The sequence below is a fragment of the Narcine bancroftii genome, chromosome 5 (assembly GCF_036971445.1).
Source record: "Narcine bancroftii isolate sNarBan1 chromosome 5, sNarBan1.hap1, whole genome shotgun sequence".
NCBI classification, from domain to species: domain Eukaryota; kingdom Metazoa; phylum Chordata; class Chondrichthyes; order Torpediniformes; family Narcinidae; genus Narcine; species Narcine bancroftii.
In genome coordinates this window covers 150,895,407-150,951,477 of record NC_091473.1, presented here as the reverse complement: position 1 = coordinate 150,951,477, position 56,071 = coordinate 150,895,407, and the positions used below count along the sequence as shown (strand labels likewise).

Here is a 56,071-nt window from a genome sequence, read left to right as displayed (position 1 = left end):
GTCCTCGGTGCAAAGCACGCAGACACACAACCAGATGTAACACACAGAGACAAACAGTACACATGCAGGACAAGTATTTATAGATACAAATAAATATTGTTCCGTAAATATGAGAGTCTCTGGTGGTTCGTGCGAGCAATTCCTTGGGTCATTCTCAGGGCTGGTGCCAGATTATTTTGCAACTTCAATTTTCAAAATCAGATGCTTTGTAGAAAAAATGAAAAGCACAAAACTTGAAACTGATAAATCTATTTTAAATTGCAATAATAAACAATACATCAATCTTTCATAATCTTTCTCAAATACAAAAGAAAATATTTTCGCACGCAAATCATTTTGAACTTAAGGGCACTCAGTAGAATACATCCCCTCCGCCAAGGGCAACACAACATTAAAACCTTTTACTTCACCACATTCCAGTGTCCATTTTTTCCTCACAAGGATGATGTAGGGTGAAAATGCCCCTTTGGCCGATCAGATTTGCTTTGACTTTCCCATAACCATTTTCACAAATTTTTAATTTTCCCACATTTCCATCAATTCCCCCCCAGATTCTACAACTCACTTACACACGGCAGCAATAGCCAATAATCTACCTGCCCACATCTTGGAGATTTGAGATGAAATTGAAGCCTCCCGAGGAAGCTCGCATGGTCACAGGGAGAAGGTGCAAACTGCCCACAGGCAGGGCCAGAATTCAGGGCATAACCCAGGTCTCTGGAGTTGGAAGGTAGTCGCTCTATTCATTGGACCATTGTGAGATGGCATCAACTAGACCCATAATCAAGTTGATGACATCTCCATATTACAGAACTGTGGAAACTTGTAATACCTTGATAGAGAACCCTGAGCAAAATGTATCTCTGCAGCAGGTTACAGCTCGAGATATAATGGGGTTCTAACTCAAGGTTCTAATAATGAGATAGACAACAGACTCGCCAAGGCAAATAGCGCCTTTGGAAGACTACATAAAAGAGTCTGGAAAAACAACCAACTGAAAAACCTCACAAAGATAAGCGTATACAGAGCCGTTGTCATACCCACACTCCTGTTCGGCTCCGAATCATGGGTCCTCTACCGGCATCACCTACGGCTCCTAGAACACTTCCACCAGCGTTGTCTCCGCTCCATCCTCAACATCCATTGGAGCGCTTTCATCCCTAACGTCGAAGTACTCGAGATGGCAGAGGTCGACAGCATCGAGTCCACGCTGCTGAAGATCCAGCTGCGCTGGGTGGGTCACGTCTCCAGAATGGAGGACCATCGCCTTCCCAAGATCGTGTTATATGGCGAGCTCTCCACTGGCCAACGTGACAGAGGTGTACCAAAGAAGAGGTACAAGGACTGCCTAAAGAAATCTCTTGGTGCCTGCCACATTGACCACTGCCAGTGGGCTGATATCGCCTCAAACCGTGCATCTTGGCGCCTCACAGTTTGGCGGGCAGCAACCTCCTTTGAAGAAGACCGCAGAGCCCACCTCACTGACAAAAGGCAAAGGAGGAAAAACCCAACACCCAACCCCAACCCACCAATTTTCCCCTGCAGCCGCTGCAACCGTGTCTGCCTGTCCCGCATCGGACTTGTCAGCCACAAACGAGCCTGCAGCTGACGTGGACTTTTACCCCCTCCATAAATCTTCGTCCGCGAAGCCAAGCCAAAGAAGAACTCAAGGTTGAAGAAAGAGACTCTCACACAAAGGGAGTGTAAGCGATGCCGACCTTATTAGCTTGCAGCTCTGCCTTTTATAGGCAGCTGGCCGCGTCACCGCCTGGGCATGGCTTGAGCGGGGCTGGGTGCCGGTTGACTATCCTGGATGCGCGGGCCCGGATTGGATCACCCCCCCTGAAATCTGTTGGTGGTGATTGGTCGATTGGGAGTGGGAGTCTCATCCCGCGTTCTGGTTGTTCGATCGCCTTGTTCGACAGCTGTTTCCTGTGTCGGCCCACAGAGTGGGTGGCGGGCCGCTACAACTAGATAATTTCAGCATGGCTTTACACACAGAAATTCAAGAATGCCTTTTGAAGTTCTCATGAAACTGACAACTAGGATAAACAAAATCATTCATATAATTATAAAAATAGCCTGGAGTAATTGCTGAGTTGATTTCTTTTAAGAATTTATATACTTTTATTTTTCATCTATGACTAGTGATAGTTAATCTGCTCTTAGAAACAAGCAATTATGTGTGCTGAGCTATCCTTAACGAGTTACCCTGGACCATCTTGGACTCAAATCTGCTTGGTTCCCCTTCTCATGAATTATGATCCTCTAAAAAGGGGCTGGTCATGGTCTGACCATGAAGGGTCCATAAATTAATCAAACCACTGTTGGAACTATTGGAACAATAAAGGTAAATACCATTTTGTGAAATCCCGAAATCTCCCCTTCACTGTCCAGGAAGTCTGGACCATGACTGAGCCCTGGTGGGTCTGTGCAGAGAGCAAACCGGGCTTCTTCTGCCCAGTACTGGCACACATAATAAAGGCCACTCGACCCTTCCGGAGACTCAGCATTGACTTTAAGGGGCCATTAGCTTCCATGAGCAAGAACGTATTTTTCCTCTCGGTTATAGATAAATATTCCGGTTTTCCGTTTGCCATCCCTTCCGTGAATACCTCAAGGCACTGATGCAGATTGTAACCATGTTTGGATACCCAGTATTCATCCACAGTGACTAGGGGTCTAGCTTCAAGAGTGAGGAACTGCACCAGTACTTGGTGGTGTGGGGCATCGCATCTAGTTGCATGACTGGGTACAACCCCAGGGGAAATGGGCAGGTGGAAGGTGCGTACGGGGCAATCTGGAAGGCAGTCCTCCTGGCCCTTAGGTTGAAAGGATGGTCCACTAACTACTGGCAGGAGATCTTTCCCGAGTGCTCCATGCCAAAGGGTCCTTCTTATATATGGCTACCAACTAGACCCCTCATGAATGCCTCTTTTCCTTCCCCAGGAAAATGGCGACAGGAGTCTCACTGCTGGCATGGCTGATGTTTCCAGGACCAGTCCTCCTCCATAGACATGTGAGGTTTCACAAATCCGACCTCCTGGTCAAGCAGGTGCACCTCCTTCATGCCAACACATATTACGCCTACGTGGCGTACCCCAATGAATGTGAGAACACTGTCTTGACTTGTGACCTGGCACTGGCAGGGAGCCCAGTCCCCCCATTCTGGGCACCCCTGGCATCTCCAGGACCCTCCCAGAGGCTACATCCTCCCCCCGCCCATCATCAACAATGGGACCTCATTGCCCACGGACCCACCCATGACCTACACCCCCTCACTGCCATGCACCACCCCATCCATACCATCGGCCGTCCTAACCACTCCTGACCCAACCAACCTTCAGGCGGCCCTGTCTTCACCGACCATTGACCAGGAGCCTTGTCCTGCGATGATCGCAAAGCCAACGGTGACCACCAGATTACATGAGTTTGTAAACCTGTAAGTATATTTTTCTCTCCCAACTACTCCATAACTAGTGGACACTCGGCATTAAGACGTTGGTGGTCACTGTTTTTCTCCACCCTCACCCCACTTTGGGACTCATTTTAAGAAGGGAGTGATACAACCTATGCCTGCGCCTGTCCGCAGTCCTACACTGCCTACTGCAGGGGGGAAACCCACTGAACCTGCAGGGAGGTAACCTGGGAGACTGGCTCCACCTACTCCCAACAAATCACCGGCCCCGTATAAAGGCTCATGCTGGCCCTTGGGTAGGAGTAGAGCACATGGAGCCAGAAGGGATTGTTGTTTCGGTTCGTGTGGGTCCCACAGGTTAAGATCCAGACCAAAGTTGAGGTACAAAGCACATGTTTATTTCGGGGATACAAACAGGACAACAGGGTCGATATGTTAGGTAAACCTCACAATACGCAGGGGGTAAATATACACTTCAGATAACGAGGGAGGAACCGACAGAGACTGGGGGAAATTACATGAATACACACATTCAACAGTCAGGATCAAGGTGACACTATGTGCCACCACCCTTTGACTGGTAAGGACATGTCTCTTGCTACCTTAGCCTCGACTCACCCCAACACAGTGTGAGGAGTCCAAAGAGGCAGAACAAAGGGGCACATGGTCCTTTATAGTTCTGCAGGCAGTACTGGGGGGGGGGGGGCAATCACTTGAGGCAATCTGGGCCCCGTTGGCTGCTGTGGCCAATGGCTCAAAGCCAAGTGCAGGGGCTCAGCAGGGGTCAGCCGAGGTGATTCACCTGGGCCAATGGGGTGAAGGTCAGGGCTGAGTCTGGGCGGGCTGCCCAGACTGCAGTACCTGGTGATTTAGGTGGGCCAATCTCAAGGGTCACCTGGACAGCTTGGGATGAATCTTTGACCTTGATTGGCAGGTAGTGTGTCCTCCGAACAGGAGCGCAGCGGCGTCACCAGGTGGTGGACGTTGCCTCTCCATGACAGCGATACTGAACTTTGTGTGCAAGTTTGAAGCTAATTAAAGCCTGTAGTACAGCCTTCGTGGTTTGAGCTTGCAGCGCATCACACACATGTTAACCATCATGAAATGAGCTTTCTTTGGATCCTTGCTGATCCTTACTGTTGTTCCATCCTCATAAACCTCTCGGTTCAGACTCTGGTCTTTGTGGAAATATGAGTCATTCCCTGCTTGTATTTTCCTACCCAAGAGGTTTTCATCAGGCAAAGTGCCTCCTGGACTTGTGGGTTTGGAGCGATCCTGTAATTTTACGAGCATGTCTGCAGGATCTCCTCTGTCGGACTCTCCCGCCTTGGCCTTGTTCAGAGCTCATTTAAACGTATCCACAAAACATTCCACTTGACCCTTGGACTGAGGATGACATGGAGGTGAGCAAATATGCGCAAATGAAAAAGAATCGAAATTGGCTGCTGTGAATTGTGTCCCATTTTCTGAAACTAATATTACTGGAGAACCAAAATATGGATTTGTCTTAACAGGGAATTTCGCAGCTGAGGCGCATTGGATACATGACAGTGTCGGTTGTTCTATCTGGTCATCCATCAGAGGCCAATAAAGCATAGCTTCATGCAAGTGTTTTCCCTCAGTTCATTCCAGGATGTCCACTGTGAAACTGTATGAGGATTGTCGATTGCAGAGCTGAGAGAATCACAGTCCTTTCTCTAAACAAAAGACAGCCATTAGTGATTGTCAATGACCCTCATCTTTGGCTGGATTTCCATTCGTGGACAAGTTTTTGGCCACCCTGAATGATGATAATCTCTTGTAGGAGGTCGTCTTCGCTCGATGCTTGTCTGACTCTTTCTGCTGTGACTTTTCTTTTCTTTGGCTTGGCTTCGCGGACGAAGATTTATGGTGGGGTAATGTCCACGTCAGCTGCAGGCTCGTTGGTGGCTGACAAGTCCGATGCGGGACAGGCAGGCACGGTTGCAGCGGTTGCAAGGGAAAATTGGTGGGTTTGGGGTTGGGTGACTAGCAGTGAGTTAATAACACCTTTGATTACCCGGTTGACCTCTGCCTCTACAGAGAGTTCCACAACAAGAATATTTTCCGGCTTTGTTTCCCGCTTGCCAATGAGTCATAACAAAACATCAGCTTGCCTGATACTTGTGGTCGGTAGGTATCTAATTTTGAAGTCATACCCAAGTAGCATCATGGCCCATCTTTGCAGACAGTTCACCGTGTGCAGCTGGTGATCTGTCAGAAGAGTGAATTTCCATCCATGGGGCACTTTATGGAATTTCTTCACCACAAAAATGATTGCAAGAGCTTCCTTTTCAATTCGTCCACAGTTATGCTCTGCAGGGGTTAGAGAGCATGCTGTGTGGGCTATGGCCCTTTGATTCCCATCTGGGAATATGAGCAATGTCTGCACCCACCCCAGACTGTGATGCATCTGAAGCTACGACATTCTCCAAGTTTGGATCGTAGGGCGTCAAAAGAAGGTTCGATTTTAGCATCGGCTCAACTCAGTTGAGCGACTCTTGACATTTTGATGTCCACTTCCATTTGCTATCCATGGTAAGGAGCTTGTTGAGTGGATTACGGAGTTTATGCATTTCCAACAGAAATGAACTGCAGTGAATGATAAGACCCAGGAATGAACATTCCTGTGGGTGCAGGTGTGAGCTTGGTAGTGTCGGTGTTTTGTTCATCAATGATGAAACCAAGATATTTCACTGACATCATGAAAAATGTGCATTTTTCTGTTGCACTTGAAAACCGTAGTCTTTGATATGCGACAGAACGTAATCAAGATGATCTAACAATTTTCGAGCATGTGGTCCCCTGACCAGGATGGTAGGTCGTGTTTATTGAATCTTATAGAGATTTTTCAAGGAGTTTACCAAGAAGGTAGATGAAGGAAAGGCTGTGGATGTTGCCTACATGGACTTTAGTAAGACCTTTGACATGGAGGTTAGTTCAGAAGGTTCAGACACTAGGTATCGATGGAGAGGATGTAAACTGGATTTGAAATTGGCTGAATGGAAGAAGACAGAGAGTGGTGGTGGATGATTACCTCAGACTGGAGGCCTGTATCTAGTGGTGCTTCAGGGATTGGTGCTGGGACCATTGTTGTTTGTTGTCTATATCAATGATCTGGATGATAATGTGGTAAATTGGATCAGCAAGTTTATAGATGACACTAAGATTGTGGATGGGAAAGAAGGCTTTGAAAGCTTGCAGAAGTATCTGAACAAACTGAAAGAACGGGCCAAAAAGTGGCAGATGGAATTTAATGCATAAAATTTTGAGATGTAGTATTTTGGAAGGGCAAACCAAGGTAGGACATACACTTTAAATGATCGGGCACTGAGGAGTGCGGAGGAACAAAGGGATCTGGGAATACAGGTACATAATTCCTTGAATGTGGCATCACAGGTAGAAAAGGTTGTGAAGAAAGCTTTTGGCATCTTGGCCATCATAAATCAACATATTGAGTATAGGAGTTGGGATGTTATGGTGAGGCCACATTTGGGGTACTTTCTGTTCTGGTCGCCAAACTACAGGAAGGATATCAGTAAGATTGAAAGAGTGCAGAGATTTACTAGGATGTTGCCGGGTCTTCAGGAGTTGAGTTACAGGGAAAGGTTAAACAGGTTAGGACTTTATTCCTTGGAGTTAAGAATGAGAGGAGATTAGATAGAGGTTTACAAAATTATGAGGGGTTTAGACAGAGTAAATGCGAGAAGGATCTTTCCACAGATTAGGAGAGATAAGTACAAGAGGTCATGGCTTTAGGGTAAAAGGGGAAAGACTTTGGTGAATATAAGGGGGAACCTTTATACTCTCTGGTGAGAGTGTAGAATGAGTTGCCACCTAATATGGTAGCGATCTAGAGGGTTATGGAATGGGTATGAAGTTTTTGGCACAGACTAGAAGGGCCGAATGGCTTGTTTTATTTTGTGGTGTATTCCATGGTTCTATGGTTAAACACACACACAGACACACAGACACACACAGACATATTGAGTATGTACTGGGCTGAGTTCTTTGGGCGGAGTCAATGATCAGGGGTGGAGTCAATGATCAGGGGCGGAGTCAACGATCAGGGGCGGAGTCAACGATCAGGGGCGGAGTCAACGATCAGGGGCGGAGTCAACGATCAGGGGCGGAGTCAATGATCAGGGGCGGAGTCAACGATCAGGGGCGGAGTCAACGATCAGGGGCGGAGTCAACGATCAGGGGCGGAGTCAACGATCAGGGGCGGAGTCAATGATCAGGGGCGGAGTCAATGATCAGGGGCGGAGTCAACGATCAGGGGCGGGGTCAATGATCAGGGGCGGAGTCAATATCAGGGGCGGAGTCAACGGGTTAATCAAGGTCTCAAATCATTTATCAACGGGGCAGGTGCATTGATTGGACGGGTTCGGAGAGGAGGTGGAGCCAAAGGTAAGTGGCAGGGCCAATGACGAGGGACCATTAGCAGGGGGCGGGGCCAGAACCAGGAGGCGGGGCCAGAATCGGGGGCGGGGTCTATTTCAAGGGGCGGACCTATTCCCAAGGGGCGGGGCCTATCACAAGGGACGGGACCTACCCCAGGGGGCGGGGCCTATCCCAATGGGCGGGGCCTATCCCATGGGGCGGGGCCTATCACAAGGGGCGGGGCCTAAGGGGCGGGACCTACCCAATGGGGCGGGACCTACCCCAATGGGCGGGGCCTACCCCACGGGGCGGGGTCTATCACAAGGGGCGGGACCTACCCCAGGGGGCGTGGCCTACCCCAACGGGCGAGGCCTACCCCATGGGGCGGGGCCTCTCAAGAGGCGGAACCTACCCCAGGGGGCGGGGCCAGAATCAGAGGGCGGGGCCTACCCCACGGGGCGGGGCCTATCCCAATGGGCGGGACCTACCCCACGGGGCGGGGCCTATCACAAGGGGCGGGACCTACCCCAGGGGGCGGGGCTAGGCCGAGCGGACGGACGCCATGTTGCGAGGCCTCCCGCTGCCGCCGTCGCTGCTCTGCCTGTGGGCGACCTGGGGCTCCGCCCTCTCGCCGCCGGCCGCCCCGGGCCTGGTTCCCGGCTGCCCCTGCCCCAACCCCGCGCTCTGCCGGCCCTTGTTCGGCCACAGCCAGCGAGAGGTGAGTGCGGCGCTCCCGTCCGCGCGGTACGGCCCCCCCCCCCCACCACGGGTCGCCCCCCCCCCCCACCACGGGTCGCCCCCCCCCCCCACCACGGGTCGCCCCCCCCCACCACGGGTCGCCCCTCCCCCCACCACGGGTCGCCCCCCCCCCACCACGGGTCGCCCCCCCCCCACCACGGGTCGCCCCCCCCCACCACGGATCGCCCCCCCCACCACGGATCGCCCCCCCCACCACGGGTCGCCCCTCCCCCCACCACGGGTCGCCCCCCCCACCACGGGTCGCCCCCCCCACCACGGGTCGCCCCCCCCACCACCACGGGTCGCCCCCCCCCACCACGGGTCGCCCCCCCCCCACCACGGGTCGCCCCCCCATCACCACGGGTCGCCCCCCCCCCCCCCCACCACGGGTCGCCCCCCCACCACGGGTCGCCCCTCCCCCCACCACGGGTCGCCCCCCCCACCACGGATCGCCCCCCCCACCACGCGTCGCTCCCCCCACCACGGGTCGCCCCCCCCACCACGGGTCGCCCCCCCCCCCACCACGGGTTGCCCCCCCCCCACCACGGGTCGCCCCCCCCCCACACCACGGGTCGCCCCTCCACCCACCACGGGTCGTCCCTCCCCCCACCACGGGTCGCCCCTCCCCCCACCACGGGTCGCCCCTCCCCCCACCACGGGTCACCCCTCCCCCCACCACGGGTCGCCCCTCCCCCCACCACGGGTCGCCCATCCCCCCACCACGGGTCGCCCCTCCCCCCACCACGGGTCGCCCCTCCCCCCACCACGGGTCGCCCCTCCCCCCACCACGGGTCGCCCCTCCCCCCACCACGGGTCGCCCCTCCCCCCACCACGGGTCGCCCCTCCCCCCACCACAGGTCGCCCCTCCCCCCACCGCGGGTCGCCCCTCCCCCCACCACGGGTCGCCCCCCCCACCACGGGTCGCCCCCCCCACCACGGGTCGCCCCCCCCCCCACCACGGGTCGCCCCCCCACCACGGGTCGCCCCCCCCACCACGGGTCGCCCCCCCCACCACGGGTCGCCCCCCCCCCACCACGGGTCGCCCCCCCCCCACCACGGGTCGCCCCCCCCCCCCACCACGGGTCGCCCCCCCCCACCACGGGTCGACACCCCCCACCACGATTCGCCCCCACCCCACCACGGGTCGCCCCCCCCACCACGGGTCGCCCCCCCCCCACCACGGGTCGCCCCCCCCCACCACGGGTCGACACCCCCCACCACGATTCGCCCCCACCCCACCACGGGTCGCCCCCCCCACCACGGGTCGCCCCCCCCCCCACCACGGGTCGCACCCACCCCCACCACGGGTCGCCCCCACCCCCACCACGGGTCGCCCCCACCCCCACCACGGGTCGCCCCCCCACCACGGGTCGCCCCTCCCCCCACCACGGGTCGCCCCTCCCCCCACCACGGGTCCCCCCCCACCACGGGTCGCCCCCCCCCACCACGGGTCGAACCCCCCCACCGCGGGTCGCCCCTCCCCCCACCGCGGGTCGCCCCTCCCCCCACCGCGGGTCGCCCCTCCCCCCACCGCGGATCGCCCCTCCCCCCACCACGGGTCGCCCCCCCCACACCACGGGTCGCCCCCCCACCACTGGTCGCCCCCCCCACCACGGGTCCCCCCCCCACCACGGGTCGCCCCCCCCACCACGGGTCGCCCTCCCCCCCACCACGGGTCGCCCCCCCCACCACGGGTCGCCCCCCCCACCACGGGTCGCCCCCCCCACCACGGGTCGCCCCCCCCACCACGGGTCGCCCCCCCCACCACGGGTCGCCCCCCCCACCACGTGTCGCCCCCCCCCCACCACGGGTCGCCCCCCCCACCACGGGTCACCCCCCCACCACGGGTCGCCCCCCCCACCACGGGTAGATCCCCCCCCGGGTAGATCCCCCACCACGGATCGCCCCCCCCCCCACAACAGGTCGCCCCTCCCCACCACGGGTCGCCCCCCCCACCACGGGTCGCCCCCCCCACCACGGGTCGCCCCCCCCACCACGGGTCGCCCTTCCCCCACCACGGGTCGCCCCCCCCCCACCACGGGTCGCCCCCCCCCCACCACGGGTCGCCCCCCCCCACCACGGGTCGACACCCCCCACCACGATTCGCCCCCACCCCACCACGGGTCGCCCCCCCCACCACGGGTCGCCCCCCCCCCACCACGGGTCGCCCCCCCCACCACGGGTCGCACCCACCCCCACCACGGGTCGCCCCCACCCCCACCACGGGTCGCCCCCCCCCCCACCACGGGTCGCCCCCCCACCACGGGTCGCCCCCCCACCACGGGTCGCCCCCCCCACCACGGGTCGCCCCCCCCACCACGGGTCGCCCCCCCCCACCACGGGTCGCCCCCCCCCACCACGGGTCGCCCCCCCCCACCACGGGTCTCCCCCCCCCCAGCACAGGTGGCCCCCCCCCCCCACCACGGGTCTCCCCCCCTCCCCGGGTAGCCGCCCCCTCCCCGGGTAGCCGCCCCCTCCCCGGGTAGCCGCCCCCTCCCCGGGTAGCCGCCCCCTCCCCGGGTAGCCGCCCCCTCCCCGGGTAGCCGCCCCCTCCCCGGGTAGCCGCCCCCTCCCCGGGTAGCCCCCCCCTCCCCGGGTAGCCCCCCCTCCCCGGGTAGACCCCCCTCCCCGGGTAGACCCCCCTCCCCGGGTAGACCCCCCCTCCCCCTCTCCATTCCCCCCCCCCAACCCCAGGCAGGCACCCACCCTCTCCCCTCCACACACCCCAAGTGGGGGCTACCGTCATTCCCCCCCCCACTCCCAAAAGGGGCCACCCTTGTTCTCCTGAGATAAGGCAGCCAGGGATCTTCCCATCTCACCCACGACCAGGATTCGGCCCCTCTTCCCCTTGGATCTGTCTGCCCAGAATCTGACCCAACCCTACAACCCCAGGATCCTCTTTCGCCCACCATCATCCTCTTTCTCTCCTAGCTCTGTAAGCTGACCTCCGTTACCCAAACCCTGGGATGATCTGAGCATCAAACCGCAGGATCGCTTGTCCCCTCGATTATTCCCTCCTTCCTCCCATGCTGCAGCCTCCTCTACCTACCTTCTTCGGCCTCTCCTTAGCTCCTTCTGCCCCCCAGCGTACATGTACCTCCCCACCATCACCCCCCCCTTCCTGGCATCCTTGGCATTTGTAAACAGACTGTGGTGAATGTTCCCCGTAGTTGATTTCAGAGTATCTTGCCAGCATCAATCAGATGAATTTCATCCTTTATCGATGTTTTGCATTGTTAGATGGGTTAAAATGTGCTTCAAACCAGGATTTATTGTTGCAAACAAGTTTTGTGGCAACATTCACATTATAACCATCTTGCAATGTTACTGTAAAATAAACAATAATGGTGCGCAAAAAATAGGGCCGTGTCTTTGGTTCATTGATTATTCAGGAATCTGATGGCCGAGGGGAACAAGCCGTCCTTGTGCCGTTGAGAGCTCGTCTGAACGCTCCTTTACTTTTTCTCCGATGGTAGCAGAGTGAAGAGGGCCTGGCCTGGGAGGTGGGTCTTTGAGGATAAGCTGCTTTTTTAAGACACCGCCTCATGTAGATGTCCTCGATGGAGTGAGGTCTGGTGCCTGTGATGTGGCAGGTCGAGTTAACAACCCTCTGGAGTTGATTCTTGTCCTGAGAGTTGCGCCTCTGTACCAGATTGTGATGCAACCAGCCAGAAGGCTCTCCATGGTACCTGTAGAAGTTTTTGAAAGTCTGCGGTGACGTACTGAATCTCCTCAGACACCTCACAAAGTGATTGCATCGCCACGGAGGCTCCAGCACAGATTCTTGGAGATGTTGACACCCAGAAATTTGAAGTTCTTGACCCTCTCCACTTCTGAGCCCTCGATGAGGACTGGGTCATGTTCCCCTGACTTCCTCCTGAAGTCCACAATCACCTCCTTGGTTTTGCTAACATTGAGCACAAGGTTGTTGTCTTTACACCATTCAACGAGCTGATCCGTCTCCCTCCTGTACCCTTCCTCATTGTTGTTTGTGATTCTGCCGACAACTGTGGTGTCACTGGCAAATGTAGATAGCATTGGAATTGTTCCTGGCCACAAATTTGTGGGTGTATAATGAGTAGAGCAGTGGGTTAAGCTCACATCCTTGGGGTGCACCTGTGTTGATAATCAGTGAGGAAGAGACGTTTCAAATCTGTACTGACTAGTCTTCCGATGAGAAAGTCAAAGATCCAGTTGCGGGGAGGTGGTGGGGGATATGGGGTGGGTACAGAGACCTAGAGTTTGTAGCTTCTTGACTAGCCCTGAGGGAATAATAATATTGAAGGCTGAGCTGTAGTGAATGAATTGCTGTTTTCAAGGTGATCCAGAGCTGAGTGGGGAGCCAGCAATGTTGTATCTGCTTTGGAGCGATTGTGATGATAGGCAAATTGCAGCGGGTCCAGTTCTTTGCTTAGGTACGTGTTAATTCTGGCCATGACCAGCCTCTCAAAGCATTTCATCACAGTAGAAGTTAGTGCTATTGGGCAATAATTATTGAGGCAGCTCACACTACTCTTCATGAGTTCTGGGATGAGTGATGCCCTTTTGAACCAGGTGGAAACCTCTAACTGCAGCAATGAGAGGTTGAAAATGTCCGTGAACACTCCGGCTAGTTGGTTGGCACAAATTTTCAGTGCCCTGCCAAGTACGCGGTCAGGGCTTGACGTCTTGCGAGGGTTCACCCTGTTGAATGATGTTCTGACGTTGCCCTCAAGAGACAGATATGACAGGGTCCTCAGCCTTTTCAGGTAATCTAGTAGGGACTGTTTGATTCTTCCCCAAGCGGGCATAGAAGGTGTTCAGCTTATCGGGTAATGAAGCATCACAGACCTCTATAGTGTTCACCCTTGCTTTGTAGGCTATAATGACCTGCACTCCCTGCCATAGCTGGCTTATATCTGTCTGTGTCTCTACCTTCTTCCTGAATTGTCACTTTGCTTCAGAGATGGCCTTCCGCAGGTCACACCTGGACTTCTTGTAAAGATCTTGATCCCCGGCCTTAAACATCCTTGTTCTCGCTCTCAGCAGGTTGTGAATTCAGCCACGGCTTCTGGTTGGGGAACACCCGGTACCTGCGCGTCGACACACTCTCATCCACACGGGTTTTGATGAAGTCGGTGACACCTGTTGTATGTTCATTCAAGTCTCTGTATGAGTTCTTGAATATGTTCCACTCCACTGATTCAAAGCTCCTCTGCCTCCCTCAACCTTCACCACCGTCTTCACCACTGGTGATGTGGTCTTCAGTGTCTGCTTGTACACTGAAGTGGAAGTACAGTCCACATGGCAAATGCACTACAATGTGGATAAATGTGAGGTTATCCACTTTGGTAATACAAACCGGAGGGCAGATTATTATTTGAATGGCAGTAGATTAAGAGATGGGGAAGTGCAGAGAGACCTAGGGGTACTTGTACACCAGTCTCTGAAGGCGAGCATGCAGGTACAGCAGGCGGTTAAAAAGGCAAATGGTATGTTGGCCTTCATATCAAGAGGGTTTGAGTATAGGAACAAGGATACCTTACTGCAGCTGTACAGGGCCTTGGTGAGACCCCACCTGGAGTATTGTGTGCAGTTTTGGTCACCTTATCGAAGGAAGGATGTTCTTGCAATGGAGGGAGTGCAGAGGCGATTCACCAGGCTGATACCTGGAATGGCAGGAATGACTTATGAGGAAAGATTGCGCAAATTGGGATTGTACTCGCTGGAGTTTAGAAGATGGAGAGGGGATCTCATAGAGACATATAAAATTCTGGCAGGACTGGACAGAATGGATGCAGATGGGATGTTTCCAATGGTGGGGGAGTCCAGAACCCGGGGCCATGGTTTGAGGATAATAGGCAAACCATTTAGGACCGAGATGAGGAGGAATTTCTTTACCCAGAGGGTGGTGAATCTGTGGAATTCATTGCCACAGAGGGCAGTAGAGGCAGGTTCATTAAATATATTTAAGAGGGAATTAGATCTATTTCTTCAGTATAAGGGTATTAAAGGTTACGGAGAGAAGGCGGGGATGGGGTACTGAACTTTAAGATCAGCCATGATCTTGTTGAATGGCGGAGCAGGCTCGAAGGGTCGAATGACCTACTCCTGCTCCTATCTTCTGTTTCTATGTGATCAGACTTGCTGAAGTGCGATCATGGTATGGCTCGGTATGTGTTCTTCATGGTGGTGTAGCGGTGATCAAATGTGTTGGTTCCCAAGTCTCGCATGGGACAGGTTGGTGGTAGCTTGTCAGAGACTTCTTCGGATTGGCTTGATTGATGTCTCCCACAGTGATCAGGAAGGGACCTGGATGTGAGGTGTCATGGCTGTTTATCACAATGCTCAGACCCTCCAGTGCCAGCCTGACATTAGCCTGGGGCAGAATGTATGCTGCGACCAGGATGATGGTGGTTTAACACCCTTGGCAGGTAGAATGGGTGATACTTGATTGCCTGATGTTCTAGCTCTTTGCACCATTATGAATTGATGATGACACAAACGCTGCCTCCCCTGGTTTTTCCCAGACACAGATGTTCGGTTGATGCGATGGAGGGTGTAGTCCTGGGCTGCAGTGCCGTGTCTGGAATGTCCGCGTTTAACTATGTTTCCATAAAGCACATCACATAGTACTCTCTGATGTTGAAGTCTGGCTTGGAGTTCATCAAGTTTGTTGACCGAGGATTGTACGTCGGCCAGGAGAATGGAAGGGAGCGGAAACCTCTGGTCAGTTCCCATGGTGTATAAATAGTCCATACGCGGTTCCTTTAAATCACCCATGTTGTTTAAGTGTGTTGAGTGTCTTTTGTTTGCGACCCACAAAATTTACATGGCCCAATCTCTGGCTGTTTAAAACTCCCGTGGTGTCGTTCTTGTACTTGCCTGAGCGTCGGCAGTTTAAATGTCCCATGGCCTGACGGACACTACCGATTGTTGATTCCAAGGTCTGTCAGCGATCTTAGGACATCAGTATTAATGGGTAAGTTTGTTTTTTGTTTTTGTTTTGTTTGATTTTTAGAAGTTTTGAATGGGAATATTTGATTCTTCCCGTCAGACCTGCTCACAAGGAGTCACGTCTGTAAGGCGCCACCTTGGATCCTTTAATTGAACATTTAATCAGCTATTTACAAGTGGAATGTTGGCACGTTATGAGGGTTAGGGTTAATCACACAATGTTTAGAAGATATACTATAGGAAATAGCTACTATGTGCATGCTCTGTATGGTATATACTCGTGTAATAGTCGATCCCGTGTAATAGTCGCCCCCCCCCCTTTCATTTTGGCTCAAAAGTGTCATAATTATGTCTCCCTCTATCACCGCCTCTGGCTGGGCATTTCCAGATATGCAATCCCTTGGATTTCCTCTGAAGTTCTCCCCTCTCACTGCAAAACTATACAGGCTAGGTGTAACTCAGACCACTATCTTGATAAAAGATCATAAGACATAGGAGCAGAATTAGGCCATTCAGCCCATTAAGTCTCTTCCACCATGAATCATGGGTGATGTGTTTTCCCTCTCAACCCCATTCTACTGCCTTCTCCCTATAAACCTTTGACACACTAATAATAACCTAAAAAAAGACTTTCTATCCTTACTTGTCCTTCACAATTTTATAAAGCCTTCCAGTGAGAATAAACCAAACCCATCCAAAATTTGTGTCATTCAAGGGACCATCCTAGTGAATCTCTTCAGCACTCCCTCTTTCGTGACCACTTTATTCCTATAGTGTGACAACTAGAACTGTGCACGATGTTTCAAGTGCGGTGAAGCCAATGTTTTGTTCAAATGGAATGTAATGTCCTGAATTTAGTACTCAATTCCACAGCCCATGAAGGCAATCATACCAAATGCCCAATTTATCCTATTCAGATAATGATTTTAATGGAGGAACTCAGTAGGTCAGACAGCATCCATGGGTAGAAATGGTCACCAATGTTTCCTGGCCATTCAGCCCATTGAATCCACCATTCGGTCATGAGCTCCCACCCAGCCCCACTCCCCTGCTTTCTCGCCAAAACCTTTGATACCCTGACTATTCAGATAGCTCTCAATCTCTTCCTTAAATACACGCAATGACCCGGCCTCCACAGCTGCCCATGGTTGCAAATTCCAGAGGTTCCCCACTCTCTGGCTAAAGAAGTCCCTCCACATCTCTGTTTTAAATGAGCGCCATTCAATCTTGAAGTTGTGCCCACTTGTCCTAGACTCTCCCTCCATGGGAAGCAGCTTTGCCATATCTACTCTGTCCAGGCCTTTCAACATTCTAGGGTCCCCCCTCATTCTTCTGAACTCCAAGGAGTCCAGTTCAAGAACCATCAAACGTTCCTCATATGCTAATCCCTTCATTCCAGGAATCATTCTTGTGAATCCTCCCTTTAAAGGATCCACATTGTCACTTAATACTAATTTAGAATGTAACATACATGAAATTCTTTATCTTTTACCTTCAGTAAGGCAGACAGAGAGTCGCCACTTTGTGCAACTCCCCTCACAGAAATTATGCCCCAGCAAGGAGCAAACTCACAACCCTTGGATTACAGGACCAGAGCTCTAAGCACTGAGTCACTGGAGCCTCTTCCCTCTCCAATGCCAGCACATCCTTTCTTAAATAAGGAGGCCGTACTCCAAGTGAGGCCTTACTAGTGCCTTATTAAAACATCACATCCCTGCTCTGTGTCATATTTCTCTAGCTATGAATGCCAATATTGCATTTAACTTTCTTCACCGCTGATTTAGTCTGGAGGACAACAAGGACCATCTTTATTCAACTAACAGCCATCAGCTGGATTGATCAAGACTAAGGGGATGAATACTATATAAAGGGGGAAAGAAGCTGACGGAGGGGCCTGGAGATGATAGGAGAGAAGGTGTGGGAAGTGAAGACGAAGGTGGAGGGGGGAGGAAAGGTTAGGGGGGGAGGATTTGTTTGAACAGGAGTAAGTAATGGGAATCAGATGAAAGTGGGAGTTATCTAAAATTAGAAAAAAATGAATCACCATTCATGCCTTTGGGTTTCAAGCTGCCCAAGAGAAATGTGATGCATTGTTCCACGAGTTTACGTTTGGCCTTGCCCTGACAATCGTGTGGTATCACTTTGCCTCTTCCCACCCTTCAGTAGTTTAAAGCCTCCCGAGTAATGCCTGCAAACCTCCCCACAAGGGTATTGTACCCCTCCAGCATGTCCTTAAACAATGCCCTGTGCCCCAGGAGCAATCCGTGTTTCCAAAACCTGAAGCCCATCTCTCAGCTCCAACCACACATTCAGCCTATCGTCTGCCATCTATACCCTCTTGTAATTTGCACAGGCAATAATCCTGAGATTGCACCCCTGCATGCCCTGTCTTCCAGTTTTCTATCTAACCATACATTTCTGTAGAACTTCAGAGAATGAGGGGAGATTTTAGGTACAAAATTGAGGGTGTAGGTAGGGTAATGCAAGCAGGCTTTTTCCCACTGAGGTTGGGTGAGATAAGACTGAGAGGACGTGGGTTAAGGGTAAAACATTTAAGGGGAACATTCGGGGGCACTTCCTCATTCAGAGAGTGGTGAGAGTGGAATGAGCGGCCAGTGGAGGTGGTGATCGTGGGTTTGATTTCAGCATTTAAGAGAAATTTGGATGGATTCATGGAGGGAAGGGGTATGGTCTGGGTGCAGGTCAATGGGACAAGGCAGAATAATAGTTTTTCACAGGCTAGATGGGCTGTAGGAACTGTTTCTGTGCAGTCGAGTCTGTCCCTTGCAGGACTACATCTCTTAGAACGGAGTTGAGGAAAACCTTTTTCACCCAGAGGGTTGTGGATCTGTGGAATGCTCTGCTTCAGAAGGCAGTGGAGGCCAATTCTCTGGGTGCTTTCAAGAAAGAGTCAGATTGAGCTCTTAAAGATGGTGGAGTTGAGGGATATGAGGAGAAGGCAGGAACGAGGTACTGACTGGATGATCAGCCATGATCACAGTGAATGTCAGTGCTGGCTTGAAGGGCCAAATGGCCAACTCCTGCATCTATTGTCTATTTTTACATCTGCCATTTGTACCAACATGGACTATAACCTGTGGCTTCCCTTTCATAATGTTCTGTGCCCACTTGCAAATCATTCTGGTTGAATTGATTGAAGCTGACACCAGGAGGGCCCTTTTTCAGTTGAAAGTTGTCACCCTTCTTGGAAGGAATTAGTTGATTGTCTCTTGGAGTAGCATACAGCATCATTCGGATTACTAGAATAGGGCTCCCATTTCTTTTCTCTCCATACTTACTGTCATGTTGGAAGTTTGAAGAGACCATGTTATCTGATTGATTTAGTTGTGTGGTTATTACTGCAGTGAAGGAGGCCATTTTGCCCATCTGGTCCATGCTGGCTTCTAGCACTTCAATCCATCACCTCCATCCCTCCTTGTGTATTTGTATCTCTTGACGTGCTCTCTGGTTACTGAGAAGTAGGTGGAGATGAGCCCATCATCTCAGAGAATGGCAGAGCAGACTTGACGGACAAATGCTCCTATTTCTTGTGTTCTGTTAAGCCCATCATAGTGTTCTGGAGTCGTACAGTGAGGAAACAGGCCCTTCGGCCCAACTTACACAGGCTGACTAAAATATCCCACCTACACTCATCCCATCAGCCTGCGTTTGGCCCAGATCTCTCTAATCCAATCCTATCCATGGACCTGACGAGATATGACGAGACTTAAACATTGAATAATACCTGCCTCAACCACCTCTTCTGGCAGCCCATTCCAAACACCCACCACTCTATTAAACAAAAACGTTTACCCTTCAGGTTCCTGTTAAATCTATGTCCCCTCTCCTTAAACCTATACCCTCTGGATACAAATTTCCTTTCTCTGGCCAAAATACTCTGTGTTCACCTGATCTATTCCTCTCATAATTTTATACACCTCGATGAGATCACCCCTCATCCTCCTGTACTCCAAGGAATAAATCCCCACCCTGTTCAATTTCTCTATAACTCAGGCCCCTATTTTTATCTCCCATCTTTGGGAATATAAGAGCTATTTGGGGAAAATATGGGTGGCATGGTTACCATAGCTGTTGGTTCTATTACAGCCCTGGAAACCCAGTTTTGAATTTGGTGCTGACTCTGTTCTCTCTGTGTCTGCGTGGGTGTCCTCCAGTTTCCTTCCAACCTTCAAAACGCACTGGAGGTTGTAGGTTAATTGGGTGGCATGGGCTGGAAGGGCCTGTTACCGTGCTGTATGTCCACATGGGCCGGAAGGGCCTGATACCGTGCTGTATGCCTACATGGGCCGGAAGGGCCTGTTACCGTGCTGTATGCCTACATGGGCCGGAAGGGCCTGATGCCGTGCTGTATGTCTACATGGGCCGGAAGGGCCTGATACCGTGCTGTATGTCTACATGGGCCGGAAGGGCCTGATACCGTGCTGTATGTCTATATGGGCCGGAAGGGCCTGTTACCGTGCTGTATGTCTACATGGGCGGGAAGGGCCTGATGCCGTGCTGTATGTCTACATGGGCCGGAAGGGCCTGATACCGTGCTGTATGTCTACATGGGCCGGAAGGGCCTGATACCGTGCTGTATGTCTACATGGGCCGGAAGGGCCTGATACCGTGCTGTATGTCTATATGGGCCGGAAGGGCCTGTTACCGTGCTGTATGTCTACATGGGCCGGAAGGGCCTGATGCCGTGCTGTATGTCTACATGGGCCGGAAGGGCCTGATACCGTGCTCTATGTCTACATGGGCCGGAAGGGCCTGATACCGTGCTGTATGTCTACATGGGCCGGAAGGGACTGTTACCGTGCTGTATGTCCACATGGGCCAGAAGGGCCTGTTACCGTGCTGTATGTCCACATGGGCCGGAAGGGCCTGATACCGTGCTATATGTCTACATGGGCCGGAAGGGCCTGATGCCGTGCTGTATGTCTACATGGGCCGGAAGGGCCTGATACCGTGCTGTATGTCTACATGGGCCGGAAGGGCCTGATACCATGCTGTATGTCTATATGGGCCGGAAGGGCCTGTTACCGTGCTGTATGTCTACATGGGCCGGAAGGGACTGTTACCGTGCTGTATGTCCACATGGGCCAGAAGGGCCTGTTACCGTGCTGTATGTCCACATGGGCCGGAAGGGCCTGATACCGTGCTATATGTCTACATGGGCCGGAAGGGCCTGATGCCGTGCTGTATGTCTACATGGGCCGGAAGGGCCTGATACCATGCTGTATGTCTACATGGGCCGGAAGGGCCTGATACCGTGCTGTATGTCTATATGGGCCGGAAGGGCCTGTTACCGTGCTGTATGTCTACATGGGCCGGAAGGGCCTGATGCCGTGCTGTATGTCTACATGGGCCGTAAGGGCCTGATACCGTGCTGTATGTCTACATGGTCCGGAAGGGCCTGATACCGTGCTGTATGTCTATATGGGCCGGAAGGGCCTGTTACCGTGCTGTATGTCTACATGGGCCGGAAGGGCCTGATGCCGTGCTGTATGTCTACATGGGCCGGAAGGGCCTGATACCGTGCTCTATGTCTACATGGGCCGGAAGGGCCTGATACCGTGCTGTATGTCTACATGGGCCGGAAGGGCCTGTTACCGTGCTGTATGTCCACATGGGCCAGAAGGGCCTGTTACCGTGCTGTATGTCCACATGGGCCGGAAGGGCCTGATACCGTGCTATATGTCTACATGGGCCGGAAGGGCCTGATACCGTGCTGTATGTCTACATGGGCCGGAAGGGCCTGATACCGTGCTGTATGTCTACATGGGCCGGAAGGGCCTGATACCGTGCTGTATGTCTATATGGGCCGGAAGGGCCTGTTACCGTGCTGTATGTCTACATGGGCCGGAAGGGCCTGATGCCGTGCTGTATGTCTACATGGGCCGGAAGGGCCTGATACCGTGGTCTATGTCTACATGGGCCGGAAGGGCCTGTTACCGTGCTGTATGTCTACATGGGCCGGAAGGGCCTGTAACCGTGCTGTATGTCCACATGGGCCAGAAGGGCAATTAGTGAGACCTGGCTACAAAAGGGGCAGGACTGGCAACTTAACGTTCCAGGATACATTTGTTTTAGATGTGATGGATCAGAGGGTAAAAAAGGGGAGGAGTTGCTCTGCTTGTTAAGGAGGACATTACTGCCGTGAGGTGGCAAGATGGTCTGGAAGGATCGTCCAGTGAGGCTGTTTGGGTGGAATTGCGGGGTGAAGGAGACATGAGGGTGCTAATTGGGGTGTATTACAGACCACCAAATGGGTCAAGAAAACTAGAGGAACAAATATGTAGAGAGATAATGTATATGTGTGAGAATCATAAGGTAGTGATCATGGGAGATTTTAACTTCCCTCACATTGATAGGGATACCCATACAGTTAGAGGGCTGGATAGGCTGAAGTTCGTTAAATGTGTTCAAGATTGTTTTCTAAATCAGTTAGTAGAAGAACCGACTCGGGATGGTGTAATACTGGATCTCCTGTTAGGGAACGAGCTAGGTCAGGTAACGGACATTAATGTTGGAGATCCAATTGGGTCTACTGATCATAATTCTGTACGTTTTAGGGTAATTTTAGGGAAGAACAAGGAGAGGCCTAAAGTTGAGGTTCTGGATTGGAAAAGAGCAAATTTCGAAGGAATAAGAAGGGATTTGGGGAGTATTGATATTTTCAGGTAAGGATGTTAATGAAAAATGGAGGATATTCAAATAAGAAATTTTGAGGGTTCAGAGTCGATATGTCCCAGTGAGGATCAAAGGAAAGGCTGGAAGTCAAAGGGAGGCTTGATTTTGGAGGAATATTGGAAATTTGGTTAGGAGAAAAAGGGAGGTGTACAAGAGTTATAAAGAACAAGGAGCTGACAGTTTGAAGGAGGACTACAAGGAGTGTAGAAGGAATCTTAAGAAAGAAATTAGAAAGGCCAAAAAAAGGCATGAAGAGGTTTTGGCTGACAGAGTAAAAATAAATTGAAAGGGTTTCTATAGGTACATTAAAAGTAAAAGATTAGTGAGGGATAAAGTTGGACCCCTTGTAGATAGCGAGGGTAGGCTGAGTGAGAAGTCAGAGGAAATGGGGGAAATTTTGAATAATTTCTTTGCCTCGGTATTCACTAGGGAAAAAAATATTGAACCAGTTGAGGTAAAGAAAAGATAACCGAGGAGGTAGTGATGGCTGTGTTGAAAAAGATAAAGGTGGATAAATCTCCGGGACCGGACAAAATATTCCCAAGGACACTCAGGGAGGCTAGTGGACAGATAGTGGGGCCATTAACAGAGATATTTAGGATGTCACTATCCACGGGGGTGGTGCCAAAGGATTGGAGGGTGGCGCATGTGGTTCCGCTGTTTAAGAAAGGGTCCAAATGTAAACCTGGGAATTATAGGCCCGTGAGTCTGACGTCTGTGGTGGGTAAGTTGATGGAAAGTGTTCTGAGGGATGGTATTTACAAATATTTGGAGGTACAGGGATTGATAGGGAGTAATCAGCATGGTTTTGTCAGGGGTAGATCATGCTTGACAAACCTGATTGAGTTCTTCGAGGGGGTTACAAAAAAGGTTGATGAAGGGAAAGCTGTGGATGTTGTCTATTTAGACTTTAGTAAAGCTTTTGACAAAGTTCCCCACAGGAGGTTAGGAAAAAAGGTGGAGGCATTAGGTATAAATGAGGAGGTAGTGAAATGGATTCAGCAGTGGTTGGATGGGAGGTGTCAGAGAGTAGTGGTAGAAAATTGTTTGTCCAATTGGAGGCCGGTAACTAGTGGAGTTCCTCAGTGATCGGTCCTGGGTCCACTATTGTTTGTTATATATATTAACGATCTGGAAGTAGGGGTGGAGAATTGGATAAGCAAGTTTGTGGATGATACAAAGATTGGTGGTGTTGTGGACCGTGAGGAAGATTACCGAAGATTAAAAGGTGATTTAGGAAGGCTGGAGGTGTGGGCTGAGAAATGGCTGATGGAATTTAATACAGATAAATGTGAGGTGCTGCATTTTGGAAAGGCATATTTAAATAGGTCATATACATTGAATGGTAGATAATTGAGGCGTGCAGAGCAACAAAGGGATTTAGGAGTGATGGTAAATAGTACCCTCAAGGCTGATAGTCAGGTAGATGTTGTGGTGAAGAAGGCATTTGGATTGTTGGCCTTCATAAACTGGAGTATAGAATTCAAGGGTAGGGAGGTTATGATGAAATTGTACAAGGCATTGGTGAGGCCAAATTTGGAGTACTGTGTACAGTTTTGGTCACCAAATTATAGGAAAGATATAAACAAAATAGAGAGAGTGCAGAGAAGGTTCACGAGAATGTTGACAGGATTTCAAGGTTTGATTTACAGGGAAAGGTTGTGCAAAGCGGGGCTTTTTTCTCTGGAGCGTAAAAGATTGAGTGGGGACTTGATAGAGGTGTTTAAGATTTTAAAAGGGACAGACAGAGTAAACGTGGATAGGCTTTTTCAATTAAGAGTGGGGGAGATTTAAACGAGAGGGCATGGTTTAAGATTGAAGGTGGAAAATTATAAGGGGAACATGAGGGGAAATTTCTTTACGCAAAGGGTGGTGGGGATGTGGAATGAGCTTCCGACAGACGTGGTCGAAGCGAGATCATTGGTTACATTTAAGGAAAGACTGGATAGTTACATGGATAGGAGAGGACTGGAGGGGAATGGACCGGGTGCTGGTCAGTGGGACTGGGAGGGTTGGGATTTGCTACGGCATGGACTAGTAGGGCGAAACTGGCCTGTTCTATGCTGTAAGTTGTTATATGGCCTGTTACGTTGCTGTATGTCCACATGGGCCGGAAGGGCCTGTTACCATGCTGTATGTCCACATGGGCTGGAAGGGCCTGATACCGTGCTGTATGTCTACATGGGCCGGAAGTGCCTGTTATTGTGCTGTATGTCTACATGGGCCAGAAGGGCCTGTTACCGTGCTGTATGTCTACATGGGCCGGAAGGGCCTGATACTGTGCTATATGTCTACATGGGCTGGAAGGGCCTGATACCGTGCTGTATGTCTACATGGGCCGGAAGGGCCTGATACCGTGCTGTATGTCTACATGGGCCGGAAGGGCCTGATACCGTGCTGTATGTCTACATGGGCAGGAATGGCCTGATACCGTGCTGTATGTCTACATGGGCCTGAAGGGCCTTATACCGTGCTGTTTGTCTACATGGGCCGGAAGGGCCTGATACCGTACTATATGTCTACATGGGCCGTGGGGGCCTGTTACCGTGCTGTATGTCCACATGGGCCGGAAGGGCCTGTTACCGTGCTGTATGTCCACATGGGCCGGAAGGGCCTGTTACCGTGCTGTATGTCTACATGGGCTGGAAGGGCCTGATTCCGTGCTGTATGTCCACATGGACCAGAAGGGCCTGATTCCGTTCTGTATGTCTACATGGGCTGGAAGGGCCTGATTCCGTTCTGTATGTCTACATGGGCTGGAAGGGCCTGATACCGTGCTGTATGTCTACATGGGCCGGAAGGGCCTGATTCCGTTCTGTATGTCTACATGGGCCGGAAGGGCCTGATTCCGTTCTGTATGTCTATGTTGGCCGGAATGGCCTGTTACCGTACTATATGTCTACATGGGCCGGAAGGTCCTGTTACCGTGCTGAATGTCTACATGGGCCGGAAGGGCCTGATTCCGTGCTGAATGTCTATATTGGCTGGGAGGGCCTGATACCGTGCTGTATGTCTGCATGGGCCGGAAGGGCCTGATTCCGTTCTGTATGTCTTCATGGGCTGGAAGGGCCTGATACCGTGCTGTATGTCTACATGGGTCGGAAGGCCCTGATACCGTGCTGTATGTCTACATGGGCCAGAAGGGCCTGATACCGTGCTGTATGTCTACATGGGCGGGAAGGGCCTGATTCCGTTCTGTATGTCTACATGGGCTGGAAGGGCCTGATACCGTGCTGTATGTCTACATGGGCCGGAAGGGCCTGATACCGTGCTGTATGTCTACATGGGCCGGAAGGGCCTGTTACTGTGCTGTATGTCTACATGGGCTGGAAGGGCCTGATACCGTGCTGTATGTCTACATTGGCTGGAAGTGCCTGTTACCGTGCTGTATCTCCACATGGGCCTGAAGGGCCTGTTACTGTGCTGTACGTCTACATGGGCAGGAAGGGCCTGTTACCGTGCTGTATGTCTACATGGGCCGGAAGGGCCTGATACCGAGCTGTATGTCTACATGGGCCGGAAGGGCCTGTTACCGTACTATATGTCGACATGGGCCGGAAGGGCCTGTTACCGTACTATATGTCGACATGGGCCGGAAGGGCCTGTTACCGTACTATATGTCTAGATGGGCCGGAAGGTCCTGTTACTGTGCTGTATGTCTACATGGGCCGGAAGGGCCTGATTCCGTGCTGTATGTCTACATGGGCTGGGAGGCCCTGATACCGTGCTGTATGTCTACATGGGCTGGAAGGGCCAGATACCGTGCTGTATGTCTACATGGGCCAGGAGGGCCTGATACCGTGCTTTATGTCTACATGGGCCGGAAGGGCCTGTTACCGTGCTGTATGTCTACATGGGCCGGAAGGGCCTGATTCCGTGCTGTATGTCTACATTGGCTGGAAGGGCCTGATACCGTGCTGTATGTCTACATGGGCCGGAAGGGCCTGATTCTGTTCTGTATGTCTACATGGGCTGGAAGACCTGATACCGTGCTGTATGTCTACATGGGCTGGAAGGGCCTGATACCGTGCTGTATGTCCACATGGGCCGGAAGGGCCTGATACCGTGCTGTATGTCTACATGGGCTGGAAAGGCCTTTTACCGTGCTGTATGTCTTCGTGGGCCGGAATGGGCTGTTACCGTGCTGTATGTCTACATGAGCCGGAAGGGCCTGTTACTGTGCTGTATGTCTACATGGGCTGGAAGGGCCTGATACCGTGCTGTATGTCTACATTGGCTGGAAGGGCCTGTTACCGTGCTGTATCTCCACATGGGCCTGAAGGGCCTGTTACTGTGCTGTACGTCTACATGGGCAGGAAGGGCCTGTTACCGTGCTGTATGTCTACATGGGCCGGAAGGGCCTGATACCGAGCTGTATGTCTACATGGGCCGGAAGGGCCTGTTACCGTACTATATGTCGACATGGGCCGGAAGGGCCTGTTACCGTACTATATGTCGACATGGGCCGGAAGGGCCTGTTACCGTACTATATGTCTAGATGGGCCGGAAGGTCCTGTTACTGTGCTGTATGTCTACATGGGCCGGAAGGGCCTGATTCCGTGCTGTATGTCTACATGGGCTGGGAGGCCCTGATACCGTGCTGTATGTCTACATGGGCTGGAAGGGCCAGATACCGTGCTGTATGTCTACATGGGCCAGGAGGGCCTGATACCGTGCTTTATGTCTACATGGGCCGGAAGGGCCTGTTACCGTGCTGTATGTCTACATGGGCCGGAAGGGCCTGATTCCGTGCTGTATGTCTACATTGGCTGGAAGGGCCTGATACCGTGCTGTATGTCTACATGGGCCGGAAGGGCCTGATTCTGTTCTGTATGTCTACATGGGCTGGAAGACCTGATACCGTGCTGTATGTCTACATGGGCTGGAAGGGCCTGATACCGTGCTGTATGTCCACATGGGCCGGAAGGGCCTGATACCATGCTGTATGTCTACATGGGCTGGAAAGGCCTTTTACCGTGCTGTATGTCTTCGTGGGCCGGAATGGGCTGTTACCGTGCTGTATGTCTACATGAGCCGGAAGGGCCTGTTACCGTGCTGTATGTCAACATTGGGCCGGAAGGGCCTGATACTGTGCTGTATGTCTACATTTAAAAAGAAAAACAAATTTTCCAACATCCTTCATTCCACTTTGCTTTTGTTTCTGTTCTAGGTGTTTGTCTTTGATGTTGGAGGGAAGGATTGGAAACATTATGACTGGTCAAGGATGACAACTATTGCAACCTTTGGATCGTATGACCCTGAGCTTCTGTGTCATGCTCATGCCAATGAAGTACGGGTTGTTCTGAAAGGTAACTAATCTCAAAAATGAAAGCTGTATAATTGAGCTTCCCTTACAAGAACATCCTCTTCCTGATCCTGTCTCTTGCTGAAGTTCCTTTGCAATTCTAATTAATGTACCTGGCATTTACCGCTGACCATTGGATGCTGTTTAAAGCAAATCACAATATTTTAATAAATGATCATTGAAAGGTTTACATTTTATTTTAAAATAAACCACTGTTGGCTCCTGTAACAGGCAGTTTAAAGCCTGCACAGAGCAAATAGCAGTCTGACCAGGCAGATGGACCCCGTCGAGGAGCCTGAAACTTCACAAATAACTTGGCGGGTCATGCACGAGGTTGTGTCAGAGACTGTGGGAAGACAGCGACAGTGTTGTGACTCCATTGTTAAGGGTAGAATTTTAAACCCTTTGTATTGCACGACCCTGATTTTAAGGTCAAATTTATGTTTGAAGGATCATCCTATACCTTGGCATATATGGTAATTCTAATTCCACCTCCAGTCACAGGCAGCGTGCGCCCTGGGTTCCTTGAATATAGAACAATGTTATCAATCAAGAACAGCACAGTAAAGGTCCTTCAGCCCATGATGTGCCGATCTAGGCAAACATGTGTCACAACAATCTAATCCTCACACATCTAATCCTTGAATGTCCCTATTGTACCAGCTTCCACCACCATTCCAGGCACCTGCCACTCTCTGTGTAAAAAGAAAACACCTCTGGTATCACTTCCAAACTTTTCTTGCACTCACCTCAGGAAAATGTCCTCTGGTGTTGGCCATTGTCATCCCAGGATAAAGGAGCCCTCTTTAAACAATGATCCCAGTAGATCACGTCATAGAGAGGGTGGAAGGGAGTCTGCAGTAATCCTTTCTTCTCTTTTTATGGCCTCTGGATTGACCTCCGATCTGATGCTCCATAGCAACCATACCACATTGTGATGCAGGCCGCTAGGACACTCTCGATGGAGCTCCTGTGGACAAGGTTCAAAGGAAAAGTTATGAGTCATTTGTGTTCATCCTGTGTAAGATCCGAATCAGGACAGTTTGGAACTGGATTCTGGACTTCCCAACCAAAGTCTGACCGGGTCGGTAGCAGAAAGTCGAGGACCATCACACTGAGCACTGGTGCATACCCCATTCTTGGTCATGTTACTAATCCACAGCTGCATCGTCAGATCCAGCTCCAAAAGGGTCTTCAAGTTTTCAGATGATGCATTAGCAACAATGCTGAAATGGTGTGAGACCAACAACCTGAGTCTCAACATGGACAAGACAAATATGATGAACGTGGACTTCAGGAGGACCAGGAACAACCACCCTCCGTTGCACATCATTAACTGAGCAGAGAGCACTGTTCCTTGAAGTTCACTTGACTAGTAGCGTATCATGGGCACTCAGCAGCTTCTCACTTGTCAGGAAAGTGCAACAGCAGTATCCAGACTGAGGCGGGCAAGGCTTCTGGCCACTATTATGTCACAGGACGTCAAAATGTGGTATGGTTGCTGTGGAATAGAGAATTAGATTGGAAGCCAATCTGCAGGATCACTGAATTCTTCCCACCCCTAACATGATCTACCAGGATTATTGTCTGAAGAGGGCATGCAAAATTATTGAGGACCCCTTTCACCCAAGACACAACATCTGTGTGTTACATCTAATTGTGTGTCTGCGTGTTTTGCACCGAGGACTGGATAACGCTGTTTCGTTGGGTTGTACTTGTTCAATTAGATAATAAATAAACAAAACTTGATGCGGTTGTGTTCACCAATCTACAGAAAGGATGTGAAGGCTTTAGAGGAGTTGGTAAAGAGATTGAGACATTTGAACACCACTGCTCATTCCCCTCCTTCAATTTCATGAAGAATACTGAACAAAACAGATGTTTTGTGTTCTTGTAAATATATCCTCATTCAGCAATGTTTGAGTTTACTCTGTTACTCAGCTTCTAAAGGAAGATGTTCATAATATTTTTTAAAAATTGAGACCTACAACAGTCCTTACCAGCCCTTGAGCCCATGCCATCCAAATACCTCAATTAACTTGCAACACCCAGTTTGTATTGAAGGGTGGGAGGAAACTGGAGCACCCAGAGGATACCCACGCAGACACGGGGAAGAACGTACAAACTCCTTCCAGACCGTGGCGGATTCTGACACTGTATTAATGTTGCCCTGACTGTGCGCGCATGTTGAAGGTGTGGCGTATGCTGTAGATTGAATGTACAAGGCAGACTGACAAATTGCGATAATGGTTCCACCAAAGAGCAAGGGATTTTCTTGGGCAGTTTTCATGTCTTGAACAAGTTCACCAAACATCAACCCAGTGAGGGATCTGGGCTCTGCACAAACTAGTGAACTGTACATAAGATGATAAAGAGTTTATTATCATATAAAATGTACATATGCACTGAAATTCTTACTTTCTGCAGCCGAACAGGTGCAGAAAAATTATAAACTAATTGCATTAACTTAAAGAGACAACTTCAATTATCCGAAATGATCAGGATCTGGCCTGTGTCGGATAATGGTTTTTTTTTTGGATAACTGGTCATTTTTTTTTAAAAGCAGCCCAGTAGCAACTGAAAATCTCTTGTAACAGTGTTTAAACAACAACAAACAACAGGGAAGGCTTTTTAAGCATGAAATAATGTTTAATTCTCACCAAAAAAAATTGCTGGCTGCTGCCGATCGCTGACACCTCCCCACTGAGGTCCCCCCTCCTGCCCGGGAGCCCGAGATCCCCAGTCCTGCCCGGGAGGCTGTTCTCCTTGATGACGCCGGGACAAGGGATTGCTTGCTTGCGGCTGAGAGACATTAGCACGTAACTTGAGAGGGAGAGTGGGCGAGAAAAATCAATAATGGAAGGTAAAGAAGAAATGGAAAAAGGGAGGGGAAGGACACTTGTTCCAATTTCATGTCAGGTGAATATCTTTTCAATCTATGAGGTCAGTTCAGCTCCGAACATATTTTGGATAAATGAGGTAATCCTGTGGGAGAATAAAAGGCAACTCCGAACATATTTTGGATAAATGAGTGTAATCCTGTGGGAGGATAAAAGGCAACTTTGCAATAGTACAGCCAGTCCTTTTGTGCTGTCAGAAGAGTCCCTGATTAGCATATCAAAGGGATGTTTAAGATCCTGATAGCTGCTGGAAAGAAACTGTTCTTGAACCTAGAGTTAAAAACACAATGCTGGAGAAACTCAGCATTGCTGTAGCAAAGATGAAGATACATAACCAATGTTTCAGGTTTGAGCCCTTCAAGGTAGACCTCTATGAAGGTCTCAAGCCCAAAATGTTGGTTTTTTTGGTAGGCTATTGAGATGTGCAGAGCCACAAAGGGATTTAGGAGTTGTGGTAAATAGTACCCTCAAGGCTGATACTCAGGTAGATGGTGTGGTGAAGAAGGCATTTGGAATGTTGGCCTTCATAAATCGGAGTTTTAAATTCAAGAGTAGGGAGGTTATGATGAAATTGTACAAGGCATTGGTGAGGCCAAATTTGGAGTACTGTGTACAGTTTTGGTCACCAAATTATAGGAAAGATATAAACAAAATAGAGAGAGTGCAGGGAAGGTTCACGAGAATGTTGACAGGATTTCAAGGTTTGAATTAGAGGGAAAGGTTGTGCAGACTGGGGCTTTTTTCTCTGGAGTGTAGAAGATTGAGAGGGGACTTCATAGAGATGTTTAAGATTTTAAAAGGGACAGACAGAGTAAACGTGGATAGGCTTTTTCAATTAAGAGTGAGGGAGATTCAAACTGGAGGACATGGTTTAAGATTGAAGGTGGAAAATTATAAGGGGAACATGAGGGGAAATTTCTTGACGCAGAGGGTTGTGGGATGTGGAATGAGCTTCCGACAGACGTGGTCGAGGCGGGATCATTGGTTACATTTAAGGAAAGACTGGATCGTTACATGGATAGGAGGGGACTAGAGGGTTATGGACCGGGTGCTGGTCAGTGGGACTAGGAGGGTGGGAATTTGTTACGGCATGGACTAGTAGGGCTGAACTGGCCTGTTCTGTGCTGTAAGTGGTTATATGGTATCTTTGCTATATAAAGGATACTGTTTGACCTGCTGAGTTTCTCCAGCATTGGGTTTTTATTTCAGCCACAGTGTCTGCAGATGTTCGTGTTTTACCTTTTGAACCTAGAGGTGCTGTATTTAGGGTTTTGTACTTTCTGCCCAAAGGTGGCAGAGAGAAGTGGTTGTGACCAGGGTGATGGGGTCCTTTATGATGATGGCCGGCATGTTGAGACAGTATCTCACATAGATGTCTGCAATGGATGGGAGATCCGACCCTGTGGACCTGACTGTGTTTGCTGCTGTCGGCAGCCTTTTGTGTTCCTGAGCACTGGAACAAGAGCAGTTGCAGTTAATCATTTAAGTGCAGTGGGGGACTTGACATACAAGGTACGGTGAATGCCAGTTCACTCTGTCATTCTGTGATTGTTGCTGAGTTAATGTGACATCTCCCTCTTCACTAGGCGATGTGCCAATCAGGGATGTCGTGGACCAAATTAACCGGACAGCATGGATCCTTGATAAAGTTAACTTGGCAAAAAGCCAGTTTATGGATGGAATCAATTTGGATCTGGAAGAAGCTGTAGTTTATCAATCTGTGGAATATTTTGCCCTAACTAAACTTGTCAAAGAAACCACTGATATATTCCACCGAGAAATACCAGGATCTCAGGTAAATATTGAGTTAAACAGTGCAGTCGCTGTGATCGTCATTCATTACACAGAAGAGCTGGAGAAACTCAGCAGGTCACACAGCGTCTATAGGAAGTAGAAGGTAACTAACCCTTCAGGTCTGAGCTTTTTGTCAAAGTATATACCTTGACGAAGGGCTCCGGCCCGAAAGGTTGGCTGCCCTTTACTTCTCAGTATGAGCAGTTGAGTTTCTCCAGCACTTGTGTGCATCCCAGGTAAAGATGCCATTTTAAAAATATTTAATGGAGCAAAAATATATTGCAGATTCTGGGAATTTGAAATCCAAACAGAAATGCAGGAATAAACACTGCAGGTCAAGGAGTATTTGCTGGAGAGGAACGTTAATGTTTCTGGTCCAAGATGCTTCATGTTCTATTTTTAAATGTGGTTAAGCAGTTAGTTTAAGGCCATAAGATATAGGAGCAGAAATAGGCTTTTCAGCCCATTGAGTCTGCCCCCACCATTCAGATCCACTTTCCCACTGAGCCCCACTGCCCATAACCTATGATGCTCTACCTCATCAAGGACCTACCAATCTCTACGATGCCTTTCCTTCAATACACCCAATGACTTGGCCTCCACAACTTCAGGATCGAAGGGCGCTCATTTAAAACAGAGATGCAGAGGAATTTCTTTAGCCAGAGAGTGGAGAACCTGTAGAATTTGCTTCTACGTGCATCTGTGAAGGCCAGGTCGTTGGGTGTATTTAAGGCGGAGATTGATAGTTATCTGAATAGTTGGGGTGTCAAAGGTTATGGGGAGAAGGCAGGGGAGTGGGGCTGAATGGGAGAATGGATCAGCTCACGATGGAATGGCGGAGAAGACTTGTCGGGTTGAATGGCTTGCTTCTGCTCCTTCATGTGATGGTCATGAATCTCTGCCCTCTATGTCCCTGATTCCAGAATCCTTTACCCTGAGAAATAGATTTTCTAAACCTCTGTAAGATCATCCCTCAACCTCCTAGACTCCAAGGAATAAAGACCCAGCTTCAACCTGGGGGTAAGTCTTCTTTGCACCCCTTTCCACTTACTGAGGCCCTTCCAAGATCTAGGCAATCAGAACTGCACACCATCCTCTTTGCTTGATCTCACTACACCTTGTACAGCTGAATTGTAAGGTCCCAACTTTGCACTCAGCACCTTGCCCAATGACAGTTAGCGTGCCAAACACCATCTTTGTCCACCTGAGCTGCCTAGGACTGTACATACGAAACCCTAGTTCGACACCATTCCCATCAAGTACGATGAAGAGTATGAAAACTTTTCCAGAGATATACTGTGCACACAAACCTGGGCACATCTAATCTACAGTAAAATCCCCGTAACCTGGAATTCAAGCAACCAGTAGCTTCAAGAAGCCACCAAAAAAATTGCAGAAAATATATAGGTAAAATGTATGAAAGTATAACATTGGTGCCACCTAGTGGTCAGCTCGCCAATCACACAGCAAACAATCTCAAGCAACCAGCAAATTCACTCATCTGGCCTCTACCAATCCCCACAGATGCTGGATTCGGGTTTTTTTTTTACTATCTAACTTAATGGAGTTAAAGACACAAGGATGCTGGAGAAACTCAAGGTCACAGCATCCATAAGAAGTAAAAGGGTGGCCAAGGTTTTGCACCTGAGCCCGTTGTCAGGAATTCCATGAATGCTGTGACTTAGTGAGTTTCTTCAGCTCTTTTGTTTATTTAACTCTCTGCCCAATCATCAGTCAGAAAGGACAGTGGATTTACACAGAGCCAACTAATGTCCAAGTTAGTCGTCCCACCCCCTCCCCCCCCCCCCCCCCCCACCCAAGAACTTGGCTCCAGCTCATTGCCTTCTTCCAAAAATAGACCAGAGAACTGAGTTTGAGTTTAGGGAATGATTCTTTGACAATAAGGCAGCATTTGAGAGGAGTATAAGAGATCTCTGCAGTTAATTAATGTAAGCCACCCTCATCTTGCTTATCCTTGTCACCATTCTTCTTTCAAACTAATGGACCTACTTTGACATTGCAGAGGTGTAAGAGGGCAGATTTCCTGGAATAAATGTTTGGTGGGGGAGGGGTTTGACCAGATTGTTGACCACAAGTCACCACAGAATCTACTGTCATTGGAGCTTAGCTAGTATGGTTTTCCCTGTTCCCAACTGCTGACATGTTGCAGGCAAGTTCAAGCAGTGTTTTGCAGGACTTCCAAGTGTATGTTGACTAACCATTTCTCGGGTTTAAATTCAGCGCTGTGTGTACTTTCTCCCTGTGACCTGGGTGGTTTCCTCTAGCTGCTCCGGTTTCTTCCCAGCCTCCAAAAATGTATGGAGGGTTTGGAGATTAATTGGGCAGCGTGGGTTTCATGAGCTAGACCAGCCTTCCACTGTGCTACATTATTAAAATGAAAGGTTCCAGTATTTGTATTTCTCTATTTTCCAGTGAGATCTGGCCTGGTGTTCCAATTTTCACCATGTGCACAGCAGTGCAGCGAGTAGAGCTGCGAGTTCACAGCCCCAGTTCAATCCCAACTTCCGGTGCTGTCTGTTCTACCTGTGACTGCATGGGATTGGTCTGGGTTCCTCCCACATCCCAAAGATGCGCAGGTGGCTAATTATCCACTGCAAATTTGGCCATTATGTCAAAAAGTGGTGGATCCTTGAGCAAGCTCATGGGATGTGGAGGGAAATTGGATTGCTCAGTCAGCTGGCATGGAGTCGATATCCTTCTTCGTGTACAGAAGTATGGAGCACGCAGCACAAAATGAAATTAACTTCTGGTAACTGATTGATCCTCAGGTTACATTTGACGTGGCTTGGTCTCCGGACTGCATAGATGGCCGATGCTATGATTATGTGGCGATTGCAAATTCATGTGACTTTCTCTTTGTAATGTCCTATGATGTGCAGAGTCAAATGTGGGATGATTGTACTGCAAAGGCTAATGCGCCCTATTACCAGACGTTATCAGGTATGAGGCAGCAAACTTTGTGCAGAATCTTCTTCCCGTGTTGCAGAGTTGAAGCCGAGACATTTGCTCTTATTTTTCTCTTTTAGGTGTTGAAGCTTATATAAAACTGAATATTGATTCCAGAAAGCTTGTGTTGGGAGTTCCTTGGTACGGTTATGATTATCCTTGCATGCAGTTGTTTGAGGTAAGCTATTGGCATTATTCAGTTATTACTGTAAATATACGTGTATAATGTGACTCCCCCCCCATTTTTGAGGGGAAAAAGGGAGAAAAATTTTACCCCGTGTATAATACGACCCCCTCCCCTCGCCTGCCCAATTTGCGGTGCCGTCTCTCCCCCCACCTTGCCTGCCCGATTCGCGCTGCTGTCTCTCTCCCCCCTTGCCCGCCCGAGTCACGCTGCCGTTTCTGTTACCCTGCCCGCCCAAGTCGCGCTGCCATCTCTCTCCCCCCCTCGCCTGCTCGCTCGATTCACACTGCCGTCTCCCCCCTTCGCCCGCCCGATTTGTGCTGCCGTAAATATGCGTGTACAAAGTGACCCCCTACTTTGAGCTCGAATTTTGGTACAGAATTTTTCGCATTATACACGCATATTTACGGCAATCATAATTATTTGGAATAAATTGCATCTTTTAATTGATGTTCAAGTTCTTCCCTTTGAGGAAATAAAACTTTGAACTTCCAGAAAGTAAAACTTCAAGCTTCTCAGAAAATGAGTTAATTATCGACACTTCAGACTGATTGTTACCCCTATTAGTTTACTCCTTGATTACTTACACCTTGAAAATGGCATCATAGCTAGATTGAGTTGTAAAGAGAGCTTTTGGCACGTTTGCCTTCATGAGTCCAAGTACTGAGTCCAGGAATTGGGTGTTAGGTTCACAAGATAAAGGAACAAAAGTAGGCCATTCTTCCCATCGAGTGCACCGCAACTCCACCCTGAGCTAAACCATTCTTGCATCTAGTTCCAAATTCCGGTCGTTTCCTTATATCCCTTGATACCCTGACTAATTAGATACTTATCAACCTCCTCCTTAAAGCTCCCCCAATGTTCGAGCTTCCACAAGTTGAAGTTGTACAAGACATTGATGAGGCTAAATTTGGAGGATTGTGTGCAGTTTTGCTCACCTACCAATAAGATTGAAAGAGTGCAAAAATTGACAAGAATGTGGCCAAGTCTTCAAGAGTTGAGTTGCAGGGAAAGGTTGAATAGGGTAGGATTTTATTCCCTGGATGTCAGAGAATGATGGGAGATTTATAGAGCCATCATCCATAGAAAGTAAAGGGTAACCACCGTTTTGGCTCTGGACCCTTTGTCAGTCTTCTCCAATGCTCAAGGTAAGGGCCTGTGTCCACTCTGTATGACTTCATCCTTATCAGAAATGTTTTCCATTTCTATGCATTGTAATAAAATCCCAAGAGAAATGAATACACACGAGTGCTGAAGAAACTCAGCAGGTCCTGAAGGGCTCGGATCTGAAATGTCCTATGGACACTTTGGACCTACTGAGTTTCTCCAGCACTTATCTGCAGATTTTCTGGTTTCACTAAGAGAAGTAAAACTACTTTTATTACCTCATCATCAAGAGGTAAGTCGTATATAGCAGCTGCATTTCCAATCAAAGTAATTCCATTCACACGTAATAGGAATGTACCTTGTGTACAGAAAACTGCATGTGTTTTTCCATCAACTTTTTCTCCTTTTCAGGCCGGTAGGTGTACCTTGAGAAGTGTTCCTTTCAGAGGTGCCCCCTGCAGTGATGCTGTGGGAAAACAGATCCCCTACAAAGAGATCATGCAACATGTAAACCAATCAATCACTGGCCGGATTTGGGATGTAGATCAGAAATCCCCATATTACATCTACCAGGTGAGGCCCGTGACTCCGTCTGGAGCTGTGCTCTGTCACCTGGACTGAACGACAGGACGAGAGGGCACCGCTTGCTGAGTTTCTCCAGCGTTTACACAAGCTGAGTGTTGTGTTCAGTTCTGGTTACTGCACTGTAGAAGGGGGTGAACAGAGTCATGGGTGTAGAAAAGGGCTCCTTTTCTGATCCTTCAGTTTTCCAACACTGCTGAGTTGTTTACCTCCTTTCCTGGTCTCTTCTGTGAAAGAAGGTGATGATTTGATTGTGTTCAAAGCCATGAAGGGCCTGAGCAGGGGAGACTTTTCCCATGGTGGAAAGTGAGGAACCAAGGATGAAGATGCTGGGAATACTGGGCTACAATGAGGAAATCGTACTTAGCATTGTATAGTGGGGATCTGGAAATCAGTGGGGACAGGAGACCGCAGATGCCAGTTTAATGGAAGTGTTCAGCTCGAAATATAACCATATAACCGTTTACAGCTCAGAAACAGGCCATGTTGGCCCTTCAAGTCCGTACCGGTTCACTTGAACAACTCCACTAGCTCCTCCGCAAACTCCTGAGGAAGTAGAGGCTTTCTTCATGATGCCATTGGTGTGTTGGTTCCAGGAAAGATCTTCCGAGATAGTGACTCCCAAGGCTCCCAGAATAATGCTCATCCTCTCCACCTCTGATCCCCCATTGATCAATCTCTGAAATCAACCTCTCTGCACCAACGTGAAAGACTTTCATTACATTGAATCAGATAAACCACTCCTTTTCTCCCACTGGAGTTGCTCATTCAGAAATCAGATCAGATACTATTTATTGTCCTCTAATAAAATATGTAATATAATATTACATGAAATTGCCTTTAGTCTGCCATGAGGCACTCAAAAATTCACCATTAGACAAAGTCTAATCTGGCGTTCCTTACAGTCAGAGAAAGAGAAGCAAAAGAGAGTCCCCTCGCAATCACTGAGTGTCCTTCGATTCGCCTCCAGCGCTCCTGCAGCCATACAAACTCCTGCTTGATCCATTTGCAAAGTGAGCCCAGATCCAAACATCCAACGCGATGAGGAAGCCTTCAGCGGCCAGGGCCTTTTCAGCACTCTCTCGAATCCCTGTTTCAATACTTGGTTTCTATGACAGTCTCCAGCAGCCTGGTGTGAGTCCTTTGACCTTAACTCACCAGCAGCCCACAGCTTATGTGGGTTCTTCACCCATTAACAGAAATTAGGAAGAACTTCTTTAGCCAGAGAGTCGTGGATCAGTGGAACTCGCTGCCGCATGCAGCAGTGAAGCCAGATCACTGGGAGTATTTAAACAAGAAATAGACAAGTATCTCATTAGTGAGGGCATCAAGGGATATGGGGAAAAGGACGGAAATTGGAACGAGTGTAGAGTAGCTTAGTGTAGATTTACGGAGCAGACTCGATGGGCCCAGTGGCCTGGTTCTGTTCCTTTGTCTTGTATGAATCTTGTAATCATCTTCAGCTCACCGCCAGCATGGGTCCTTCCACCATGGTCACCGTCCTTTATTAGGGTAGTCTCCTCTGCTTCTCCTCCTCAATGGGTGGGAGATGGTGTGGGTTTTCTCCCCTTTACTGGTCCACTGCTCCCCTGGAGACCACAGCCCCTCACCAATGCCGAACGCAGACCTCTTTTTGGGCCTGGCTTCCTTAACAGGGCTTTTAAAGCCTGAAAGGAGCAGCAGTCGGAAGTAGGACCCTGCAAAGCAGCGCTGTGTCTCCGCTCCCCGCTCTCTGCGGGTTCACACCAGCGGCAGGGCTGCTGGTAAAACTGCTCCTGCACCACCACTATTTTTCAAATCAATGTCTGAAAGAGAGGGATACAGGATGGATACTTCTGGGAAGAAAAAAAATTAGTACAAGATATTTTTAAAGATTAGACATGCAGCACAGAATAATGCTTAAATTAATTGAAAAATTGGAACTGTTTGCCTCGATAGAGTAGTGACTCAGTGATTAAATGGCTCCTATGTGTGCAAGGATTTTATGGGTTGAAATGTTAACATGGGACAGTTACTGTCAAAATGAGTTGAAGTTTAACCGATCAAAGGCAGTTCACGTTTTCAAAAAAAAAATGCACTAAGAGTTGCAGCCAGTGAGAGAAGCTGAACTCTGCATGTGGAACACTCCGTATTTAATGTCAGCAGATTGGTATGTCGAATGTGATCACTGTCTATCAAAAAGATTGAAAAGGGCATACAAATCGGCCTGAATCAGTAACTCTTTAAACATTAATTGATGTTGTTTCACCTGACTTTTTATTGAGGAAGGCATGCCCCAATCTTATTGTAGCAATAAATGCAAGTGTACCATTTGCCTTCCTGGTTGTTTCCGGAGCTTCTTAACTCTCTATGGGTCTCACGCAAGGATATCCAAATCCCTCTAAATTCAAGTTTTCTGAAGTCACAGGCACTAGTTGTAGGTAGTGCAAGTACACCTACAATGTTGTGATCCCTGCCGATGCTGGAGGTAGAGGCAGGAGAGTTGTTTGCACTGGCAGGTGAGACCAGAGCTGGGGAACGTAGCCTGGACATTTGGGGGAGTAGATTAATAGAATACAGGTTCTCAGCCCAAGAAAGCAGTAGAGGTGCCAGAGGGTGGTGAACCTTTGGAAATTGTACCATGGGTGGCTGTGGAGGCCAAGTCATTGGGTGTATTTAAGGCAGAGATTGATAGGTTTCTGAATCTTCAGGGTGTGGGGAGAAGGCAGGGGAGTGCGGCTGAGTGGGAGAATGGATAAGCCCATGATTGAATAGCAAAGCAGAGTCAATGAGCTGAATGGCCTACTTAGTCCTCTATCTTATGGCGTTATTAAATGTTTTTAAGACAGATTTTTGCAGAATAGGGGAATTAAAGGTGATGGAGAACAGGCTCAATGGTCCAGAAGCCCGACTTCTGCCCCTATTTCTTATGTTCATGAGCCCTGCTAAGGCCCCTTGCTTCCAGCATTGCTGAATTGAACTAATCTTATTTTAATTAAAAATAATTGAATCACAGAAAAGGCCGTTTGGCCCAACTTGTTCATGCTGATCCAAGTTGCGCACCTGAGCTAATCCCACTGGCTGCATCGATTCATATCAATCTGAACTTTTCCTACCCGTGAACCTGTCTCGATGTGTTTTAAATTGTGCCTGCCTCTGGCAGCTTGTTTCCTGAACACACTTCCTTCTATGTGAGAAAAGTTACTCCTCTGGTCCCCTTCAAATTATTTTCTCTATTTTAATTGCAAACATTTTTTAAAAAACCTGTCATTTGGATTAATGGTAGAATTTTAATTGTAAGCTGAACCTGACAATGGTATGCTTGCAAATCCTTGTTTTCCCCCCTGCAGAGCCTGCCATTTTGCTGACTTCTGTTGGCAAATGTCTTGAAAGAGTTTGCTCCTCCACCATGCAGCTGATTTCTCTAATTCTCACTTCCCTCTTGGGCTCTGCCGCTCATGGAGAATGATCGAGTTTTGCACTTGCTAAACTTAGCGAGATCTCAAGAATAGAAACAGGGGTTGGAGTCTACTCCACCATTCAGTAAGGTCTTCTAACTCTGTATCACTTTTCTGCACCAACCCCTTGAATTCTTTAATATCCAAAAACATCCATCCACCTGCCTTGGATGTACTTCAGTAAAAACACAGTGCTGGAGAAACTCAGTAGGTCAAACAGTGAACTTTTAATAGCAAAAATAAAGACACATAATCAACGTTTTGGGCTTGAGCCCTTCATCAAGGATGTTTCACTCTCTTCTCTCTTGAATGTACTTGATTTCCACACATTTCTTGGATAGAAAATTCAAAAGATTCACTATCATCCTGAAGAAATGTGATCTTTACCCTTGCTTTGAGACTCAATCTAAGGTCATTGTACCCCATCCCACCACAAGTAAGAATTTTGGTTCATTGTGCCATGTGTATGACAATAAACTCATCATTATTACCTGTGCTGCCCTCTCACTCGGTTCTCGCTGGAGTCCAACCCTTGATCCTCCCAAGTGCAATTTTGATTGGTTCCCGTTTGCACACTCGGGGCCACCTGACCTTGACCTTTAGTATTTTCCTCACTATCCACCATGGCGTCAATTTAAGACCTATAGTTACAGGAGCAGAATCGGCCCGTCAAGCCCATTCCCCCATTCTATTGTGAGCTGAACTATTCCCCCACTCAGCCCCATTCCCCTGCCTTCTCCCTTTAACCTTTAATACCCTGACAATTCAGATACCCATCAATCTCTGTCTTATATATGCCCAAAGTCCTGGCCTCCACAGCCACCCATGATACAAATTCCAGAGGTTCTCCACTCTTCAGTTAAAATAATTCCTCCATGTCTCTGTTTTGAATGGACGCCCTTCAATCCTGAAGTTGTGCCCTCTTGTCCTTGACTCCTCTACCATGGGAAATAATTTTGCTCTATTTATTTACAACTTGGTAGAAGCTGATTCTGTGCATTTAAGTACGTGCTGCCCAGTTAACCGTCAACCCCCAAATGTTTTGAAAGGTGGGAGGAAACTGGAGCACCCAGATGAAACCCATGCAGTCACGGGGAGAACATACAAACTCCTCACAGACTACATCGGATTTGAACCCGGGTTGTTGATGCTGTAATTGCTTTGCGCTAACCATAAGGGCTTCTCCATTTAAATTGGGATAATTTGTAATATAGCACAATAAACAAGCGCCACAGTGTTAGGAGATCCTCAGTGGAACTCCACGGAACTCTGCAGTGACTATCATTCTGCCGCGGAGCTAATTGTTAATCACAGTTGCCATTTTCATTGGATCTAGGATCCAAGTGGGACAAATCTCTCTTCAGTTTCTCTCGAACTGGAAGGTGTGTCGGGAGACACTAATAGAACTATGGAACATGACAGCACAGAAAACAGGCCCTTCAACCCTTCTAGTCTGTGCCAAACTATTAATCTGTCTAGTCCCACTGACCTGCTCCCAGTCTATACCCTTCATATTCTACCCATCCATGGACCTGTCCAAATTCTTCTTACATGTTAAGATTGAGCTCGCATTCACCACCTTAGCTGGGAGCTCGTTCCACACCCCCACCGCTCTCTGTGTGAAGAAGTACCCCCTCATGTTCCCACTAAACTTTCCCCTTTCACCTTTAACCCATGTCCTCTGGTTTGGATCTCACACACCCTGAGTGGAAAAAGCCTGATTGCATGTACTCTGTCGATTCCCCCTTGTAATTTTGTATAGCTCCATCAAATCTCCCCTCATTATTCTACGCTCCAGGGAATGAAGACCTAACCTGTTGAACCTTTCCCCAGTAACTCAGTTCCTGAAGTCCAGGCAATGTCCTAGTAAATCTTCTCTGCACTCTTTCAATCTTAATGGTAACTCTTTGTCAGCCTTAACGGCAGGCAGAAAGCAGTTTTGTGTAATTTACCTTTTCTGTACAATTACATGATTCTTGAAAGAATCTTGAATCTGTCATGTTGGACTTGGCCAAAGCCTTGTTCAAATCATATAAGGGTATAAATACCCTTTAACTGTGATTGTACTTTAATTTAATCACCGATTGCTGAACCTCTACCCTCTAGGGCAGTTGTTTCCCAGCATTTTTCACCCCATACTCCCATAACCAGACCACCAGGAGTGAAGGGCATCTGCTTAGAGCAGAGATGCGGAGGAATTTATTTCACCAGAGGGTGGTGAATCTTGAGAAATTTATTGCCAGAGGCAGCTGTAGAGGCTGGGTCACTGGATGTGTTTAAGGGAGAGATTGATAGGGCATCAAAGATTATAGGGAGAAGGCCAGGGAGTGGGGCTGAGTGGGAAATGGATCAGCTGTATGGCAGACTCCATGGGCTGAATGGCCTATTTCTGCTCCTCGGTCTTGTGGTGTGCCACTTGAAAACCACTGAAGGCCTTTCCGCACGATGGACACAACACACCATCTCTGGGTGCTTTTATTATTTATTATCCTCTTCCCTTTTACTTTTTTATCTTGTTCATTATACTTGTTGCATCTGTACACTGAAAACTTGTTTCTGCGACAATTCATTCATTCATTGACGAGAGTTTTTTTTAATGACAGTTGAATAACACATACCATGAGGTGTGGTACGATGATCCACAAAGCATTTTCATGAAGACATTGATCTCGAAAAAATTTAATCTCCGAGGTGTGGGTGTGTGGAATGCCAATCTCTTGGACTACAGTAAAGGTGCTTCTACTGAAAAGCCAACTGAAGAAATGTGGAATGCTCTGTGGCCTTTCTGAAGGATGTGCCGAGATGGAGCCCTCTCATTACCAGCAACGTGGCAACATTTCATTACACCAAGGAAGCTTACTTTCAGCATTAGAAATCATCCGGAATCTTATCCATCAAACACATTGCCATAAAGCAGCTCCTGTAGTTTGCAAGAAAGGTTTAACATCTTTAACAGATGTGCCAGATCAGCATACAATCTTTTACTTCACAAAACAATTCCACTTTTGAGTTGGGTGATCTCCCATTCTGAGAGGCAAATGCATTAGCTGCTCTAAGCATATCTTCATTCTGGCTGTCGGCATACGATTTTGGTTTAAATTATCATTTTGTATTTAGATAATTAGCTACATAATATTTCATCTAATGCAGACACTGAACTACTGTTTATTTTACAGAAGCATTTTTTTACACTTGATTGTTTTGTGGTTATCTCATCTTGAAAGAAAACTGAACATAAGTTTTCTTTTACAAAATAAAATTCTCCAAAATATTTTTGTGTTACTTCGTGAGCAACTGGAACTGTTCAGATTTGAAATGGTTTTTTTAAATCTCGTTCACCTCTTCCTTGTCAACAGCCATTTCTCACTCTAGGATGAGGACAAGGTCAATGCACTGTGGTGGAACACGGTAATGCAGGTAGGGACCCCGTTGGACTGCTCAGGCTGGCCCATCCCCGGCCTGGTGACTCCTCCCTGGGGGTTTCCCAATAAAGGCCGAGAGCCCTAGTCTCCTCCTTCAATACCAGCCTTGGATCCAGGCCAGAAACATGTAATTATGTGCTGGATAATTCAGGAAATTAAAGCTTTGTGTCTGCTGGTGGTTATTTGATCGTGCTACAATTTAATATCCTGAATTTTTGCCATGGACAGGGTTGTATGATTGGAGAAGCTGGAGACCGATCCCAAGGAACCAGAGGTCTCTGTTAAATTAGACATATGGCTACACTGTCTAAATCCTTTGAGGCACCATGAAATCTCAGCCAACAGCGATAAGTATCATCTGCATTTTTCATTGTTAGGCTGTAACACAAGAATATGGGGCCCCCATGAATTTGATGTCTGCATTTGACGCCAAAGCCCAGGTGAATCTGTTGACGACTTCATGAGGACCATGACAGAGTTGGGAGGAGGCTATGGGTTCAAGGATGTTATGGTGGCCCCCCATCAAGAAGAACTCAACCGGGACGGGTTAGTGAGCAACTCATGGGGAAAGGTGATGGGACCCTCCAGGAAGTCATACAGCTGGCTCAATCGTTGGAGACGGTCCAAAAAAACGGTGAGGCCCATTTGGCAAACCATGCGGTCGGCCGATGGGGAGCACGGGTGCCACCATCTTGGGGCTCAGGGAACCTGACTGTCGTTGGAGCTGCTGACCACACGGAGTGCAACCACTGCGGCCAAACCAGTACTGCCCAACCCATAGCACGACCCATTTAAACTGCCGGAGGAAGGGGTACTACGCTAAGGTATGCCGCTCTAACCCCCCTCCCAGCAGTGCCGTGTGTGGGCATCGACGCACGTCACCATCTTGGGTTGATCCCCTTCTGGTCTCACTTCCGGTAGCTGAGAACAGGAGGAAGATGACTTGGGATGATGTCACATCCGTTGTCTCTTTTGGACCCCGCCACGTGTGATCTATGGTAGTGGCCATCTTGGAGGCAGCCATCCCAATGCTACAGTAGCAGTAACTCAGACAATGAGTTGATTCTGGTCTTCATCATGTTGGACCAGAACAGGCCACACCGACTGGTGAGATCGATGATGGACATCGAGGTAAATGGTCATACCATGAGTTGCCTATTCAGCACTGGGTGTGCTGAGAGCTTTATCCACCTGGGCATGGTCCAGTGCTATGCCATGCGTGTCCTCTGCCAAGTGCAAGGTAGCATTAGTGTCCAAGACCCACTCCATGGAAATCTGCAGATGCTGCACTGTGACCCTGACCGCTCGGGGCACGAGAACTGTTAGTAGTGCCCTATCTCTGTGCACCAGTCATATTGGGGCTCAATTTTCAGCATCAACTTAAGAGCGTGCTGATGCAGTTTGATGGGTCTCACCCTCCCCTCATGGTCAGAAATAATCAATTCCTGGAGGCCCTGCCCTTCCTTTCGAAAGTGGCCAAACACTGTACAGGACACCTGACCTGCAGACCCTCTGGGTCTCTCTGACCCCCACCTGCCCCCCCCTCCCCAGTTCCAGCACCTTACCCCCAAGAGCTACGAAAAGTAGGCTGGGGACGTAGTTCATAAAAGCTGAAATGGGGCATCTGAGGGCATTATAGAACCCAGTAACAACACCTGGAGGGCACAGGTGGTGGTGAAGAGTGGGAGAAGCACTGGATGGTTCTCGATTATAGCCAGACCATCAATAGGTTTACCTTACTGAACACCTACCACTTCTTTCACATAGCCGACATGGTGAATGAGATTGCCCAGTTCTGGGTCTTCTCCACCATAGACATCAAGTTGGTGTACCACCAGATCCACATCCGCTCGGAGGACTGGCATTTGAGGCCAAAGGCCGCCTCTACCTCTTTCCGTGGGTCTCATTCAGCATCACAATGGAGTGTGGATGTTCCAAAGGGAAATGGACTGTGTGGTGGATGACAATAAATTAAAAGCCACATATCCCTAATTTGGAAAATGTCATCATCTGTGGCCGTACCCAAGAGGAATTTGATGAGAGTCTGCAAAAATTTCTGGCCATTGCTAAATCACTGAAATTAACATACAGTCAGAAGAAGTATGTTCAGTACCATGCGGTTGACCATACTGGGGTATATGGTAGGGCATGGCATCATTGCCCTCTGTCTCTGAGTGCATGCACCCCTTGCTGGAACTCCCACTGTCCCACAACACCAAGTCTTTAAAAAGGTGCCTGGGGTTCTTCCCATACTATGTCCAGTGGATCTCCAATTATGCTGACAAAGCCCATCCCCTGGTAAAAACCATTACCTTTCCTCCATTGGCGGAGGCCTGGAAAGCCTTCGAGGACATTAAGAGTGAGATTGCTAAGGCAGCGATGCATATCATTAATGAATCCATCCCTTTCCAAGTAAAGCATGATGCCTGACTTCACCCTGGCTGCCACGATGAACCAAGCAGGTAGGTCCAGGGCATTCTTTTCCTGAACCCTCCAGGGTCCCGCTCTAAGCCATTGAGAAGGAAGCACAGGCTATAGTGGAGGCTGTGCACCACTGGAGGCAGTATATGGCTGGCAGACCATTCATTCTGCTAACAGACCAGAGAGCCATCGCTTTTATGTTTAACCATAAACAGCGGGGAAAAATCATGAGGTGGAGATTTGAGCTATCCACTTCAATTATGAGATCTTGTATTGACCAGAGAAGCTCAATGAGCCACCCAATGCTCTGTCCAGGGGAACCTTCACCAGGGCACAAGTAGATTGCCTCCAAGCCCTCCACAATAGCCTCTGCCACCCCGGGGTCACCAGGTTCTACCATTTCGTGAGGGTCCGCAACCTCCCCTATTTGGTGGAGGAGATCAGAGAGCCGACCCGTAACTGCTTGGTCTGCGCAGAGTGTAAGCCGCACTTCAACTGGCCGGAGAGAGCTCATCTGATTAGCACCACTCGCCCCTTTGAACGTCTCAGTATGGACTTCAAGGGCTCTCTTCTGCTCACAAATATCGTGGACAAGTACTCACATTTTCCATTAGTAAACCCCTGCGCAGACATGACCAAGCCCACGGTCATTAAAGCCCACTGCAACCACTTCACCTTGTTCGGATACCCCAATTACATTCACAGTGATCGGAGGTCCTCATTCATGAGTGAGGAATTGCATCAGTACTTCCTTTCCAAGGGAATAGCCACCACCAGAACCACCAGCTACAATCCCTGTGGGAATGGGCATGATCTGGAGGGCAATCTTCAGCCCTCAAGTCAAAAGGGATGCCCATCTCCCAGTGGCAAGAGGTCTTTCCAGAAGTGCTACACGCAACCAGGTTCCTACTCTGTACTGCCACAAATGCCACCCCATATAAGAAAATGTTCTCCTTCCCCAGGAGGTCAACATCAGGAATGAAGCTGCCAGTCTGGTTGATGACCCCTGGGCCGGTGTTTCTCCACAGACATGTTAGGACCCACAAGGTAGTCCCGCTGGTTGAGGAAGTACACCTCATGCAGGCAAACCCCCAGTGCGCTCATGTACAGTACCCAGAAGGGCAGGAAGACACAGTGTCAGCCCAGGACCTGGCTCGAGTAGGGTCCCCAGCACGGGAGGTGCACCCAGGAACCCTCATCAGCAACCAGCCGGTCCATAGTATCGTCCAGGTAAATGTTTCATTATTCACTAGAGAAAAGGACCTTGATTGGGTGAGGTTGAAATAGAACAGGCTTCTGTGCTGGACAATGTGGAGATTAAGGAAGAGGAAGTGTTGGATCTTCTTGAAAACGTTAAGATTGATATCCTCAGGGCCGGTTGCAATATACTCCAGGCTGCTGTGGGAAGTGGGTGAAGAGATAATTGGAGAGATAATCTTTGAATCCTCTTTGGCCACAGGGAAGTGCTGGAAGATAGTCAGCATGACTTTGTGAAGGGAAGATCATGCCTCACGACTCTAACTGAGTTTTTTGAGAAGCAATGAAGGTAGGGCAATTGATGTGGTTGACATGGATATTAGCAAGGCATTTGACAAGGTCCCCCATGAGAGACTCATCCAGAAAGTCATGAGGACCGGGATCCATGGAACCTTGGCTGTGTGGATTAAAAAATTGGCTTGCAGGAAGAAAGCAGAGCGTAGTAGTGGAAGGAGAAGGTTCTGGTTGGAGGTTGGTGACAAGTGGAGTGTAGCAGGGATCTGTTCTGGGACCCCTGGCCTTTGTAATTTTTATAAATATTCTGGATGAAGAGGTGGAAGGATGAGTCAGTAAATTTGCAGATGATACAAAGGTTGGAGGAGTTTACAACAGGATATAAACAAGATGCAGAGTTGGGCAAAAAAATGGCAGATGAAATTCAATCTGGATAAGTGCGAGGTGATGCATTTTGGAAGGACAAACCAGAAGGCTGAGTTCAGGGTTAATGGTCGGTTACTTAAGAGTGTGGATGAACAGAGGGACCTTGGGGTACAAACCCATACATCCCTCAAGGTCACTGCACTGGTTGATAGGTTAGATAAGAAGACCCATGGGATTCATTAATGGGGGATTGAATTCAGGAGTAGAGAGGTCGTGTTGCAATGCTACAAATCTCTGGTAAGACCCTTAGTAATATGTTTAACTTTGGTCACTTCATTAAAGGAAGGATGTGGAAGCTATGGAGAGGGGGTTTAGGAGATTTACCAGGATGTTGCCTGAATTGGAAAATATCTTGTGAGGCAAGGTTAGCAGAGCTGGGACTTTTCTCTATGGAACGAAGAAGGATGAGAGGAGACTTAATCGAGGGCTACAAGATTATGAGAGGCGTAGATTGGGTGGGCAGCCAGCGCCCATGAAGCGAGCAATAAGGAGAGGGAAGGTTGACTATGAGGAAACATGAGCACAAATTATAAAAACAATAAAAGTTGTTACAATAATATAAAGCGCAAAAGGGTGTTTGAAGTGAAGGTTGGCCCCTTGGAGGATGAGAAGGGGGAAATGATATTGGGCAATGAGGCTTGGAATGACTATTTTGTGTCAGTCTTCATGGTGGAGGTCACGTCAAATATGCCAAATACAGGTGTTATGGATGTGATGGGAGGTGAGGACCTGGATGTAATAGTTACCACTAGAGAGGTCGTACTGAGAAAACTTGAGGGTCTAAACTTGGACAAATCCCCTGGTCTTGATAGAATGCATCCCAGGGTACTGAAAGAAATGGCAGGGGTTAACGTAGAGGTTTTACCAAAATTCTCTGGACTCAGGGCTGGCCCCAGTGGATTGGAAGATGGTGAATGTTGCACCATTATTGAAAAAAGGATATAGGCAAAAGGCGGGGAACTATAGGGCAGTTAGTTTAAAATCAGTGGTTGGGAAAATGATTGAAGCTAGCACTTGAGAACAAATAACAAGTCATCTGGAGCAAAATGGATCCATCAGGCGGACACAGCATTGGATGCAGCAAAGGCGGGTCCTGTTTGACTACTTTACTGGAGTTCTTTGAGGATATAACTAGTGTGGAAGAGGGGAACAGATGGACATTGCTTAGCTGGATTTCCAGATGGAGGTCAATAAGGTGCCACAGAAGATGAGGACGTATAGAGTAGGAAAGCAGAGAGTTAGCAATCACTGATGAACAGTGTGCCACAAGGGTTGGTGCTGGGCCTGCAACTGTTCACGATATACATTCATAAATGATCTGGAAGAGGGGACGGCAAGTAGTGTAACTAAGTTTGCTGATGGCACTCAATTGAGTGGAAAAGCAAGTTGTGTAGAGGATACGGAGAGTCTGCAGAGAGATATAGTCAGGTCTGGCAGATGGAGTACAGTGTTGGCACATGTGAAGTTATCTACTTTGGATCTGTAAATGGCGGTGGCTCGACAGGCCGAAGGGCCTACTCCAGCTCCTATTGTCTATTGTCTATTGTCTATTGAATCGATCAGCAAACTCTATACAGTACATGTACTGTAAATGGCAAGCGATTAGAGCATGCGGTCGTGCAGAAGGACGTGGGTGTGCTTGTGCCTGATCACAAAGGGTTGGTTTGCAGATGCAGCAAGAGATCAAGACGACAAATCAAAAATTGGGCTTCATTGCTGAAGGGATGAAATTTAAGAGCCGGGAGGTAATGCTGCAACTGTGCAAGGTACTGGTGAGGCCACATCTGGAGAACTGCATGCAGGTCTCCTTACTTGAGGAAGGACAGACTGGCTTTGGAGGCAGTGCAGAGGAGGTTCACCAGGTTGATTCCAGGAATGAGGGGATTGGCCTATGAGGAGAGACTGGGACTGTACTCGTTGGAATTTATAGGAATGAGTGGAGATCTTATAGAAACATATGAAATTATGAAAGGAATTGATAAGGTCAAAAGTTAGGTAAGTTGTTTCCATTGGTGGGAGAGACAAGACCAGGAAGTAGCCCTAGTAGATTTAGGATGGAGATGAGGAGGAACTGCTTTTCCCAGAGGGTGGTGAATCTGTAGAATTTGTGGCCCCTTTAAGCATTGGAGGTTACTTCAGTAAATATATTTAAGACAAAGTTGGGTATATTTTTACAGAGTAGGGGAATTAAGGGATATGGGGAAAAGTTAGGTAGTTGGAGATGAGCCTCATCAGATCAGCCTTGATCTCATTGAATAGTGTAGCACAGTGGTTTTCAAACTGCCCCCCTCAAATTCACATCTCACTTTAAGTAATCCCTATTCCATTAAAGCTCTGTGATTTGTAAGGGATTGCTTTAGGCGTTATTTGGGTGGAAAGAAAAAGTTTGAAAACCACTGTTTTAATCGTCCCTCATTGGCTCGTTATGTGCACGGTTCCAGAACTCCAAAGGAAATGGGTCAATGATCATTTTTCTCAAGCCAAATATTTCAGTAGCAATTGGGTCTTCCCTTCCCACTCACATCCCACCTTAAGCAATCCCTTACTAATCACAGAGCATCGATGGCCTCGGGATCACTCAAGGTGGGATGTGAGTTTAGTGGGAAAGTTTGAAAACCACTGGCTGTCGCAGGCTCAAAGGCCTAATCCTGCTCCTATTTCTGATGGTCTTGTGTTTGGTGACCTGTGATTTCACCTTTTCACTTTAGTCTTGATAAAGTGTTCAGACCATTCCTACCGCAGAGCTCCTCCATAATTCTTTGCTCAAGATTCCAACATTGGCAGCTTTTGTGTTTCTCTACATTTATCGGTGTTTTCTTCACGTATCCGACTCAGCAATACCTGCAAGTTCTGCATTGTTGACGCTACATTGCTTATTAAAATTGATGAGATTGTGCCTTCGCGCAAAGGTCAACTCCCTGCAAGATGGCGGGAGCAGCCAAATGCAACCCAAGGATCAGAAGGGAAAAGGAATTGACCTGCAGAACACAGGAGACTGCGGACACTGGAATCTGGACGAACATGGGCGAACAGCATCAGCTGGAGCAGAAGAATGGTATGGACGACACTTTCCTTATTCTAATATATCCTAATTGCAAAGTATAATCTTCCAAAGCGTGAGCTGCAATATCCCGAATTTCGATCTCTTTAATCCAACAAATCAAACTCTGTGGCTGTTACTTTATGTAAGTTTAATTCGTTAATAGAACAGGTAAAACATGCATAACTTGTATTAAGACTTTCATTTTTTTCATAACTTTATTTATTAGTTCAACAAAGTTATTACATACAATAAGAAAAATACATATTATGAACGAAAAAAAAGAACCCCCCCTCCCCCTCTCAGCCATCTTTCTTTAGGAGAGCCAAAGAAAGAGAAAAGAAAACTGAAATATATTTACTAAAATCTAATCAAGGTAAATCTAAATGTAAATATTCTAAATATAAAGACCACTTATTAAAAAAAAGAATAATTATCATGTAAAAAATATGATTTTTTTTCCATTACTCAACAAGTTTTCATCTCATTAAGCCATCTATTAATATCAATCACATTAACATTTTTCCATGTACTTGCTATACATTTTCTTTTTGCAACAGATAAAACTAAATACACAAAAGCAATCTGAAATTTATCTAATCCTAAATCTTTCAAAGGATTCAACTCACCCAGCAAAAATATTGTCGGATCTAGAGGTATTTTGATCTTCTACCAACGTTCCATAAACAATTGAATTGCTTTCCAAAAAGGTTGTTTATGTCCACATAACCAAACAGCATGAAAAAATGTTCCAACTGAATTACCACATCTAAAACGAGTCTGGTTCACTAAAACCATATTTTTAAAAACTTTTCAGGTGTTAAATACAAATGATGTAAAAAATTGTAATTAACCATTGCATAACGAACATTTATCAATCTTGTAACACTATCATGGCAAATATCTAACCAGTCATCCTCAGAAAAAGTAAAGTTGATATTCCTTTCCCATTTAATTTTAGATCTATCCCATCCCTTTCTTTCCATACTTTCCTGTAATATTTGGTACATCAATGAAATGTATCCCTTCTTTGCTGTAATCACAAGAAAAGATTCCAATTTAGGTAAAATCATGTTCCTATAAATTTAATTGGAAGAATAAATACAATTAAAATGAATATTTTTCCATGTATACAATATTTGTTTCAGTCAATTCCGTGTTTACTTAATAAGAATTTTTTTTGAGATTTAAATAAAATGGTTAGGGAATTTTTACGGAAGAGTAAATTTCCGAGAGTAGCTTTGAATAGGCTAACCTGGAACTATGCATTAGGGGGATTACGCTGACCACATTTTCAAAATTATTATGAGGCAGCTCGATTTAAATTTATTAGTTTATTAATGGATTTGGAATGGTCCCCTAGTTGGGCTAAAATTGAGATGGTGAATATTTCTGAGTTTGAAACGCATCAATTTTTGTTTTGGTGGAATTTAAATTTATTACAACAATATAATGTGCCTATACTAAAACATTTAATGAAGTTATGGATGAGGAAAAATAGAATGATAGGTTCTAAGGGTAAATTATTGACTTTAATACCGTTATATAATAACTAACATTCCTTTTTCAATGGATAATCAATGTTTATTACATTGGAAATGTAAAGGTATAAAAAACTTGGGGGATTGTTTTAAAGAAGGTCAATTTTTATCTTTTAATCAAATGAGGGAAGATTTTGGTATTAATGAGAATTCTTTATTTGTTGATTATCAACTTCGATCTCTTGTATTAAGACTTTCATAACAAAGTATTTACTGTATAATAGAAATATAAAATGTATATGAAGATACAAATGATATAAAAAGCTTTTAAAGAGATACATAACGATATTTAAAAAGTCACAAAATTCCAAGAAAAATTTCTTGTGCTAACACTTCCTTCACATCTTGTAGAATGAGAGCGGTTAGCCTGGGCAGATGTTATGACATGGTCACTATGGAAACGGTAGTTCTCCTAAAGAGACAGGGACAAAATTAACGAAGAATTAAAAACACAAGATTTTAACCTTAACAAATGGTCAACAATTCCATAAGGCCTAGGAATTAGGCCATTCGAGCCATTGAGTCTGCCCTGCCATTTCATCACACCTGATTTACTATCCTTTTTTACCCCATTTTACTCATAAACCTCAATTCCTTCCAAATCACGAACCTATCAACCTCCGTCATAAGTATCCTCAATGATTTGGCCTCCACAGCCGTCAATGGACAAGAATTCCAGATTCAACCCCCCCACTGGGTAAAGAAATTCCTCCTCATCTCTGTTCTTAAGGGATGGGTTTGAATTCTGAGGCTGTTCCCCTCTGGCCCCAGACTCCATAGGAAACATCCTCTCTGTGCCCACTCCCTCTAGGCCTTTTCGGTATTTTATTGATTTCAATGTGCGTTTCCCTTCTAAAACAGTGAGTGCAGTCCCAGAGCCATCAAACGCTCCTCGTGATAACCCTTTTATTCTGGGGTCATTATCGTGAACCTCCTGTGGACCCTCATGACAGTACATGAGGCCACTCATAAATTGGAGGAAAAGCACCTTCTCTGAGTACTAACCTGTGGGTGTGGGATAGTACAGTGACCATTCCCTACCGATGTGTAGCAGTGGACAGAGTGGGGCAAGGGATGTGTTGGTGGAGATTCAGTGAGACCCTCTGATTCACTATCAATAACACCAAAAGGCTGGATTTGCAGGACGACAGGCTTTTAATACCGTAAGACTTGGACTCATGCTCCTGTTCTGGCCCAATCCAAGGATTTGCACTGAGGGGGGACTTGGTGTAACTGCCTTTATTATGGAATTCCAGAGGGGTGGAGTCATCATACATATGGACCATATATACAAGGCCAGAAACAGTATACAGTGGTGTATTACCACATTCACCCCCTCTTTTAAAAGAAAAGTCCTTGGGTAGAAAAGTTCAGTGTTCATCACAAGTTCAGCTGGTCTGGTGGTCTTCTGTTCCTTGTGGACCATCATGGTGCCAGCTGTGGCTCAGCTGCTGGTTCCCAGTCGGGTGGGAGTATATCGGCAGTTGGTATACCGAGGGCAAAGGCAGGTTGGTTGGTGGGAAGTAATGGTGGGGTTGTGAGGATTGGCCGTGGTGATCATAACAGCTGCAGCTTGGCTAAGGGTAGGGTGCCCAGGTCCAGGGTGGTCACTGGATGTGGGAGGTAGTACTGGTTCAGTAGTGATCTCGAGGTTTCCTGTACAGGCCAGGTCCTGGACAGAAACTGTGTCCTCATGTCCCTCTGGCTACGCCACTTGGGTATACTGGAAGTTGGCGTGGAGGAGGTGGACCTTCTTGACCAGTGGGTTGGTCTTGTGACCCTGTACATTCTTCCTTAGCAGGACTGGGCCTGGGGTCATCAGCCAGGATGATAGCGTTGTCCTTGATGCTGATTCCCTAGGGAAGGAAAACAGTTTATCGTGAGGCATGGCAATTCACAGGAGGGATCCAATTGCATGGAGGGCATCGGGAAGGACTTCCTACCACTAGGAGATGGGTGGGCCTCTGGATGTCAGAACTAGGAGGACTGCCTTCCACACAGTGGTGTTCTCCCACTCCACCTGGCCATTCCTTCAGGGGTTATAGCTTATGGTCATGCTGGTGGCTGTGTCCTGCGCCAAAAGGTACTGTCACAGCTCAACGCTCATAAAAACAGACTCCCGATTGCTGTGGATGTAGCTTGAGTATCTGAATAGGGTAAAGATACCACGTAGTGCCTTTGTAGCAATGGCTGTGGTCATATCAGGGCAGGGGATGGCGAATGGGAAATGGGAGAACTCATTAACAATGTTGAGGAAGTACAGGTTCTGACTGGATGAAGGCAAGGGCTCCTTGAAATCCACGCTCAAAGTGTCAAGTAGCCTTGATCACTTGTGAGTTGTAGAAACGTGGTTTGTATTCGGCACAAACATGGCAGATTCTAGTTAGGATCCGGATGTCATCAATGGAGTAGGGGAGGTTTTTGGCCTTGATAAAATGAAAGGGCCTACTGACACCAAGGTGGCAGAGATCTTGGCAAAGGGATCGGAGCCGGGCGGACTGGGAGCTTGCGCATGGCCCCTGGGACAGGACATCTGGGGGCTCGTTGAGCTTCCTGGGCTGATAAAGATGTGATAATTATAGGTGGAGACTTCTATCCTCCTTAGGATTTTCTCGTTTTTAATTTTAACCTGCTGTTTGTTGTGGAACATGAATGCAACTGCACATTGGTAAGTCAGCAGGGTAAATCGTTTTCTGGCCAGCAAGCACCTCCAGTAGCGCACTACCTCAATGATCGCCTGGGACTCCTCAATGGAGGATTATCGGACCTCAAGGCCATGGAGGGTGTGGGAGAAGAATGTGACTGGCCTGCCCATTTGGTTGAGGGAGGCATCAGTCTCCACCTGGAAAGGGATTGACTCATCCATGGCATGCATCGTGTCCTTGGTGATGTCCCCTTTGATGTGGGTGAAGGCCTCCTGAGCTTCTGCTGGGAGTAGTAAGGGTGTGGGTATTTCCAGGGGTCGGGCCTTGTCAGCGTAATTGAGAACCCACTGTGTATAATAAGAGGAAAAACCCAGGGCACCTCTTTTGGGACATGAGGCTGCGAGGCAGTGGGAATTCCATCAGGGGTTGCATGTAGTCGGGGTCTGGCCCAATGACACAGTGTTCCACAACGCAACCAGGAATGGCCAGGCATGATGTGCGGAACACACACTTTGCTTTGTTGTAAGGGAGGTTGATGCCTTGGCTGTCTGGAGGAATTTCTCCATGTTTGCGTCATAGTCCTGCATGTCATGGCCGCAAATGGTCACATTGTCCAAGTA

General features: G+C 48.3%; 1 protein-coding gene across 1 annotated transcript; it reads left to right on the top strand.

The window, feature by feature from the left end:
* Positions 1 to 8,338: 8,338 nt before the first annotated feature.
* On the top strand, positions 8,339 to 43,736 carry LOC138764067 (di-N-acetylchitobiase-like). The gene is made up of 7 exons (XM_069939377.1): positions 8,339 to 8,537; positions 27,360 to 27,498; positions 31,981 to 32,189; positions 34,978 to 35,149; positions 35,236 to 35,333; positions 36,858 to 37,019; positions 43,069 to 43,736. Exons 1-7 carry the CDS (start codon positions 8,382 to 8,384, stop codon positions 43,252 to 43,254), a joined length of 1,122 nt encoding a protein of 373 aa, XP_069795478.1. The 5' UTR covers positions 8,339 to 8,381; the 3' UTR covers positions 43,255 to 43,736.
* The last annotated feature ends 12,335 nt before the right edge of the window (positions 43,737 to 56,071 follow it).

What these genes read in the sequence shown, in the direction of transcription:
- LOC138764067 (XM_069939377.1), top strand. Translation starts at nt 8,382, where the DNA reads ATGTTGCGAGGCCTCCCGCTGCCGCCGTCGCTGCTCTGCCTGTGGGCG. An exon ending in AGTACGGGTTGTTCTGAAAG is followed by an intron (nt 27,499 to 31,980) that starts GTAACTAATCTC and finishes CCTCTTCACTAG; the next exon opens with GCGATGTGCCAATCAGGGAT. An exon ending in CCCCATATTACATCTACCAG is followed by an intron (nt 37,020 to 43,068) that starts GTGAGGCCCGTG and finishes TTTTAATGACAG; the next exon opens with TTGAATAACACATACCATGA.